The sequence below is a fragment of the Tamandua tetradactyla genome, chromosome 15, assembly GCF_023851605.1.
Source record: "Tamandua tetradactyla isolate mTamTet1 chromosome 15, mTamTet1.pri, whole genome shotgun sequence".
Lineage (NCBI taxonomy): Eukaryota > Metazoa > Chordata > Mammalia > Pilosa > Myrmecophagidae > Tamandua > Tamandua tetradactyla.
Genome location: NC_135341.1, coordinates 32,497,671 through 32,567,362, shown reverse-complemented (window position 1 = coordinate 32,567,362; position 69,692 = coordinate 32,497,671). Strand labels below are relative to the sequence as shown.

Below are 69,692 nucleotides of genomic sequence, written 5' to 3'. Positions count from 1 at the left end.
ACACTGGCTCTTGTACAACTCACGTTAACCATAGGAGGTTGAGGGTCTGGTTCCAGTCTCGCTGGTTGCCCCCACTCAGACACGCTCTACGGAAGGCCTCTCTGGCCAGGAAGATGGTGGTCGAGTAAAGCAATGTTAACCTGAAGAGGAAAAACAGAAATCAACAAAACTCCCCCTTTTTCATAGTGAGAATTTCTGGAATTTTCCCAGCAGCAGGGAGGAGAAAAAGCTTGGTCACAACTCACCAGTGGCAATACGAGGCCGGTGGGCTCCTACAGGACTCCCTAGCAGTCCCATCTTCATGAAAAGTTAGTAGTCAAACAATTCACATATGAGTGTGTGCAGCAATTAAAATTTTCCTGGAGGCCCTTAAGAGCCTCCAGGCTTCATGGCTATAGGCAAGGTGTGGCTCTTTAACACAAGGAGGAGAAAAGGACAAGGGGAGCTTCTGGTGACACTGATACTAGCAACCTGACAGCCTCGGTGAGGAAAGCTGAGGCTCTGCTGAATGGAGGCTCTGCCGAATGGAGGCTCTGGCCAAGAAAATCTCAGGACAGCTGACAAGGCTGGCCACCGTTTCTGAGAAAGCTACAACCCAGGCTGACAAGGCTTGCCTGAGGACCTCCTAGGTAGGCAGCATCTAGGTGGACCTTCCTGCACCTTAGTGAGGAGTAACTGAGATTTCTCTTCCTTAACAGATAGAGGTCCAGATAAAGTCAGAGCGGAGATGGTCCAAGATTAAGGTCTCTGTGATTACCCCAGGATCATCCTACTACACAGTGCTTCTGTACAACTTCAAACAAGGAGACTGAACCATATCTTAAGCAGATTATGGAGCAGGACAGACAAGGGTGGTCAAAGCAGGAACCTGCGAATACACAGGGAGGCTAGATGGGAGAGGTCCAAACTGCTTTAAATTCTGAACCTTTGGACATCTTTCTTCCTGCTTTTAAAACATTATTTCTGAAAATATGGTCCCTGCTTCAAAATCACCTCAGGATTTTTGTCAAAATGCAGGTTCTTGGGCCCCTCCTTGGCTCTACCTATTGCAATGCTCCCCAGATGATGCCTTTGCCCACCAAAGTTTGAAAACCACCAGTAATCTCTGAGAACATAAGTTTGGTAAGTGCAAGGCATGAAATGCTGTCTGAAGCATACTGTCTTGTTTATAGGACCTGAAGACACAGCTGAGAAATTGAGCTATTTCAAGCACCCACATCATTCCACATATTTTTTGTCATTTTGAATACAAACTACGTGTGGGTATCTTTGATTGGAAAGAGGGAGAGTAGGAGAAACAAGCTGAGTCTAAAAGACAAAGCAAGTCAACTTCCCAAGAGCCTCCAAGGAACTAACAAGGAAGCAAGTTCTCATCCCAGTTACTATATCCCACTTATAAAATGATTAAGGAGGGAAGGAGGGTGGCTGTTCCAGCCCTGCAATTATGACAGCATAGCTCCTGCTTCCTCTGCTGTCAGCAGGACAAGAACACAGTATTATACCTGAGACAGGGTTTGTAATGAATTACTCCCACTCCTCTCCTGGGTTCTAAGAGCAGGCAAACCGGAACAGCTGGCAGAGAAATGTGCAGGTGGAGGCTGCTAATGGAAAACACTCCATGGGTTCATTAAAAGCAACATCACTCGGTCATCCCTCTACCCCAGCAAATTCCTCCTTAGCTGGTTGCTAAAACACTCTACTTCTGGTAAAGATTCGTGCTTCTAAAATCTGAGGGTGACAGGTTCAGAGTTTGAAGAAAAACTGGCTAGGGAAGTAAGCTGTGGATAGTGCCAGGGTACAATGTCTCTTACCTCACATTCACTATGCCAACTATTTCCTTTGAGAGGAAGCGAAGAATAAATGCATTCAAGACAAAGGTGATCAATCGAAACAACACCTGCAAAAAAAAAAAAGTAAGAATAAATTATGCTGGAAATGTTTGCTGAAGTGAAAATAAGGTGGCTAATCAGCTTTCCCATAGCAACTCTCTCTAAGATGTTCAGTCTGGCTGCATTTCTTCTGAAATTTCATTCTGTAGGGCCTTTCAGCATTCCTGTCCAGTGTCAAAGAATCCAGAAAGGCACTCAGAACTCTTCCCAATTTGCTGGTAAGAAGAGAGTCCCCACCAAACTCAGTGAATTTCTTCAGGTTCAAAGTCAGATGTTCCAGAAGGCAGAAAGAGAATTCTAGTTAGTGGTTCACTCTGCCTCAACTTCCAGCCTGTTTAGAAATATCACACAATTAGCAAGGGGGAGCCTGCAGGGTAAAGCAGACTCATTAGGAATCATGGGGTCTACTTCCCCTTTCTTCTCTGCCTGGTAATATCTAGGGATTCCAACAATGATATTTAATCTCTCTGAACATCCATTTCCTCAATTGGAAAACAGAAAAAGCTGTATTTATTTACTATTTGCCACTTTCCAGAAGAGATGAAGTATAAAGTTAAATGACAACCTCAATAAGTTTAATAAAATAGGGGGAGTGGGGACAAAGCGAGACAGACTCCAACTATTTCCATTTGTAATCAACATATCCTGAGACTTTTAAAACCTGCCAATTCAAGAAACCACCTGAGCAGAGATTTCTTCCCATGAGACATAAAGAACAAGGCTGCAATTAAATGAGGTTACTAAATGGGGATGCTGGCTGGAACATGAGACTCCCTCACTAAGCAACTCTTCCCCTGCATCCTGGAAGCACCATGGGTATATTTCCAGGGTACTCCAGAGCAAATGACAAATCACTTGTGTCAAGACTTTTAGGGTTACCCATGAACAAGAGCAATCTGAAAGATTCAATCCAAGTATTTGAAGGGGCCATCATGGTCTAAAACCCTCCAGGGAAAGATACGACCAAAAAAGAAAACTGCAGTAACACTGTCCTGCAGGGTCACCCAGTGGCAAGGCCTCGAAAGCCAAGATATCACAAACGACCTCGTTGGAGGTGACCTTCAGAGAGTCTAATGAAAGCTCTGTAGCCCTCCTTAGAACTATGTAGGTATATACATACACAACAAAATTCGCACTCCATTTTTGAGGTTTGAAACTAATACCTTAATGGAGAAAGCAATCAACCGAGAGTGTCAACTTACCATTTTGCTGTTAGACCTATCACTTTCTAAGTTTTATAGGCCTTAATTTCCTCCTCCGTCAAAAGCTAGCTATGTCACAGGATCAAATGAGATTGTAGAGATGAGAGCATTCTGCAAAATGCACACAAATAAAAGCCACTGATACTTTTACCATGGCCAGTTACGACAGAGAATAAGCTCTGAATTTCTTGCAGAATAAAATGTAATTAAAAAGCTACTTCAAGAGTCTGTATGACAATTTGAGAAAACATACAAAACTGAATTAAAACACTTAAGAAACCTACAGATTGTGGCTATTAAAAACAAAACGCAATCACACATTTATATTAACCTCAAAGCCAAAGTTATTGTTGTTTAAGAAACATAACGTCTTGGACTGTAGTTATCTCTCCTAATTGATTTGAATAAAGGTTTGAGCTAATGAAGCTCTGAGGTTGCTCATACCACCCCATATTTTCTCTATACAATGGCCCTCCTTAGTCACACAGATCTTTGTTTACTTTAGGAAAGGACTTTACAGTTTAAAAAGAAAAAAAAATTCCTATCTGTTAATTATATGCACAGGAAGTGTGCTGGTTTGAAAGGAAGTATGCCCCTTAAGAAAAGCCATGTTTTAATATAAATCCCATTTCATAAAGGTAGAATAATTTCTATTCAATATTGCATGTTTGAAACTGTAATCAGATCATCTCCCCGGATGACGTGATTTAGTCAAGAGTGGTTGTTAAACTGGATTAAGGGCCGACATGTCTCCACCCATTTGGGTGGGTCTTGATTGGTTTATTGGAGTCCTATAAAAGCGGAAATATTTTGGAGAATAAGAGACTCAGAGAGAGCAGAGAATGCTGCAGCACCACGAAGCGGAGAGTCCACCAGCCAGCGACCTTTGGAGATGAAGAAGGAAAATAACTCCCAGGGAGCTTCATGAAACTGGAAGCCAGGAGAGAAAGCTAGCAGATGATGTCTTATTTGCCATGTGCCCTTCCAGCCAAAAGAGAAGCCCTGACTGTGTTCGCCACATGCCTTCTCACTTGAGAAGAGACCCTGACCTTCATCGGCCTTCTTGAATCAAGGTATCTTTCCCTGGATGCCTGTGACTGGACATGTCTATAGACTTATAATTGGGACATTTTCTCGGCCTTAGAACTATAAACTTGCAACTCATTAAATTCTCCCTTTTAAAAGCCATTCCGTTTGTGGTATATTGCATTCCAGCAGCTAGCAAACTAGAACAGGAAGTAAGTAAGGCTCAGGATAAAGCAAGCAAATGACCCTACCTTAAGATAGGCCACCTGACTCCTAGTTTAGTGCATTTTCCGCTACAGCATATTTTCCTCTTATGAAGCCAATCTGAGCAGCAAGGCATTACCAAAGGTTGAATAACCAATATCATTGATAAAGCACTGAATTCAAAGAGCTATTTGATTTAAAAGCAACAGTTAGGTAAGTTTAAAATGAGCTGTGATTCTAATAGCTAACATTTATTAAGCACATATCATGTGCCAGGCACTCTTCTACATGATTCATAAGGATTATTGCATTTCATCCCCAATATTGATATAAAAAAGTATTATACTAACAAAAATAGCTAACATTTATTAAGGACTTATAATGTGATGGGTATTTAACAAGGATGATTTCATCTAATCTTCCTAATGACTCTATGAGATTGCATTATTCCTCTCATTTAAGACCAGGAAACTGAGGCTCAGAGAAGTGAAGTGATTTTCCCACCTGCAGCATCTAGCAAATGACAAGGCTGGAACTTGAGCACAAGTCTGCCTAGTTCTTTTTCTAGCCTCTATGTAAGTGAGAGGGTACATTTAGAACTTGTGTGAAGAAGGTTTGAAGGGATCAGTATCAGACACAGATCATCTGAATCCTTTCACTTAGAATGACTCCTAGGGTTGAAAGAATCTTTAGATACCATTTGCACCAACTGGCATATACCTCATTCAACAGATGAGTAAAATTTAGGGCCAAGAAGTGACTTGTCCAAGGTCACACAGCCAGATGGAAGATGCAACCAACATTTACAAAGTAGGTACTAAGGTCAAGGAGTATGTTAAATACATTTATTTGAGTGATTTCAATCAGCCCTAACAGTAACCTTACAAGCTCGGTACTGTTATTACTCTCGTTTCACTGCTGAGGAACTGAAGAGGTGGTCAGGGGAAGTCGCTTGTCCTGGGTCAGGCAGCAAGTAAATAGTAAAACCAGAATTCCGATCCAAGCCTACCTGAGCCCAGGGCAGTGTTCTTGGCTATGCCATGTTGTCTCTATAAAGTGGGAGAGAGTCAAAGAGTGTGAAGAAGGTGTCTGCGGGACAGGGGTGGGACAAAGAGGAAATAACCCCCTTGCCTTAAATATATCTGATTCTACAATACGAGATTCTCCCCTGCCATCTGACTGAATACTCTTCGACTGCTATATGGGAAAAACAATGCTCAGAAAGGAAGTAACTTGTTTGCAGTTTCTCAGCCAGGCCTCTCTCTGAATGCAGTCTCTCAATTCCCGGGCCCAGATGCCCCCTCACCGCTGCCACGAGCTCCTATCCACTCCCCAGTACCCAGGTCCAAGTCGGGGTCGGGTGTGCTCTAGGGAGAGGTCTCAGGGGCTCCAGGGCCGCTTCCCAGAGCATCGACGCCGCGAGAAGGGTTGGGGACTGGCTGGACAGAGAGTACCTGCAAGATGAGACCCGAGGAGGCCAGCCGAGCCGCCTGGCCCAGCACATCCTGACTGCCCATCGCCTCCGCGCTCCAGCTGCGTCACCAAGAAACGCCGCAGCCAACCGGCTTCGTTGCGAAAAGATAGCGTCACGGAGTGCGCCGCTCGCTGATTGGTGGCTTTGAGACAGCGGGGGCGGGGCGCCAAAGGTTCTCGCCCTTTAACTGGGCGGGGGCGCGAGAAGGTCCGGCCCTTTAACTGGGCGGGGCTTGAGCACCTCAACGCGCCTCCGTCACGGTTTCCTTTCCCTTCTTTGCTAGGTTGTACACTTTCCGTGCATATCCCTCCCTGTCCTAAGTAAGTTAAATATTGTGAGCAGCACTCTTTCAGCCCATCAACCAAGAGACATTAACTTCTCTGGGTTCATCTGCCAAAAGGGGAACAAACTACTCATTTGCCTTATTAATATTCCTGCCATTTGACCTTCTCTTGCAAAATTACACCACTGCCATTTGACCTTCTCTTGCAAAATTACACCACAGCCCTCTGCATTAGGCTGGACAGGAATTATTCTCATTTTACAGGAAAAGGCCTGAGAACCAGAAGTTAAAACACAGCACAGTCTCCTTTAATCCTTCCTAAAGTGCTGAGAATTGGGTCCTGTTGTCAGAGACATATAAGGTAAGACTTGCAGATGTGAAATGACCTGTTCAAATCTACACAACTTGTACTCAGGCCCCCTGGTACTAAACTTGTCGCTCATTTTTGCATGCTACCAATTGTGAGGATAGAGTAAAAGGATGGGCCAGAAGAACAACTCATCCCTGGAGCAGAACCAGAAAAGAGCACTTTATGTCCACACACTCTTAAGCCAGGCATCCAGGTGTTTGGCTCTGGGCGGGACAAGGGGATCATTTTCCTGGGGGAAAAGAAGCCAAGGGGGAAGTGTTGCCAAGCTCTGCCAAAGGGCAGAGTCTCCCAGGATTCCAGGGTACAGACTCTGAGGGGCTCCTGGGTGAGGAGTCGGAGGACTTTCTCTCTCATACAGGAAATTAAGACTTAGCAGGGAAGTACTAAGTGGGCACTTTGTGTCCAGAGGCATGCTGGGTGCTGGAGTATGTGGGAAGGAACTGCCATGAGCGTCAACAAACACAGACCACTGACTCCATATTAGGCATTATCTGAGCACCACAACAGATGAGGAAACTAAGTCACAAAGATGTTAAGTACCTTGCCCAAGGCAACACAGCTAGGAAACCATCAAGCTGATATTTGAACCCAGGTCCTTTCCGATTCTAACTGCTTGAAGAACAATGTCCCGTCTCTCAAAAGCTTCCAGTTCTGAAAGAGACTGCAGAATCCTCATATCTAAACCACAGAGCACATATTAGGCATCAAGAAGGGTGAGCTCGGAGCAAGTGGAGTGGGTGAGCCGCAGCAGCCTTGGAGGCTTTCCCCTCCTCTGAGTTGGGCACCATCAGGGCCTAGCACATTCCAGGGGCTTGTGTTTGGCTGGCTCAGCTCAGGGCTGGCAGGCAGTGGGGTTACAAAAGAAATAATGGTGAAAGAGAGGGTGAGAGCGGGCCACGGTGGCTCAGCAGGCAGAGTCCTTACCTGTCATGCCAGAGACCTGGGTTTGATTCCCGGTGCCTACCATGCAAAAAAAAAAAGAGAGAGAGAGAGAGAGAGAGAGAGAGAGAGGATGAGAGATGAGATCATTTCAAGTCCCTCCAGCAAGGAGAATAAAACCAGACCCAAGACTCCTCTCTCCACTCTTTTGCCTCCCTCTTGGCTATATTCCTGGCCGTCCTATTTTTTAGGCCTCCTCTTAACTGTCTGGAGTGATAGACCTACATTTCGTTCAACTTGTTCCTCCCTATCTTTCAAGTCTCAGGGCCTTGTCACCTCCTAAGTCATTGCTGACAACTTGGAGGCAGGGCCACTCCCTGCTATTCCAATTATGCCGCAGTTGTTTCCTTCCTAGCATACCTCACTATGCATGATTTTCTACGTGCTTTGACTGTTTACTTTGTTCGTTGTTGACACATGAGAAAGGGCCCTTTCTGTTTCGATCCAGGGTGAGCAAGCCATGGCTTGCTAGCTGTGGCCTGTTTTCTGTACATCCTGCAGGCTAAGAATAGTTTTGTGTTTGTTTGTTTGTTTTTAAATAGTTGGGGGAGAAAAAAATCAAGAGTAGTGAAATGCAAAAATTATTACACAAATTCAAATTTGTGTCCATAAATAAAATTTTATTGGGATGCAGTCATGCCCATTCATTTACCTATTGCCTGCAGCTACTTTCTTGCTATAACTGCAGAGGAGTTTGGCCCACAAAGCTGAAATGTTTTACTCTCTGGCCCTTTACAGAAAAACGTTTGTCGGCTCCTGTGATCACTGTTGTGGTTCCAGCACCTGGCACGTAGTAGACATTTCAATATTGCATGAGTAAATGAATGATGAAGAACTAGGAAAAGAAGAAAGATAATTAAAAAGAGATCTTTTCTGGGGTCAATCGATTTGAAGAGACAGTGGACTCCACCGTGCCTCCTGCCTGCTGTGCCAGGCAGCCTTCCTGCCAGGGAAAGCTACCCTGTGCCAGCTATTTTATTACAAAGCTGGAGGGACGTGCCAGGGCTGGCATCAAGACAGGTTCCCAGGGCAGCAGGCAAAGAGAAAAGATGGAGGCTATGGCATGGCAAAAGGGCCCTGGTCCTCAACTGGTTGCTATCGTTGGGAGCAGGATGACTGGGCAGGGCCCCACACACCAGACACTAGGTGATGGGGAACCTTGGGAAAAGGCCCTGCCTGCCAAGGCTTCCCCCTGCCCAAAGGACCTCCATCAGGGCTCTTCTCCATTGTAGGACCTCAAGGCTCTGTCCTCAGGCATTACCTGGGCATGAGAACATGTTTGCTGAGTCCATGTTGAATGCAAGGCACAATACTGGGTGCCTCACTTTCATAATCTCGTTTAACTCCACAGCCTCACAAAGTAAGCACCATTATTATCCCATTTTACAGACTAGGAAACTGAGGCCCAGTGATGTTAAGGGACAAGTGAATAGTGGTGCCAGAATTTGAACACAGGCAGTGTGGTTCTCAGACCCTTAACCAGCACTAAACTTGAGTGTTAATTGCTAGTGCTGATTCCGAGGCTCCACCTCAGCAGTTCTGATTGAGGCAGGCTGGGGTGGGCCCAGGAATCTGCATCCACCAACACTCAGTGTGACTCTAATGCAATGGACCCAGGCTCTGAGAACCACTGCCTGAAGACAGATCTTCAGGCACCTTCGAAAAGCTGCCTCCTTCAGCTGGTGGGAAGAAAGCCTGTTTATCTGCCTAAAGCATGCAAAGCAAGTCCTGAGATCTGCCCTGAGGCTTGTCCAGCCCTCGAGGGGTCTTGCTCTCAGGCTTGGACCCAGGACCCAGTGTTCAGGGCAGCAGGGAAGGCCTTGAAGGCATTCTGTGCCAGAAAGGGTATACAGGGCAACCCTGGGTTGTGTGTCAGGATGAGCAGTGGGGAGAGCAGTCGTGAGGCCTTGGCTTTGCCCAGCTCCTCTAGGCACTGATTTCTGCAGAGGGAGGAAAGTAGCCTGTGATGCCCACACATCAGTGTGATTCATTTCAGTTCAGCCTCTGTTTCCAAGAGGCATCACTCCATGCTGGGCATTGCAAGGGGGCACAGAGATGAATAAGCCACAATCACTGCCCTCCTAGAGCTCAGGGTCCCTCTTGTGGGTATGACACAGAATGATACCAGGCAGGCCGAGGTGATGAGACTGGGCAAGGGGAACTCAGAGCGGGGACAGATCTTTCTGCCTGCAGCATCAGGGAAGCTTTCCCACAGGGATGGTTTTTGAGATGAACCTTGAAGGGTGAGGAGGGTTTGTCAAACAACAGGATATGTCAGGCAGAGAGAAGCGTAGCTGTGCAGGCTCAGGGGAGGGAAGTTGCTGAGCCTGTTGGAAGACCCAGGAGGTGGCTTTAGCTGGTTTGGTGTGCAGAGGTTCTTCCACCTGCCGGTCTGTGACCAACATTGGATTGGACTGGTGGCCCTGAGGAGCTCAGCAAGTTCGTAGGCGTGGATCTGCACGTGTGGAATGAATACAAATTCAAGTGCATGTGTTCTCATGCTTGGGGGAGGGTGAGTGTCATTTGCATATGTGTGCAGGCCTATTTGCAACAGTCTGCCTTCAGATATCACAGGGACATCATTTCTCCCTGTGACCTTGAAAATCACTCCATCTTTCTGGACCTCCAACCCCTGCCCCATGGATATATATATATATATATATACAATATGTATATATTTATGATTAACCTCATTTAAATATTTTTTTAATGAGCTATAATTCACATACCATAAAATTCACTCTTTCAAAGTATACAATTTGGGGCAGGCCACACTGGCTCAGCAGGCAGAGTTCTCGCCTCCCATGCCAGAGACTGGGGTTTGATTCCCGGTGCCTGCCCAAGTTAAAAAAAAAAAGTATACAATTCGGTGGCTTTTAGTGTAGTCATAGAATTGTGTAATCTTCACCACTATCTAACTTTAGAACATTTTCATCACCCCATAAAGAAACCCCACACCCATTAGCAGTGACTTTCCATTCCCCCCTCCACCCAGTCCCTTATCAACCACGAATCTACTTTCTGTCTCTTTAATTTATCATTTTGGATAGTTCATGTAAATGGAATCTTATAACATGTGGCCTTTGTATCTGGCTTCTTTCACTTAGCATATTTTCAAGTTTCATCCATGTTGTAACAAGTATCAGCAATTCATTCCTTGTTATGGCTGAATAATATTCCATTATAGGGATATACCATATTCGGTTTAACCATTCATCAGCCAATGGATACTTGGGTTATTTCCACTTTTTAGCTATTATGAATAATGCGGCTCTAAGCATCTGTATACACGTTTTTGGGCAGATACATGTCTTCAGTTTTCTTGACTACAAATGTAGGACTGAAACTGCCGAGTCATCTGGTCATTCTATGTTTAACCATTTGAGGAACTGCCAGACAGGAGCTATTTTCCGAAGTAGCTGTACAATTTTACAGCTTGTATGAGGGTTCAACTTCTCTACATCCTCACCAATACTTGTTATTGTCCATCTTTTTTATTGTAGCCTCCTAATGAACAGCTGGGTGTTATCTCATTATAGTTTTGATTTGCATTTGCTAATGACCAGTGATGCAGAGCATATTTTCATGCGTTTGTTGGCCAGTTTAATATCTTCTTTGGCAAAAGTCCATGCAAATCCTTTGTCCATTTTTTATTGTTTTAATTTTAGCCAGCATTTACTAGCAACTACTGTGTGCCAGGCATGCTTGAGTTACCCTCGAGTAGGACATAAACCTAAGGGACCCTTCTGGAAGAATATAGGCTTTCCCTGTTCTACCTCCCAGGGCCTTCACACCAGAGCATGTGCATGAAGAAAGGAACACTGCCCTAAAAGGGTAGGTGCTGACTCCTCTGTGCAAGGACGTCGGGTTTCAGAGGCCCTTTTGTGCAATCCACCCTCCCAGAGGGCAGCACACCCTGTGTATTCACCTTGACTAGTCCCAGCTTAAGCCTGCTACCAGCCAGCCAGAGGCAGCCACACAGCCCCAGCCATCCGTAGGCAACTCTACACAGTGAGTGCTGGAGACAGCTAGCGCTACCGAGGCCTCAGTTTTCTTTATCTGTGAAATAGTAGAGTAATGGCACAACCTCTACTTCTCAAGGTGTTATGAGACTGAAATGAAATGATAATACAGAGGGCTTTGCACAGGGCAGGACAGAGGAAATGTTCACCAAATATACCTCATGCTTTTTTCTTTGTCACCTGCAAACTAAGAGGGATGAAATGGTGTATCAGGGCCCTTCTGCCTTATAGAAAAGAGAGGTGGAAAGGGCAAATGTTTGTTCTGCAAGGGAAGAGTTTGTTTTAAAAACAGCTATCTTAAAAAAGGTACATGGGGGTAGGGCAGGTGAGAGAGAGCCAGAGGCACCCTGAATCTGACAGAAGGAGTAAGGACAGGACTAGAGTTCCTCCAGCCACTCTGTGAAGAGCAACCACCCTGAGTTCAGGGTTATCCAGACATGATGGCAGTGGCAACGGCCCCAGCTCAGGTGGCCGGGGAGCCCTCCTGCCTCTCTGGTTCCCTGATCTCCATCTGGGCCTTGCCTCAGCCCTCTCAGCCAAACCACGCAGCCAGCAGCCATCGTGCTGATCTGCCCAGCTCATGGTCCAGGGGAAATACATTTTCAGATAGGGTGAAAATAGATCCCTCTCCAAATATGCTCATCATGGCTGAGAAAAATAAATAGAGCCAAGAGGGAAAAGGGAGCAGAGAGCAGCTATCAGACAAGGCCAGGCCTGGGCAGTTCTGGAGGGGCAAACTGCTGGACCAGGGGGTTGGGCTTATGCAACAGATGGGTGGGTATAAGTGTGAGTGTGTGCACACATGGGTATATGAGTGTGAGTGTGCAGATGTGGGAGTAAATGAGTATGTATCCAACTACATGAGTATATGGGGAACGGTAAAAGGGAGTATGTGTGTACTTTGGTTTGCTAATTGCTGCAAATGCAATTATATCAGAAATGGAACAGCTTTTGGAAAAGGAAGTTATTAAGTTACAAATTTACAGTTCTAAGGCTATAAAAATGTCCAATCTAAGGCATCAAGAGAAAGATACCTTTCAAGAAAGGTCAATGTCTGTCACATAGGAAGGCACATGGCTGTTGCCTGCTGGTGCCTGTTCCATGTTTCATTGCTTCCAGCTTTTGATGCCAGTGGTTTCCTCTCGAAGTATTTATGGGCTTTCACTTAGCTCCTCTGGGACACAACTCTGGGTTCTGGCTTGCTTAGCATCTCGTGGGAAGTCTGCTGGGCTCTGCATCTCCCAATGGCTGTGTCTAGGTGTCTAGTCTCTCTGTCAGCACTCCAAACATCTCTAAATGTCTGCATCTCTGTTGGCTCTGAAACAACAGTGTTTTCTCCAAAATGTCTCCCCTTTTAAAGGACTCCAATAAACGAGTCAAGACCCACTTGAATGGGTGGAGTCACATCTCCGTCTAATCAAAAGACCACAACCACAATTAAATGAGTCAGTTTCTGTGGAAACAATCTAATAAAAGGTTTTCACCCTATAATATTGAATCAGGATTAAAGGACATGGCTTTTCTGGGGTATGCAACACTTTCAAACCAGCACAGTGTGTATGAGTGTGCATGTGCAGGTTGAGTGTGAGTGTTGTGTAAAAGACTGTGTTAGTGCTTTTGTGTGTGAGCAAATATGTGTGTGAGTGCATAAGCATGTGTGTGAGTATGGATAAGTGCTTGAGTATGTGTGAGTATGAATGGGTACAAGTGAGTGCATCTGTAACACCGTATTCAAGGCATATGTGAGCATATATGCATATAAAAGTGTGTGGCTGTGTGCATGTCCCCTCAGATGTATGTGTTTGTGGGTAAAATGTGCATGTGTGTTGGAACAACTGAAACACAAGGATCCCCCAGAAAAAGAATAAAGGCCTTTAATCCTGTAAGTTTAATGTAATGCCTGGATACATCCAGAATATATTAAGTAGATAATAAAAAAGTATTGGCAAAGCCCCTTGAGGGATGGGAGAAAGACTATGAAACTATTAAACTTTACCCTCAGGGAATCCCCTGATACTGTGTCAAACTTTAGGGACACCCCAATCAATAAGCCAAGCCCTTGATCTTGAAGCTTACTCTTGTGAAGCTTATATAGGTAGCAGAGAAGCTTAGCCTACCTATAGGTATGCCTAAGAGTTGCTTCTGGAGGACCACTTTGTTGCTTGGATGTGGCCTCACTCTCTCTAAACCCAACTCTGCAAGTGAAAACATTCCCTCCACTATGTGGGATATGACATCCAGGGGTGAAGGTCTCCCTGGCGACCTGGGAGATGACTGCAAGGGAGAGTCCAGCCCTGGCACCATGGGATCAACAATTCTATCCTGACCAAAAGGGGAAAAAGAAGTGTAACAAAGTATCAGTAGCAGAGAGAGTTCAAATAGAGTCAAGAGGCTACTCTGGAGGTTGCTGTTACACAAGCTTCAGTTAGACATTGCTACTCATAACCTGCCAATCCCCAACCAGGACAATTCCATCCAATCCTAAAGAACACCTAGGGCAATAAAAAAGATTCCACAAGGGTTCCAGGCACTAAAGAAACTTTCTAGAAACCTACAACCTCCAGATGGGTCCCTGAACCAAATAAGTCCTGAAACCTAGAGGGCCAGCCTCTCCAGAACTTCAGATAATTCCATCTCCCTACTCCATATTAGTGATAGGCTCTTCCAATATCAAAAAGTTAGAATGGCCATAGCCCAAACACCCCTAAAGAGAGGGATAGAAAGATCAAAGGTAATGGTGGAGTTATACAGAGAAGATAAGATTTAACAAATGAGTATAAATGCTGAATCCTTAAATTGTTATCTCTTTTAGTCTCCAGTATCTTAGAGCAGCTAGAAGTAAAAACCTAAAATTGTGGAATTGTAACCCATGCCAAACTCTGCAATATGTTCTACAACTAATTGTGGTGCTGTACTTTGAAATTTATTGCTTTTTTTCTTTATATGTTATACAAAAAAAAAAAAGAAAAGAAAAAAGTTGATTGTAATGATAAAAAAAGGTTTAAGCCTTCTAGACTCCTTTATTCTGGAGTGGCTAGAAGAAAAAATCTGAGAGGATCATATGGTAGCCCATGACAAACTCTGGAATCTGTCCTGTAACTTCTTGTTGAAGAGTCCTTTGAAAACTATTGCTTCTTCCTTTCTTTGCTTTGTATATATATTATGTTATAAAATAAAAAGTTAAAAGAATCAAACAAAAAATGTGCATGTGTACATGAGTGTGTGCGAGAGCATGTACATGTATTTGGCCATGTGTCCACTTGTGTTAAGTGTTTGTGAGTGTATGTGAATATGTGCGTGCAGATTGAGCATGTGAGTATGTGAGCACGTGTGCCTCTCTGTATGACTGTGTGTGTGTTTGTGTTCCTGTGTGTGGTATGATTAGTGTGTGTATGTGTGCCCCAAGTCATGTACTATGGGAGTGCCCCGAGGCAAGGAAGAACTCTCCAGGCTTAGTTACTCATGGCCCAGACACAGCTTATCCGAGAACATATTTCAAAATAGACCTTGCTGCATTTGTCACGGGGAACTTCCTGCTACCCGGGGCACAAGGCAACTTCTTAGAGTTGCAGCTTGGGAGGGACCTCTCTGAGGCATAGAATGTTAGCGTCTGAAGGGGTCTTGGAGCTGCTCTCCTGAAAAGCCTCATGGTACAAAGGGGGATACTGAGGCCCAGAGTCACACAGCTGTTATGGGTAGGGCCAGGCTTGGAATTCAGATCTCCTGCATCTCCAGAGTCTCCCACCAAGATATACCCTCTGCCTCCTTTGTCATTTATTCATTCATTTAGCAAATGTTTACCGACTACCTGTTAAGTGCTAGATACTGCGCAAGGCTCTAAGATACAGAGAAGGACCTTGCCTCAAGGAGCTTTCCTCCCAGTGTGGGGAGATGGACTATCAACCAGTAACCAAGTTGAAAGATAATTCTAGATCCTAGTGAGTACTTGAGATCAAGAAGTCAGGGTGATGTGGTCCCTACTTCAGCAGAGGTGGTCAGGAAGGGTCTCTGTGGGGTGACACCAGAGCTGAGGCCATAGTCGGGGAGCCAGCTCCTCACCCTTGGATATCCAGACCCATTTCCTAATTGGCCTTGTAGGGGCAGGCAGAGTTGTCAGACCTACTATAAATCAGGAGGCCTCGGCTACTCCCCTAATCTGATTCTGACAGGAAGTGACAAGTAAAACTTCTTTTCTGAGAGGTCTAGAGGAACCGTCCTCCCTCAGAGAAGGGTAAAGCTAAGAAACAAGTAGACCCTGAGGCCATGGAGAACCAGGAATCAGCACTGGGGCTGCTGAGGAGCCATCCCTCTCGGTCCATGCCCTGGGGTGCTGGTTCAGCCTTCACAAAAATAATAGTTACCTCTGATGTTATAGAAGCATTTAGTATGTGCTGTAGTTGCATTTGTGCATTTATTCCCCTCAACATAACCTAGGAAATGGGCATTGCTATCACCCCATTTAAAAAATGTATTTTTTATTGAGAAATATCCAAACACACATAGTGCAACCATAATATACAATCAGCGGCTCACAATATCATCACATAGTTGTGTATTCATCACCATGATAATTTTTAGAACATTTGCATCACTCTAGAAAAAGAAATAAAAAGAAAAAAAAAGAGCTCGTACATCCCATACCCCTTACCTCTCCCTCTCATTGACTCACAGTATTTCAATCTACCCAATTTTTACCCTTTATCTCCCCCTATTATTTATTTATTTTTTATCCTTATTTTTTTCTAACTCATCTGTCCATACGCTGGATAAAAGGAGCATCACACACAAGGTTTTCACAATCATGTGGTCACATTATAAAACCTATATAGTTATGCAATTGTCTTCAAGAATCAAGGCTACTGGAACACAGTTCAATAATTTCAGGTACTTTCCTCCAGCCACTCCAATACACCATACACTAAAAAGAAATACCTATATAATGCATGAGAATAATCTCCAGGATAACCTCTTGACTCTGTTTGAAATCTCCCAGCCACTGAAACTTTCTTTTGTCTCATTTCAATCTTCCCTCTTTGGATCAAGAAGACTTTCTCAATCCAATAATGCTGGGTCCCGGTGAATCCTGGGATTTCTGTCTCACATTGCCAGGGAGATTTACACCCCTGGGAGTCATGTCCCACATAGCAGGAGGGCAGTGAGTTCACCTGCCAAGTTGATTTAGAGAGAGAGGCCAGAGCTGAGCAACAAAAGAGGCTGTCTGGGTATCACCCCATTTTACAGATGAGGAAAGTGAGGCCCTGTTAAAGAGCTGGGCTACCACACCCACTCAGATCTGTGTGACTACAGAGGCCAGGGCCCCTGAACACATGCCCTAGCCTCCACTGCCTGCCTGCCTGGCCTGACATGGACCCTGCTCCAGAATGGGCCACTGGGTACCCTGAGATCACCCTGCCTGCTCTCAGAACACCAACGACTCAGTCCTTATAACCTGCCACGTGGCCCCAAATTTATGCTTCAACTTTCACTGGCCACAAACAGCATGGTCCTAACAGCACCTACTCTGCTCCAGGAGCGTGGGGCCCTTTCCCATGCATGATGGCAATCTTTGCATAACGCTACAAGGCTGGGATTATTTATTTCATTTTACACCTGAGCAAGGTGAAGGGGCTGGCTCCAGGTTACTCAGGTGACCTGACCCCAGCACTTGATAGTTCTCCACTTTTCCCACTAGCATCTACCAACATGTCCTGGAGCTTGTTGGAGTGTTGGGAGGTGCTTGCTGGTTAAGAGCTCAGTCTGCTTCACCTTGTTTAAGCTTCAAAATCGGTTGACTACTTCCCACCAACAGCCACGACCTGTGCAGGTCAAATTCATGCCTCAGCAATGCTGCAAATGACAGAAAGTCTCCAAACTCTGGGGTTACTCCCAAACACTTGAAACTGCAAATGCTGAAATGGTCAATGCCAAGGGTTTTCTGTGTCTACAACTCAGATGCAAGAGAATAAGTATAAAATAGCACAGGCCTGTCTTGGTGTGGGACTCTAAGCTAATTGACTTAGCTTTCAGAGCCTGGTTTTCCCCATCTGAAAAATAAGGTTATATATAATAATACTCACTTCATAGGGTTGGGGCTGGGTAAAACCAAGATAACATGTATGTAAGCACCCAGCGTGGTGCCTGACACATGGTTGGTGCTCAGTAAAGACTTGTGGGTCCAACTGGTTGATAGAAAGTTGGCCTCAAGACCAGAGGACTGGTGATGCTTGATGATGGGATGGAAATTTCAACTTCCTGAGTTTCCAGGGCATTGCTCAGAGGTCTTCAACTGCCTCCCCACGGTACTTGGGCCCAGCAAGCACATGACTCTCCTTCTGGCACTCTTCTCTTTGAGGCAGAGGCTCAGGCCCCAAGCTCTGCAGCTCATGACAAGCCTTGAGGAGGAAGCAGCGGATTTTTCAGCTGGCTGTGCCCCTGTGCTGCAGCTGCATGAGGGAAGTGAACACCCATTAGGGAAGTTCCTGCTGCAAACACTCAGCTGAGAAACATTGTGGGGAAAATCCACCAGGCTGCCGGACTCTGGGAATGGGTACCTCCAGGAGTGGCTCAGGCAAACCACTTTTTGTTGCTCTAGCCTGGGGGGTGGTAGCAGCTTCCTGTTGGTGTTACTCTGCAGGCTGTCTTTGGATTCCCTTTGTGGCCTTCCCTCTCATCTCCTAGGTAACCAAGTGCCAGTATTCAGTTCCCTCTGTAGGAAATACCTAGAGGGATTTCTCATTCTCTGTTAGACCCTGAGGTCCAGATTGGTGAGGTCCCTTGTCCAGTACCAAAGAGCTTGCCTGTAGCAGCCCATCCTTTGATTCCTTGGCCCTCTGTCCTCTTTGGGAGATCTGCCTTCCTCATACCAGCGCTGCACCGACCTTTTTGCCAACTTCCCTCTTCTTTGTGAAAGGCCGTCTGAGAATACAGTGAACTTAAGGAATCTCATCAAGTGGATCCCAATGACTGACACTTGGGTCACCAAGAGGAAGGTAGAACCACATTGGGTCTGTCCAAGGTGTTCTGTAGCCACAGAGGAGAGGCAGCCTCTGGAACATATGCCTAAGGTTCCCTCTTGCTGTCTCCCCCCAGTTTTCCTCTAGAGCCCACCATTGTCCAAACCAAGCCACACAAAAGCATGGAGATTACAAGGTGCAGGTATTGGTCCCTCAGAGCAAGAGGAGTGCAAACAGGCCAGGATGGGCACATTCCCCTTCTGTGTGCCATGGCAGGGGTCTCTGAGGACCCTTGCTCTCTGAGAGTCCATGAGTCTAGGACTCTTAGAGCAAAGACACAAATTATCCTGGGTTCTTATACCAGTTCTGATCCTGTTTGACCTTTTGCTACCTCCTCTCTCTGGCCTTAGCATTCCCATCTGCTCAATGGAAGGGTTGGTCAGGCTGATCCAGGAGGGCCCTGGAAGAAGACCCTGGGTATGTGGGCTGGTTCCTCATTCATATCCAGGCCACAATCCTCCAGAAGCTCCTCTCAGGAATCTACTGGCCCCTCCATCCCTGCCTGCGTGCTGTCCCCAGCTGGAGCCTAACCAGTCCTGTGGCCTCTTTTCCCAGTAGTCTAATCTTCATGAGCTTGAGAGGCCATCATCCATGGGCCCAAGTCCCCCACCCTGCAGGGCAGGAGTCATTCTCACTGGTGGTGGCTCTGCCTTCTGCATGGGCTGAGCAGCTCTTTCTCCCCCAAGAGAGCAGGAGCACAGCCTGGCCCAGACTGCGGTCCACTTGAACTTCCCTCTCATACTGTCCCACTTCCCTCCCACTGCCTCGAGCTCTGCCTTTCTTCTTTCCCTAAAAGGAACAGAACTGGCCAGTTTCTAGAAAGATTTCTATAAAGACTCCCAGAGAGGCATAGACCAGGGGAGGCCACTGGGATCCGTCCTACAGAAGCTGAGGTCAGGCCCTTCTAAGGTCTCTACAGGCTCTCAACTACCAACTTCCTGAGCAGGTTAGAATGTACCCACTTCCCACATTGAAACACTTCGAATCACTATAGGAATTGAGGTTTGCTACAGTTGACAAGTTGTCTTAATATTATAATTTTCAGTCATTTAATTAAACGTGTAGGAATTTCAAGCTTCCCATTACTGAGTTCAGACCCTGTACTGTGATATCTCAATCTAATCATCAAAATAGCATTCTATGGTTAAATGGTTAAATCCCATTTTACAGGGGGAGAAAACAGGATAAGAGAGGTCCAGTACTTTGGCTAAGGCCACACAGTCAACGAGCATTGGGGCCAGCATCTCTGTACAGCCCAGGCCTCTGCCAGCATCTCTCTCCCTGACCCCTACATTCCTGGCTCTGTTCATGGAGAACACTGAAGACTGCCCTGGAGCAGGGGCCATGCCTCATGAGAAGGGCTCAAGACTGCCAAACAGGCTGGCCTGCTGAACAGAGCCCTCTCCCTGGCCCATTTAGGTGCTTGATGCCAGCACCACAGGACTTCGCCCAAGTGGGAGCTGCAGAGCACATAGTTTACCTGCCAGAAGCCTGGAGGTAGGAAAGCAAACACCATAAATCATTAGGAAACCCATGTAAATATTTTATAGCTGCAACAGTAAATAATGCAGCTCCCTGGACAGACCCAACCCAGTTCATCTTTCCTACATTCAACACCCAGGATAGTCTGTCTGTGTGTCTCTCAGGTCTTTTATTTTTTAAACAAATGCTTAGTGTGGCCCTGTGCTGGGCATTTTCACATGCACTGTCTTCACTGCCTAGCCTTTGCTCAGGGTGCTCCCTTTGCCTGGAATAGCCTTCCCCCTAAGCCTGGCTAATATTCATCCTCCTCCTTCAGGAATCACCTCCTCCAGGAAGCCTTCATTGATTTCCTAGATAGGAGCTGAATCTCCTCTTGCTACCACAGTCCCAGGGCTTCTCCTATCTGAGCTTTGCTCACTCTGTGTGGTCATTTTCTGGAGACTTCTCTGTTCTCCCTCTAAGTGTCCGTTCCATGAAAGCAGTCATATCCCTGGAACTGAGTGCAGAGCCTGGATTAGAGTAGATGCTCAACAAATAATAGTGAGGGACAAAATAAGTTACTTTGCTTAAGCCTTGAAATAAGTCTTTGTTGCAGGAGTTATTGGTTTTATTATTGCTTATCCTTGTTTTACAAACAGAAAACTGAGGCTCCAAGTGGCAGTGCTGGGATTAACCTCAGCTTGTCTGACCCAAGTCAATAACCCTCTGTAGATCTCAGGTTTCTTGAGCCAGGGCCCTTTATTTCCACTCATGGGAGTCCTTAATCCCACCCAGTGGCTGCTAATCCACAATGAATGGCTGGGAAAGGCAAGGAGAGGTCTGTCCACTGAGTGTCTTGGGAGCAGGAAGCCTGGGAAAGGCTACTTGAAGACCCCCGAGCAGCTCTGAAAAGATGTCCTTCCAGGGAAGGTCTCAGGTCCGGGACGGAGGGGCCTGTGGAGGGTGGTCTGTGGTAGTAATCCAGATATCTTCCAGCCAAAAGCACGGCGACACTTTGGGGCCAGGCCGCCTCTCTAACCAGGCCATCGCAGCCTGGCAGGAACCTGAGACGAGAAGACAGATGATCCTCTCTGCCTTCTCCCCATCCTGTGTCAGGCGCTGAGAACGAGGACAAAGAAATCAGGGCACCAGCAGTGCAAGGTGGGACAGGACAAGGACAGCTTTGCACAAAAAGCCTTGGCCCTAAGCCTGGCCTCGATCCCGCACCAGGGGGCGGGCAACAGAAGGGAGGGTAAATGGGTTTCAACTCATTTGCTAATTTCAGTTGGTTGCCAATGTGTCTTCCTGGAGTTGTGTTGAGAAGGATTCTGAGCTGTCTCCCTCCGGACTCAGCAAGAAGTGCTGTAATCAGTTAGCACAGATTGCTAGGAATTTGCCATCCCTTCCTTCCATCCTTCCTCAGTACTAAGCGCAGAGTAGGAAAGCAATATGGTTTTGTGACTTGATTGTTGGCTAATAAGGTCATTGCAGAAGACATTTGGAGTTACCACTGACTGTGGAGACAAGGGATATGCACATGTGCCTCTTTACATTTTTTTTTTCATGGGCAGGCACCGGGAAACGAACCTAGGTCTCTGGCATGGCAGGCAAGAACTCTGCCTGCTGAGCCACCGTGGCCCGCCCCTCTTTACTCTTCTGTCTGCGAGAACCAGGGAGAAAAGACTGTGAGGAGGTAATAGGCAGAAAGTGAGAAGTAGGCTAGACATCCGTAAGAACTTCCTGGCAGTGAGGGGTGTGACCCAGAACCTAGGGACAAGGGCAGTCACATCTCTGCCCACACTAATCAGCAGAGACCAGGAGTTTTCCAAGGCAAATTCCAAAGATAAATTTTGAAAGAGGTTTAAGCAGGTTAGCCTTGCGCTGCGGGAGGCCATGCCTGAGCCGCCCGTACCTGACAGACTCAGACAACTCTACTGGGCCTGGGACAGTGCAAGGGTCACAAGCCATTCTTGGTGGGATTCCTGCATGGGGCCCTGATGATGCACATCTCCCCAAGATGAAAGTGGGAGGTGGGGGATGAGGTCAGAATCTTTTTTTTTTTCATTGACAAATCTTCACACACATACATTCCACACGTGGTGTACAATCAGTGGCTCACAATATGATCACATAGTTGTGTATTCATCACCAGGGTCATTTTTTAGAATATTTTGGGGGTTGGAATTTTACAGGGACCTGGGCAGGGACAGGCAGGAGGTTCCCTCCGGGTTGGGAAAATCTGGGCAGACCCCTTGGGGAAGGTGGCAGGGCTGAGAGGGTGACTGTAAGACAGCCCGGTTGAGTGTGTTTACTCTCAGTCTCTCATTTCGCCTTGGACTCCCACCCCACGAAATTGCACAGGAAGGGTCTACACAACCCTTTGCTATTGGGGAAGGAGCCTTGGGAAGGGGGGCACTCTCCTTCCCCGGACACTTCCACATTGGCCGCCTGTCTGACTCCATCGAGGCCAGTTACCAATTGTCCCCACGTTGCTTCTGTGACTTTGGGGGGCAGCCTAGCTTAGTGGTTGTGAACTCTGGCCTGGGATTCAGAGCGGCCTAGGGTATGAGGCCCAGTTGGCCACCTCCTGGCTATATGATCGTGGTCATGTCATTTAGCCTCCCTGACCCCCAGTTTCCCCTCCTGTAAAATAAGGCTAACGATTGTATCTACATTGCAGGGATTTGGGGGGACCCTGTAAGTTAATGACAGTCAAGTGGTAGCTCAGGCTTTAGTAGGTAGTAAGCACTTGAATTACTGTCCTTATGATTTAATCTGAGACAAAGTTCACATTCTCTGAACTTTCTACAGAGTGATTCCACCCAGACTTCCAGGGAACCCTGTCTAAAATTAGTAGGTAAGCAGGCTCGTGGCTGGGTCCCTGGGGCTAGGGGCTTCGGATGCTCTGGACCGGAAGACCTGGAGCGGAGCAGCGGCTCCCTACGACCACTGGACCTGTCCAGCTCTGGGCTGTGGGCACAGCCAGCCAGCCCAGGCCACCTATAATTACCTTCTGGCAGAGCTCTGAAGTACTAGGCGGGGACGGTAATTTCCAGGTTTTATTTTGATACCCAGACAATGCCCTTGAGCTGCCCCACACTGGCTGGGCATTGCCAGACATAGGCAAAGGTTGAATTCCTCATTGGAGAGGCCCTTCCAAGGAGGCTGACCTCTGAGTGCAAGTTCAAAGGTTCAGGGTCCCATGGTCTCCATGGACCCACCTCTGCCCAGGTCCTGGGGAGCCTGGGGCTGTTGAGCAAGCGGATGGAAAGCACCCCAGGACCTCTCAGACAAAGTATAGGTCCAGAGTGTAGAGCACAGTGGGCTCTCTTTGCATGGGGGCCTGGAGCCTCTCCATCCTTGCCCTCCTTCCTTCTCCCCATCAGCCACCCAGGACTTGGTCTCACACGGGAAGATGCCGGCATGACTTGCATCATATTGGCTTGGAGCAAGGGTGCCTTAAGTGAAAACCCTGAACTTGAGCCATCTCTGGAGGATATGCACCCTGGCTTGCGCACACCTGGCCCTTCCATATGTCCTTGCACACTCAGGCTCTCCCACCTCTGCCAGGCTTCTCATGCACCACCATGCACACACAGACACCTGCACAGTCTCCCATGACAGTGACTGCCAGGGTGACAATGAAGGAAGTGGTGGTGACATTTCATCTAGAATACCCCCATCTTGAGGCAAAAAGAGAGGTGAGGACCCTGGGAGTCAAGCTGAAAGAGGGAAGAAGGAGTCCCATGCGCATTTGTGTGTGTCTGGACACTCACAGGTATTAGCACAGGCAGGCCTGCCCTGAGCTGCTTAATCATGCACTGCTGCTGTTCCTGATTGTCTTGGGTACATCTCTGCCTTTGGCATCTGAGCCCCATGGTAGAATCGGGATGTCTCTGGGTCCCACAGAAGGGCTTCCAGGGCAGGGCCAGGGCAGGGCCCACCAGCACTCTTAGGTGCAGGGAGCCCTAGAGATCCAGGTCAGCCCCAGCCAGCTTAACTTCCATGGAGCTGCCCTCCTAGATCCTTGCCCTATGGAGGCTCAGGGCACGGGGAGAGTGAATAAACATGCAGTTGGCAAATGTTGCTGGGTGCTGCCTCTGGGCACAGGGATACCACCATGGGAAAGCCAGTCCTCACTGAGTGCATGCTGGATTGCTGGCCCTCAAGGGGTGGGAGCCATCTGTGTGGTAGTGGAGAGGAGTTGGAGGAGAGAACACAGGCCTTAAGGGAGTGACCTTGGAGCTAAGGACAAAATAAAGACAGAGGCTTTTCAGATCTGAAGTTCCCCAGGAAGGTCACATAACAGAACCACATCTCGGGGCACTAGATTGCCCAGAGACCCAAAAGTCTAGGGTGCAGAATTGACAGTGAAGGAAAGGAAGGGCTTTTGAGGCCAGCCAGGAAATCCCTAAACATATCCACACCCTCAGCCACGAGTTTGTTGCCCAGAGCCCATCATTAACACCCGAGCCTCCCACACTCACAGAGCAAAGGTCAGGAGGGCAAAGGTTGGTAGAGAAGTGTCCCCGGACTCACACCCATGTGTTCGCTCTCATGTGGGCAAGCCTGGCACTCCTGGTGCCAGTGATAATCAGCTTCCACCACAGCCTTGGATGGTGGGGGGTGCTGAACATGAGGGGTGTCCCAGGCTCTGCGTCTCCACCCTGCACCACCTGCACCGTTTGCAGCAGGGGGCAGGTCACTCTCGCCCTTGCCATTGTGAACCCAGGAGACCCACGAAGCATAACTATGAACAATAAAGGCCATTTCTTCATTTGTTCATACATTTAAAGGTGTTTGTCATGCTCATTCCTGTCTCCAGAACTTTGTCCTTGCTGCTTCCTCTGTCTAGATTGCCCTCCCTTTGGATCATCTGCACTCCAGATTCTGCCTGGCAAACCCCCTTTGCAAGGTTTCATTTCCCATTATCTTCAGCCCAGGTCCAAGCACAGGCCTGGCTGTTTGATGCCATCCAAGGGCACTGTTAAGTGTGAATCCCCCACTAACCCCTGGGTGAGTTACCCCAGGTAACCCAGGCCAAACCACACTGCCAGCCATAACCAGTCTCTTGAGAACCCTGTGCTCCAGGCCCCACAGGCTTGCTTCAGCATTCCTAGAATTGGCGTTGGACATAGCAAGGGGCTACTGATTACCTCTGTGCCTTTGCCCAGGCTATTCATTCTGCCTGGAGTGCTTTCTCTGCCTTTCTACCACTGCCCACTCATGAATTCCTTCCTATCCTTCCTTGCTCATGTCCACTGACACCCCTTCCTCGGTTCCTGCACAGGGCCTAGCACATAGTAGGTACAGGATGGAAAGAACACTGAATCATATTTTACATTTGGCTCTCTTGTACTCTTTAGCTGGTACCTGGCAAGTCACTTTGTCTCTTGAGACCTCAGTCTCCCCATGTATATGTTGGGGAGTGAAATGGGATGGTTTGGAGGGCTGTTAGCATTATTCTTCTAAAAGTTTAAAGATTTTGTGCAGAGAGCTTCAGGCCATGTAAGCTTCCCTTTCCCACTCCAAAACGAACCCTGACAATAAGTCACAACAGCAGAACTAGCAAGAATCTACTCAAAGTATTTATTCTGTTCCAGGCAGTGTGCTAGATCCTTCTCTTGTCTACTTTCCATGAGCCCCTAAGGGGCTACTCATAGCCCCATTGGCAGATGTGAGCCAGAGAGGGGAGCTGATTTACCCAAAGCCAAACCCAAATGGCCCTGGGGCAACCCTAACTGCAGGCCAGCGCCTCCACCATGGCCCCTGCCCTTCAACACAGTTGCTCCAGCCGAAAGGATAGGCCCTTTCACGAATTCATTCTCCTGACTCTCTCACCGGCAATGGACATAGGGACAGCACCTGGGCTGCCCTGAGGACTGGGATGTGGAAGGGAAGAGGGGGCCTGAAGGGCACCTGCTCAGGCGTGCAGCAGCAGGGAGGGTCCAGCCTAGTACCCCACTAGGCCAAAGAAAGTAGCTGCCTGAGTTTCCAAATCTCGCTGGACTCCATCCCGCCCTTTGGTGAGGACACAGGCCAAAGTCCAAGTTGCCCTCTGTGTCTGGTCCAAGCAAGTTTTGCAAAACATCAGCCAGTTTCTTGAGATGTTGTCCTGGTCTTGCCTTGTTATCACTGACCACCTGGGCAGCAGAACTGGCCCCCATCACAGTGCCCATCCTTTGTCCAGGGGAAGCGGGGTCCCTTTATAGGTTCCAAAGCTCAGGACATGTGGACAAGCCAGACCCTGGCTCTGGCCTCTGTCCCCTCCCACTCCCTATGGATTCATGTGAGCCTCAGTTTCCTCATCTGTGGTTTGGGACCAGGATGCCTGGTTCACCCAAGTATAGGCAATTAGATGCAAGGCTTTGGTCTCTATCCTGGGAGATCCATGGCAGGTTTCTGGGCTGGAGAATGAGTGATCCTTGACATTTCAGGAGAATCGCTATGGCTCCTGTGAGGAGAGGAATTGTTGGGGGGGTGGGGGTAGGGGAATCCTGAGTAGAGGAGACTGCAGATGTTCAAGCAACGGACACTGGTGACCCAGCCAGGTTGGTGGCTGTGGGAAGAAATGAACAGATTGAGGAGTCAGAATGGAGAGACTGAGGCACCAAGAAGGTATAGAGACCTACACAAGTTTCCACAGTGGCCTGGGGCCTGGCTGAGGTGAGGTCCTCTTAGAGATTAGTGTTGTGTGTGGGTGAGGATAAGCATGGGAGGGGGAGAAGGAGGCTGGAAACTCTTCTACCTTCTCCTGTTGGAGCAAAGCTTCCACCTGAGGGAAGAAAAGTCCATTTGTTCCTCCTCTGTTCCATGGCTATGCTATGCACACCCACATAGCAACCCCCATCCGTGTCTGTGGTTTGGCTGCCTTCATAAAAGCCTGGGGGTTGTGCAGACTTCTTTGAGATCTTCTTCTCTATGGTGGGTGGTGTGGGTAGAAAGAAAGACCTGGAGCTTTCTGCCATCCCCTCCCCTTTAAGCACACCATACACACACACACACGTACACACACAGCCATACACATCAGCTGGCACCCAGGTGCACGCACATGCACCCAAACCCATACTCAACAGAACACTCCCATTGTAGGCCGTAGGGTCCAGCATTCTAACCCACTTGCAATCCCTCCAAGTTTCCTCCTTAACCTTCCAGTTCTCCCTTCTGAAAGGCATCCCAAAGGCTAGGAGCAGCTCACATACAGTGAGAGTCTCTCACTCACTCCATAGGACAGAACAGCAGGTTGTTCTGCAACATGAAGGACTTAGGACAGACATCAGAATGAACTTCCTCAGCACCCAGGTTGTGACACCTGAGGATAAGGCTAGATCAGCTTCTTAGCAAGGCCCCTAGGCATGGTCCCATATCTCCCCCACATATGGGGCCTCAGTTCCGGGTGAAGCCTGGCTAGGCTGGATGTCAGAATCTGGCCCAAGTCTCCACTCTGCTGGCCTTGGTAGCCCATGACTAGTGGGAGGCTCTAGGGGCCTACCTGGGAGCTTAGAGTCTGCACTCCAGCCATTGACCCAAATGCCTACACCCCATCTGGAAATTCCAAGCCCCCCCCCCCCCGCCCTCACTCTGGGATCTTGGCCCCATCCCTATTGGCCCCGAGGGACTGACCTGGGGACTGGATGTGTTTCTGGCCCCAAGGACTCACCATTCCTGCTACCCAGGCCTGCCCAGGGCTGGCTGCCTGCCTTACCACTGTGGCCAAGATGGCCACAGCCTGTGCCCACAGAAGTCTGTGGGCAGAGGCAAGTCCAGGCATGTGAAGGCCAGGGGGCAGGGGGCAGGCGTAGGCAGCAGCCTGAGAGTGAGACTACTCCCTTGTCAACTTCTGCCTTGACCCACTGTAGGCTGCTGCTGGGCTTTGGGGCAAAGTTGGGTGGTAGGTTACATCTACACCAGGGGAGTTCACAGTCTGGGGCAGATGGACACAAACAGCCCAGCTCCCTGTTTCTTTTGGCAGGCACAAGGCTAGGATCCTCTACACCCAACATTTCAATCCATTCTTAGATCAGCCCAAGTATTTTACAGTTGAGGAAAGTAAGACTCAGAGAGGGCTGGCACTTGCTCAAGGTCACACAGCCAATCAGCATAGAGGCTACAACCTAGCTCTTCCCTCTCTGGAGTCACTGTACCATGTCAGGTTTCCAGAGAGGCCCTAAGCACAAGAGAAGAGTATTGAGAGGAATGGTAGAAAGTAAGACCGTTCGGTTAGGGACAGGGATCTGGGAGGCCCCCTGGAAGAGGACCATTTGCATGGGGCCTTATCAGATGGGTCAGGGCTTGGTGTAAGGGTGCTCCAGGGGAAAGGCCCAACCTGAGCAGGGGCAAGGGTCTTGATATGGAAGCCTGTAGGGGCATGGTGGGTCAGTTGGCAGGGGTGTCCTGGTGCCCCAGAGCCTCTCACTCCCTCTGGAGTACCTGGGGTGGAGCTGCTGGCTATACGGGTGCCTCTCTCAGGCTCTGCTGGTCCAACTGGCCCAACCACTTCTCCAGGCACTGCCCACTGCTAGTGCTCACAACCATGCCAAGAATTGCTAGCAATCCCCAAGTGAAGTCTGGATCGGGGACCTAGGATCCCCTGTCCTGGTCCCCAGGAGTCCTGAGCTCTGGGCCGTGGTGCTCATTCTCCTACTGCCTCACAGCCACCTCTTCCGGAAAGCCTGCTTTGATTGCACCCCCTCCCCACCAAAAAAGAACAATTTCTAAGACGCAATGACGATGTGGAGGGTAGGTCTGTGTGGGAAGATGAAATTAAGGGTGCAATTACAGGAAATTTCTACTTTACTTTGTAATGTGTCTTATTTTCCTTATTTGCTTTAATGGAAATGTATTACTTTTTCATCAGAATAGCAGAAAATCATTGCTTTTCTAGACTTCTGCAACTCTTCTTTCCCTGCCTCTCATGTCCCATCCAATCCTTATGTCCTGCGGGTCTTCTCAGAGGCTCCCAGCTGGGAGTGCGGCCAGGGTGGCAAGCCGCAAGACCTTGTACTATCCTCATACTCAGGGCCTCGATTGCAACAGCCATGAAATGGGTGTGCTCAGTTCTCCCGGATTCTGCTGTACAGACAGAGCCCGCAGCCAGCAGCGGGGAGGGTTGCCAAGAAGATGCCACCCGGCGCCGGGGCCCAGGTGTCAGCGCGCGCCAAGCCGCCAGGTGGTTGCCCGACTCGGCATAGAGCCGGACCGTTTATAGCCGGTCCCTTGTAACGCGGCTGGGGTGCGGCCCCCGCCCTCTGCACGGAAAGACTTCCCTGGGGCGGGGCGAGGAGCCAGGGAGGTGGGGACTGCCGGGCCAGTCATTACCCCTGCGCGAGAATCGTGCCTGCGGGGGCAGGAGCGCGGTACTCCGGGTGGGCCTGGGGATCTGTGAGTGGCATGGGGAGCTGGTGTGCCATTGGTCCTCCCACACCCTCCCCACTGAGAGGGGCCGTCCTCCAGCCCGGGGCACCCGCAAGCTCCCAGCTTCCCACCAGCCAAGATGGGCTGGGTGAGCTGTCTTCTGCAGAGGGAGACTGAGGCACTGGCAGGTGAGGGGGCTGGTGAGGCCCAGAGCATCTGGGACACTCAAGGTGTCAGCACCTAAGACGTGGCAGGCCAGAGCAGGGTGGATCCTGGGACACAGAGGTGGGGAAGGTGGGGGCAGTGGAGGAGAGTTGGCGGCTCCTTGGGACTCTATGCGGAGAGGATGGCTGTTGCCTGGGATTGCTCGGAAATAAGAACCCCCATCCTCCCTCCCTCCACGTTCTTTGGGGAACAGGTAAGCCCAGGAGCTGCCAGTGAGGGCTGTGCTTTGGTCAGTGTTGGGTGGGGACAGTCAGGGGCTGTGTACCCCTGTACGGCTTTAAAAAATCCCTGAGCCCTGTGCTCTCAGAAAGCATCTTCCCCTTGTCTACCCCAAGTATTTCGCAAGTTTCACCCAAGCACAAATGTAATTGAGGAAGGAACTTGGAGACCATTAGCTTGGCCTTCCCAACTCTTTGTAGTTAGTAGCTTTGCTGCTAGAGCCCCTGGAGCCTGGTCTCTTCAATCCTCTCAGCAAGCCTGTGAGGTGGATATTACTCTTATCATCTCCATTCCACAGATGAGGACCCTGAGGCGCACTTAAATTACAGGTCCAGGACACAGCCAGGATGTGAACCTGGCCACTGCCTGCCCAACCTGCCCTTACCCTCCCCCACACCCAGTGCCCCAGGCTGAAGCCTCTGCTGATGGTGGCCTGAGGCATGGCTGCAGGTTGGACCATGTCTCAAGGGCCCTCCTTACCCACCTACCCCCAGTGGAACCCTCCCAGGTTCTGCCATCCCCCGCAGTTGTGCAGGTGCACGGTCCCTGCTGGCCTGGACTTCCTGCCCCAGAAACAGGAGCCTACTGTCTCTTGGCTGGGCCAGCGTTCTGGGTGTGATGGGGATGGTGCTGGCAGCCAAAGCTTCAGGGACAGGGATGGCAAAACAGGCAGAAACAAAGAGAGGGAGTGAGAAGAGAGAGCAGGAGGTACAGTGAGGGGCCAATGAGGAAGAGGCTGAGGCAAGGACCAACTGGCAGGGAGCAGTTGGGGGTCCCTGGTCCACCCACAGCTGCTGGGGGAGGGGTCAGAGGAAGGCTGCTTGACTGAATCCTGAACTTGCTGTAGAAGGCCTGAGGGCTGCCCAGTGTTCATGGCCTCTGGGCAAGACAGGGCCCGGGGCAGGCTGCCCCTCTTCTGGACATCCCCTGCAGGGCGACTGTAGAGGAACAGCCCCAGTGGATGCCGGAGGTGGGAGTCCAGGATGCTGCTCAGTTGTTACACTGGACAGTCCCATTTCCTTGGCTGTAAACATGGAGGAGGGGGAAAGGAAAGTACCACTTCTGGCTGCTGCACTGGGCCCAGCCCTGCCAGGGGATTTATGGCCCACATCACTAAGGCCACTGAGGGCTCTTCTGAGGCTGACAATCTGTGACTCAGCACAATGACCGTACCCATAGTATGTGGCCAATGTGGTCCAAGTCCTCACTGGGTGCCCACTCTACCCACTCTGATGACCTACCAATAGGTAGGTCATCAGCTCCTTTCACAGAGCAGACTTAGATTCAGAGAGATGCATTCATCTGCCCAAGTGGCACAGCCAAGTCTTGTCCCCAGGCCTCAGCAGGCCCTTCTTAGGTTAGTGCCAGGCAGGTTGTGGGGGCACAGAAACAAGCTCATCTGGATCTGTCCTGGCCCATTCTGTGCGGTACTCAGGAGGAGATCCAGGGTACAGGGAGGCTCTAGCCAAGCTTGACCTGGACTCCCTGGACCTCACTCAAGCCTGATCCTCCTCAGGCTTCTGGATACACACCTGTCCCTGGAGGGAAGCCCAGCTGCCTCCCTCCTTTACCTTGGCCAGGGCGTAGGCTGCACAGCCTCAGCTGTTCTGCCCTTTGTCTAAGTGCATTACACTTTCCTTTGGAGTCTCCAGAGGAAGAAAATTAGCTGAAGTGAATGTGTGCTCTCAGTCCCTAAGATCATGAGTCTGCATAATCCTGAGGGCCAGAAAAATGCTTCTTAGTATCTAACCCAAATCCTTCTTGCTCCTGCAACACTAGCCCAGATCTAAAACAGTGGTTCTCAACAAGGAGTGATTTTGCCCCCAGAGAACATTAATAATGTCTGGAGACATTTTCGTTTGTTACAACTCAGTGTGTGTGTGTGTGTGTGTGTGTGTGTGTGTACTATTGACATCTACCAGATAGAGGCCAGGTGTGTTGCTACATCCTACAATGCACAGGTTGAGGATGGACCCTACAACAAAGAACTATCTGGCCCAAAGACGAGTAGTGCTGAGATTAAGAACCTCGGATTCAAAAGTAAGGCATGGGCTTTGGAGATAAGCAGACCTCAATTTGAATCCTGCCCCCGCCATTTACAAATATAGAACCTTTGACAAGTGGCATCACCTCTCACTGAGCCTTAGTTTTCTCCTCACTAAAACTGGTGTTAACAACAGCCCTCACCTCACTTGGTCTCGAGGACTGAACAGATCACCCACATCCAGCACCTAGCACAGGGCCTGACACTGGCGAAGTCCCAGTCAGTGACAGCCACTGTTCTTTCCCTTTTTCCAAGTTGAACTGCATGCAGGGTATGGTAGGAAAGGTCTGGTGACTACACCTGGAGCTCTCCTTGGGTGGAGCAGAGGAATCAGGACTGGGAGCCTCATCTTTATTTTCTTTTCAAATTGGGTCCTCCCTCCTCCCAGGTGTAAAGCACCCCCTGCCCTCCCCTCCACGCACACTCCCACCCCAGGACTTCAGATGAGTGTTGTATTTCTGCCTCTAGCCCTGTTCCCCCTCCTCCCCGACTGGGGATCTCATACTCAAACTGGATTTGGGATCCACTAGCCCCAGGAATCTCACTGGAAAACCCTCCCCTCCTATTCCCACAGCTGGGCAAACCATCTGGGTCTGGCCCCTTCTCTGCCAGCATCTGCCCTGACCTCAACCCAGACTCCTCCCACCTGAACAATGTGGCAGCTCCTCTGTCCTTCCCCATACACCCCTCCCCCTCACTGTAGTCCTTCTGCTTCCCATCAATCCTCTCCTATTTCCTATCTCCTATAAGCCTCTCTTCCCTATCCATTCTGTCCCAGCCCTGTTGCCCCATCCATTCTTCTCTGCCCCTTTTACCCCCATCCCTCTGTCCATCCATCTCCTCAAAGGTCTGCTTGATCCTGTTATCACATCCCAGTAACAGCCTCCACCACCTTCCTGCTCCTTGAGAGGATCAAAGTTCTGGCCACAGCTAACTGCCTCTGCATGGGCTCCTTGCTCAACTCAGGCCCCCTCAGGAATTGTCCCCCATTCCATCCATTAGGCTTAGGAAAAGCTGTTCTGACCCTCCCCTTTCCTCCTCTCTAATTATTCCTCCAGAATGTGGGAAACCTCCCTTTTTGCCTTTTGGGAGGTGACATTTTTTGGATGAGTATTGGGCTAATAGCTTTCAGAGCTTTGGGGGCAGAGGAATGAATTCCCCTGGGCCCCACTCGGTCCCCAGGAGAACACTCAGTCAATGAATGAATGAATAAATGATGACTAACATTTCCAGGTTCCAGGTCTGGAAAGGAAGTTCGGATGCCTGCTGGGGGAGGTCCCCAAGGTGGCAGCAGGAAAGTGGTAGACTGGTGGGGGGGTGGAGGGCGGATTTGGATAGGGGCGGCACCCAGAACCGCCTGTGGAGTAGCAGCGGACCAGCCAGAAGCTCCCGCCCTGGAGTCTTTCCAGTTCCGTCTCTGGAGTCTGGGCCGGGACCGGCAGGCCTGGCTGTGGGCACCGAGCCCGGCCACGGACGCGCTCCAGCCAACAGGAAGAGAAGGAGCGAAGCTGGGCGAGGCGAGCCAGCTGGCGAGTGGAGAGTCCGGAGCATGGAAAGTCGGGGAACCCCCGCCGGCGCCTCCGACGAGGGGGACCCGGGTGTACGGGAGCAGTGGCAGGGGGGCACGGCCCGGGTCTCAGCGCCCTCCTGTAAAACGGAATCCGCTCTGAGGGCTGGTGCGCGCGCTCATGGCGGGCGAGAGCGCGAAGTGTGCGGGGAAGGGCTGAGAGGCCCAGACAGGGAGCCACGCGCACCGAGCCAGGCAGACACCAAACCCCGGCTCAGGGCTGGCGAGGGCGGACCAAGGGGCGGGGCCGGCCGTGGGCGGGGCCTGCCGGCACCTGGGTGAGGTCGCGCCGCCCCGCCCCCTGGCACTTCCGTGTGCTGCGGCGCAGGAGCGGGAGCCCGCTGGAGTCCCGAATCCCCGTCCGACCCCCGGCGTCCGCCAGCCGATCCGAGACCCGGGCCGTACCGCATAGATCTCCTCGTCCGCCCCAGTCAGGACCCGCACCGACCCTCGCCCGCGCAAGTCCCGGAGTCACGCCGGGAGCCAGACTCCGCCCACCGAGACCCCTGGCGCCTGGCCCCGAGCCCGGAGGTGAGTGAGGGCCGGGCCTGGGCTCGGGGTCGGGGCTACCCGGAGGGCGCGCCACTCCTCTCAATCCCCTCCCAGTCTCCAGTTCCCGTTTCCGAAACCGAGAAACTAAGCCGCGGCCAGAGAAAGTACCGCCGTCCGCGGAGACCCTCTGGTCCCTCGGTCCATCCGTCTGTCGGTCCCTCCGTCAAATGGCGGGGCCGAAGGCCCCTTGTCCCTAGCCCTTCTACACAGCCTCTGTGCCTCTAGCTCCTCCAAGTGTCTGTCTGTCTCTCTCGAGTCTTTCTGGGGCTCTCTGTCCATCCCCATCGCTCTATGTCCTCCTGTCCAGCACTCCCCAGCCCCTTTCTGTGTCAATCTCTCCGCCTGCCCCATCGCCCCCCTCCCCGGACCCCTTGGTCCTGTCCTGCCGGAGCCCGCCCCCTGCCCATGTCCGCTTCTCCCTCCGCTGTCCCCTGTCTATCTGTTACGTCCTCTTTTCCACTCCAGGGCCGAGGCCAGGCTGGCCACCGCGTCTGTCCTCCCGTCCTGGGTCCCTGTCCAGTCCGCGCAGGGCCTACTTCTTGCTGTATTTCTTCTTTCAGTCTCGATGTCTCTGTCTCTCCAGCTGTCTCTGAATTGAGCGTCCCTCCAGCCTCCATCCCCCTTCCGGCCCCGCCTCTCCACCCCTCAGCTCTTCTCAGCCCCCTCCTCCGGTGGCCCCTGCCTGGTTATCTGTCCCCAGCCAGGCTCCTCCATTGCCCAGGCGCCACCAGCCCACCCCAGCCTGGTGAGGGGAAGGGGAGGAAGGGGCCTGGCACACCCTTTTGTCCACTGGGGTGGGGGGTGGGGTAGGAGGTGAGCAAGGTCAGAAAAGCCCCCACTTCCCTAACTTTTGGGGGGAGGGGAGAGCCCCACCAACCCCCCTGCTTAAACCTGGTCATAATGATTTGATAGTATGGGGGAGGGTCCTTTTCTCTGGTCCCCATACTGTATGTGCCGATCCTACATCTTATAATGAGTTGCCTGTGTCTGGGCATGTGGGTATATTGTGTTTGTGCCTTCTTGTATATTCTTTGTCATGGGGTCTGGGACTTGCCCCTGTGTGTGTTTCCTTTTTAATGTATGTGAATAGTCAATGTGTATGTGTGTGTCTGGTTGCATGTGTCCTTTGCAACTATGTATGTGTCATGTCTTGGTGTGTTCTTTGTCACCAGACTCCTCTCCATGTGTTGGAGTGTGTGTGTGTGTGTGTGTGTGTGTGTGTGTGTGTGTATATCCCCGTGAGTGTCTGGAGGGTATCGCATTGCATGGGTGTGTCATGGGGTGACCCATTGGCCATGACTACATTTGAGCTGTTAATCGTGGGAGCCCCTGGTATCAGGATGCCAGCCTCACGTAAGCGTCTGTGTGTGTGTATGTATGTATACATATTTGATTCTTCCTTTCCTTTTGCCACTGAGCTGCTGGGGCTAGGCTGCCCTGGTCACTGAGGGAAGGGACTGGTCCCTTGGGTTTCCTCCTTCCTGCTGTGGACTATGGGGTGGGGCAGGCAGACAAGCTGGCAGAGAGCAGCTGTGTGACCTGTGTTTGTGTGTGTGTTTGTGAGATGTGGAGGTGTTTGTGCCTGCCCGTGAGATGGTGCAGGGGATCCAGTGTGTGACAGCCCTGGCTGAGGGTGAGGCATTGGTGGAGTGAGGTTCCAGTGTGAGTGAGTGACTGGTGGGAGACTCACAGTCTGACTGTATGAAACTGCGAGTGTGTGTGCTCAGGGCGTGACTGTGTCTGTGGGGAACTGAGAGTGCCCTAAGTGTGGGTGTTGGTGCAGGAGGGGGTGTGACAAGGTGTGTGCATGGTCTGTGTCCCAGGTAACAGTGCTGGGGGAGCGGGGTGGGGTGAGAGTCCCCAGCATATATTTGAGCGTGTGGGAGGCTGCAAGGGTGGGGGTGTGCACATGACATGCACCAAGCCCAGCCCTGCTCCTGCCTCCACTCTCCCAAGTTGACAGACACCAAAGGGAAAACCCTGGGGTTTGTAGTGTTGTGATCAAGACTTTGGAACCAGGAAAGACTTGGGCTCAAGTCTTTTGTCTTAAGAGCAAAAGCCCTGAGCTAGGCCCCTTTAAGGCTCAGCTTCCTTATCTGCAGAATGGAGAAGGCTGCTGTGAGGGCTGGAGATCCTGTGTTGAAAGTCCTTTAGCACAGCCTTCACTCATAATGAATGCTTGGCACATACTAAGTATAGTTTAGTAACCATCCCCCACCTCCCCATCTCTGCCCCCAACTTTATGGTCCTCATTCTCTTGGGAGCTAGGGATAATGAAAGCCTAGATAGTCTCCAACCCAATTTCCTGCCTTGCTGTCTGTTGGTATGTCAGTTACCTCTCCTACCCCTTTGACCAGACTGTTTGTAGGAGGAAGGAGGGGCTGACAGAGCCCCCAGCACCCCCCCCCACTCAGTCTACGTGACACCCGTCCACCACTCCTAGGCTTGGCAACAGCATTGGGGGAGGGGGTGCAGTGGGGTGGGGGATGATTTGGAGCTGTGACTGCAGGGCACTGACACTTTAGTTTAGATGGTATAGGTAATTGGAGTTTAAATCAAAACTAGAAGTTATTTAAAGTGCAGACAAAAAGATAAAACCTGAGGTTGCATCGGCCCCAAGGGAGTAGTTATGGGGGTCTGTATCTGGAGAAGGGGCGCACCTCTGGGGAAGGAAATCTTTGGTGGAGTCATAGCCTGGCCTACAGTAAAAGTGCTCAGGCCTTGCAGCCAGGAGACTCAAGCCCTCTTGCTGCCTTTGCCATTCATTCCTTCCAGGACATCATTAGGCCTCAGTTTTTCCAGCTGTACAACGGGCACAATGATAATGTGAGAATCGCCTGAACTGTAAGGTGCAAGACTAGACATAAAAAAGCATCGCTATTCATTTGTAACTCCTAATGAAAGTTCACCGTAGGACTAGACACGTCACATCATGGGAGCTTAGAAACCACCCAGGGAAAGCGCACTAGTGTCTTCTCACTTTACATGGGCAGGCACCGGGGAACAAACCCAGGTCCTGTGGCATGGCAGGCGAGCATTCTTGCCTGCTGAGCCACCGTGGCCCTCTTCTCTCTTTAAAGGTGAGAAAACCTGAGGCTCAGAGGAGTTGCCTGTGACCACAGAGTGGCGGCACTGATTGCACACTAGTTTTTCCAAGCCCACAGGGCAATCTCCACAGACAGGAGAGTTAGAACATTTTTCCTGCCTGTATCTGTGGGTCCCCCCTGCAGACTGGAAATGCTCTGAGGCTTCAGGGGCACAATGTTCCCTCCCTTAGCACCCCATTTCACAGAATAGAAAAGCCAAAGTTCTCAGAGCCAGGCAAGGTTGAGCCAGACCGTGTCAGCCATGCTGGGGCTGGCTGGTGAGAGAGCCTGCTTGACAGTGCCTCCCGGTTCATCTCTTCTCTCCTGCCTCTGCAGGTCTGCTGGGAACTGGCCTGTGCGCGGCAGCGAGCCTCCTTCTCCTGGTGGCTGTTGGGTGGCAGCGGCAGCAGGAACCAGGGCTAAGGGCAAGCAGGAGCCAGGCACTCCAGGTAAGACCGGGTCCTCTTAGATGGTTGGATAGGTAGATGATACACAGGAGCAGCCTTCCTCCTTGGGCTCCCACCCTTCCACCGTGGGATGGTGGGAGCGGTGGAGTGTACACAGAGTCCTTGCTGTGAGTGTGGGATCTGGGTGCCAGAAGCAGGCAGCAACTTGCCCTGCCTACGAGGGGCTCCTTGCCGGGACATTGGCTTCTGGCCCAGGGCAGGCTCTGGCCTTGGAGCTCAGAGGCCTGGGGCCCACCAGTGGTTTGGGGCAAGGAGTGGTGGCACTCTGCTAATCAGTTAGAGAGAAGGTGGCATGAAAGAAGAGGATTAGGGGTGAATGTATCAGCTTTTCCGTGGCACTGTACATCTGTCTCAGGCTGTCCACATTGTCACACGAGGAAACTGAAGTTCGCCTTGAGCCCCATAGTGGGCTGGAGGTAGAGTTGGAAATTAAACTGGTACTCCCAGCTCCTGGCACAACTGCATTCTTTCCACATCTAGTCCTCCCTCCATCCCCAGTCTCTCTGGGGCCTAAGGAGAGGCTTGAAATCCCTATCCTCACCTCCCAAATTCAGAGGTGAGCTGGGCTGAGTCTCTAAAGAATGCTATGGAAGGCTTCTGCCTCCCCAAAGCCCCTCATAAAGCTAGAAATTCCTCTCTTTGGGGCCAGCTTTGCCTCCTTCAGCCCCCATTGCAATGCAAACAACCCTGCTTTGCAGTTATCCACTGAGCAGCCAGAGCCCCAGGGAGCATGGTTTGGGGGAGCGATGTGCCGATGTGCCGAGGGCACCGGCAGTCAGGCATCTACAAGTCCTGGGGGTGACTGAACAGATTGTGAGGCTATGGGGCTGGGCTTCCTGGATCTGACCGGGGTGGAGTTGGGGGACCAGGAGATCAGGACCCTCTCTTCTGGGGTGGGATGGAGGCGGAACAAGGCCAGGGTCTTCACTGGACCTTCTGTTTATTCATCCTCTCCCCGAGCCTAGTGGGGAGGAGGTGATGTGCCCTTGGTTGGCTGGTGACACCTCTGCTCCCCGAGGTCAGAGACCCAGCCCCTCCCAGCTCTGGGCTTCAGGCTCTAAGAAGTTCGATTAATTGGAATCAGCCCACTTTAAGGTCTCAAACATCACCTCCCCAGCTCTCCAAGACGTTAGAGGTGCTCATTCGAGGATGCAGAAACTGAGACCCACAGACCCACAAGCATGTGGCTGGGAGGAGGGACACGCCTGCCTGCATATACATCACACATACACACACATACACACAGGTGTTCACAGGGACTCACCCACAGGCACGCTCAGACGTGTACACCGAGGCTCACTTGTCACCGCCATCATCCGTGCACTCACATGCCTGCCCACACACACCACACTGAGCCCATTATGGGGCCAGAAAGGGGAGTCCTGGGCAGGGTCACAGCCCAGCCAGGCGGCCTGTGTCTGGCACCTGAGGGGAGATTTGCGGTGTGGCTGTGACCACAGAGCCGTGAGGGATTTGGGCTTTGCTGCCCACCTGGCCCCCAGTCCCTGGGCTGACCAGAACTTGGCGTGGGGTAGGGGCCCGGGGAAAGGCTGGGTCAGCTGTGCAGGCACCGTTTGTGGCCGCTGCTGCAGAGGAGGAAGTGGGCTGTTTGTGGTCATGGGGCCGAGGCGTTCGGCAGGCGGACAGGGATCCTGTCAGCTCCTCTGTCCACGCAGCGTCCATACCTGGTGCAAGTGGGGTTGCCAATCTGGGAGGCAGGCAGAGCACTCTTCCTGGAGTGGTCTGTCCACATCTCCCAGGGGAGAGGCCCATCCATCTCAGGCGTTTCCGGAGGCTCACTTCCTCCAGGCTGCCCAGGAAGTGGTTTCAGAGTGGGACTGACCAGCCCTCCGTCCATGGCTTGCCCCGCCCCCTCCTTGCCTGCTGAGGAGAGTAGTGCCTGGCCAGCTGGCTAGGCCGACTGACCAGGCTTTCCACTATTTAGAAAGGGCTGGTGGAACTGGGATGGGAGTCAGGCGGATCAGGCTTTGTTGGGGGCTCAAGGAGAGGGATGAGGGTCAGAGGCCAGGAGGTCCCACCTACAGCCCCCACAGCCCTGGTTCTTCCCTGGCTCCATGGCTGCAAGCTGAAGTTCAGAGCCTGAGCTCTGTTGAGCATGGCCCCTTCTGAGTGGCCACAGCTGGGCTGCATCTCTGGCGATTCAGTAGCTCCAAAAAAGTGTATGAGCCTGGGCATGTAGTTTTGACTCTCAGCATCTCCATTTCTCCATCTGGCAAATGGGATGATGACAGCGTTCCTGTTTATGGGGTTTTGTGCTGCAGGAAACAACAGATAATGTATGCAAAGTAACTAGCACTGGTGCCTGGCCCATTCTAAGTATTTAATGAGTAGAAACCGTTATGTTGAAACTTGGGGTTTAAGATGACTGTTCAAAAAACGTCACGTGGTGCTGATGACGGGGGTATTATTGTCTGATGGGCTGAGGACTGGTCCAGTGTCACGGGGCCCGGGGACTGCAGAGCTGGGCTGAGAAGCCAGGTCTCTGCCTCCCTCATCCCCCTTCGATTCTGCCTCCAGCAGCAGTGGGGCGGGGGCGGGGTAGGGATCTCTTGGTTCAATAGGTTCTGCATCCTCCGAGGAGAGGAGCTCCGAGATGGAACAGCTGTGCCCACTCAGCCACTCAGCCCCCTCCTGCTCCTCTCCCCCTCACTCCCTTTCAAAGGAAGAAAAATAGATCTCATGACAAATGGATGCAGGGAAGGGAATGGCAGTTCGCAGCTGCTGACTGCCCCCCCCCCCCACTCCTCCCTTTGGCCCCTCTCCCCCACTCCGGTCCCCTGAGGGACACTGGGCTTGGAGCAGCCAAGCAGGAGCTGAGGGGGTGAGTGGTGAGCCTCCTGCCAGCCTGCCTGCCCTTTGGACCTGGGAGCCAGCCTTTGGGCTGGGCAAAGTGGTAGGCAGCTGGAGCTGATGGAGATCGAAGGAGTGGAGGCAAGGAAAAGACTCACACACGGTCTACATATATCCTTGGCGACTGATGGCAGGGGCCTGCCTGCCCTAAGGCCATGGAGAAAGTCAGACCAGTGAGGGCTGAGCTTCGGCCTTTGCCATCTGGGGCCAAGAGACTTGGGGGTCTCGGGCGTTGAAGGGTGGAAATGGCAAAGGTGTGGGGCAGGGGCTAAAGGCCGGAGGGGTGGAGATGAGCAGGCCTGGGTGACGAGTGTGAGCGAGACATCTGAAGGTTAAGGAATGGGACCTCTGCAGTGACCAGCAGGCCTGGGTGTGGCTCGTTGCTCACCACGTACTGGCTCCTTGCCGCTGAGCCAGGACTGCCTCATGGGCAGCTCAGGGAGTGTCCGTCTGAGACCTGAGTGATGAGGTGTCAAGGTGAGAGGTGGGAGTCTAGTAAGATGGAACAGCAAGTACAGAGGCACCTAACTGAGGAAAAATGGCTTTTCAGGGAAAGTGAAAGAGGTCATTGTGGCCGAGGCAGAGGAGTTGGGGGGTGGGGGCCGTGCAGTGACCAAGGTCAGAGAGGTAATGGGGCAGGCCTGGTGGGGCCTCAGAGACCTGGGTAGGAGGCTGGACTTTACCAGAAGGGTAGTGGGTATCCCTGGGGTTTGGGTAGGGTAGGATGAGATCTGCTTTACTGTCTTAAAAGACCCCTCTGGTTGCTGGGGCAGAGGGGCTGTGGGGTCAGAGTAGAGGAGGCAAAGTCGTGAGTGGGCTGGGGCAGAGCCCAGGGAACCGATGGTGGTCAAGACGGGGATGGGGTAGAGAGAAGAGGAGCTCTCAGGGTAGGCCACAGAGGCAGAAATGACAGTGTCACTGTGTGGGGAGGAGGGGGAAGATGAAAAATGACTCCCAGGGGCCTGGCTGGAGCAGCCGGGTGGGCGTAGCGACTGCTAGGAGGCAGCAGACCTGGCTTGGACAGGTTTGAATGTCTCTGTGTTCTCATGATGAGGTCGGGGAGGCAGGTAGACCCATGAGCCTTGAGCTCAGGAAGATGCAGGCTGAAAGTAGAGACCTGAGAGTCAAGAGGTAGCATCTAAAGCCTGTGATGGGATGGGGAGAAAGGGTTAAGTAGGACTTTGGAGGCCTGGGGTGGACTGTTCATAAGACAAGGCTACTGGCCATCCTGCAAAGGTCCCTGCCAAGGTGCCCATGAGGGCAGGCTTGTGGTAGCTGAGCCACTGTTTTCATAACAGCCCCGGAAGCTTTAGATCATGTCTATGGCCGTGTTGGGTAAACAGGCACGGTGGAGCAGGCAGTCACCAAAGCTCAAGGCCAGATCAGGTGTCTTCTTGGGAGGGGGTTCTGGGGCGACTGGTGGCTAGAGGGAGGTAGATTACAGAGTGCTCGAGTATCAGGGCTGGAGCAAGACTAGAGGTCTCCCATTGTCAAGACAGGGAGACCGAGGCCCTGAGTAGGGTAGAGGCTGACCTAGTCCAGCTGATTTCGCCCAGCCTGGATTTTTTTCTGGAGTACCAGACCAGCGCAGAACACTCCTGGACTAGGTGGCTTTAGAGCCTCTTTTCCATCCAATCCAAGGAAATATGGGGGCCCCTAGGACAGCTAGGGATGGGCAGAGGGGTGTCTGGGGAGAAGGCCAGGTGTGAGGATATCAACATTATGACGATGCTGATGGCTTGCATGTGCCATCACTGTCTCTCAGCACAGCCCCATGGCAGGCAAGATTGTTCCCATTTTACAGATGAGGAGGACGCCAGGACAGATTGACCCAGCTTGCAAGGCACCCAGGTTAGACCAGATCTGAAACTAGACCTGGTGTAGGTTCAGGCAGGCCCAAGCTCTCCAGCTCTTCTGTGTGCTGCCTGCCATGGGATGGCATGCCACAGTGCTGCCTCTCTCGCAGCTTTCTCCTGATCTAGAAAGGGGGAAGGCACCATATGAGTGCTGCCAACCTCGTAGGGAAGGATGGCAACAGGCTTAGGTGACTGTCTCGCCTTCTCCCAAACTCAAAAATTGCTATCAATAATTCAGAAAATCCTGGGGACTCCCTGTAGGAGGAGGCCTCTGTGGGTGACAGAAAGAAGGGCTGAGAGGCCTTGGGCCCATCTACTTGGGACTGATGAGAGGGGCTGCTCCTCTCACCCCCCACACACAAACCCCGCTTTTCTTGAGGCTGTATAGATAGGGCAGTTCCAGGGCTAGAGCCAAAAATTCCCCTGCACTTCCTCCTGCAGCCCCCTCCTGCAAATGGACTGCCCCATTTGCCTCGTGCCTTTGGGCAAGTTGCTCCCCATCACTGCTCATCAGTTTCTGCAGAGTAAGCTTGGCGTCTCGATGGAGGTCATGTGAGGGACGTCAGGCATGGCTGCCCCGACCCGCACAGGTGCAAGCCCCCCCTCCCATGCGCCGGCCTGTGACTGCCACCCATGACCCCTGGGCCCCGTTCTCAGCCTCCGCCAACTTCGCCTCCAAGCCCGGCAGACAGGATGTGCCTGGCCGACCCACTCCTTCCCTTACTCACTTTGGACTTTGCTCTGGGTTGGGAGGGACCTTCTCCACCTTCCTCAGCAGGGAGGCCTGGCCTGACCCCCGTGCTGCCCTTTCCGCCTCTCCCACCTCCAGTCCCAGTCATGGTGTCTGGGAGTCTGCAGTGGAGAGAGCTGCATTTGGACTTTGTTGGGGCCAGACCCTAGTCGGCCGTGTGTGGGTCCTGCCTGGCCCGTGCGTTCTCTCTGCGCCTGCCTGGAGCACGCCTGTCCCCTTGTGGACATCTTGCACTCGAGGTGCCTTCTGGGCAGGAGGATCTCAGTGTGCCGGTGGCCGCGCGTGGGCGTTCGCGTCCTGTGTGGTCTGTGTGCCTGGACCTCCTGACAGAAGAGAGCCGGGGAGTGGGGAGTGTGTCTGTGTGTCGCTGAGCTGCACGGGTGTGTGTCCGCGCCTGTGGTCACAGCCGTGCCCGTGTGGGTCTGCATTCTTGTGGGGCTCCCCACGTGGACTGCGTGTGTTGGGGCTGGTGGGTGTGTCTGTGTGCACACACGTGTGTTATTCCTGGAGAGGCCCCCTCCCTGGCTCCTCACAGAGGCCCCCTTGTCCTCGCAGGAGCCGGCTCCCTGGCTCCCGCCGTGAAGGAGCCTTTGTTCCCTGCGCAGAGGGCACCCAGAGCCCTGCCTGTGCTCGAGCCCAGGGCTTCCGCAATCCTGGGGCTGGCTGGGTGGCTCGGAGCCTGTGCCTGCTGCAGGGTGGGCCCCTGAGGAGGCTTTGCCCTCACTTGTGCTGGCAGAGGTGAGTGTGAGCACTGAAGGCCTGGGCCCCAAGTCCTGCCCCTCAGACCCCTCCAGGCCCTCTGCTTAAGGCAGGCTGGGCCCGGGGTGTCCCGCCCACCCTTCCATTGCAGCCCTCTCTGGCCATCTCAGACAACAGACTTCCCTGGCCGCCACCTCCTCCCAGCATCCCTTGCCTCCACTTGCTGCCCTGTAATTACATGTTAATGTGCCTGTGCCACGACCAGGCAGGGCGCTCCATGAGGGCCGGGCCTTGTACGCCTTGTCACTGGGTACATGCTGCCTGGACCTTTGGGGCCTCTTGCCCCTGCCCCATCATGTGCAGGATCATGTCACCACATGCATACATTTTCCTGGGGAGAAGGCCCATGTTCTTCAGTGGATTCCTAGGGTGCTGCAACCCCCGAAAGATAAGATCATGCTGCCGAGTCTCCACCTCTGATTCCCAACTCTGATTTCAGTGGTCTGGGCTGGGCTTGGCAACAGGTTTTTTAAAAATAATCTCCTGGAGAGTTTGAGGTGCAGCTGGGGCTCAGAAGGCTGAGCCAGAGACAGAGACACCATCCAGGCAGCAAACCCAGGTCCTCGGCACAAGAGTGAGCCCAAATGCTTGCACAAGATGCCAGAAGGGGCACATGGGCTGGGGAGCAGCTGGCTTCCTAAGGAGTGTGGTAGGCTCCCCCAGGCCAGCGTTTTGAACCACCTGGAGGGATACATAGAAGTTGAGGAGGGGGACATTCTGGCAGAGGGAACAGAATATGCAAAAACAAAGGGGGGATTGAAAGTGAGGCACGTGTCCACAGACTAGCCAAAGGTGGGATTCGAGGTAGAGAGAAGGGCAGGACCTGGTGTAAGGATCCTTGCATGCCAGGCTGGGGTATGGGCTTTCCTCAAGGGCCGTGGGAGCATGGGAGATTCCACGCTGTGGGGAGAATGGTCAAGGGGGCAACAGGGTGGTGACGGTGACTGAGACGGGGAGGGGTTGCTGGGGAAAGGGAGGAGTGAGAAGTAGGAGAGCTCTGGAGCCGTGGGCTGCAGGGGCTTTGTGGGGGAGAGGCAGGGGTTGAGGGGTGGTGATGAGGCGCCAGTCCTGAAGAGGAGCAGGCATGCTCTTCCCTGCTCTGAGATTTGGCTGTAGCCTAAGACCATAGCTCTGATTCTCCTCCCAGGATAGGGCTGGGCTCATGGGGCTCTGGTGAAAGGTCTTTGGAAGGATCTTGCTGTACCCCCTTCCCCTCCAGTCCCCCCCTCCAGCCTCCTGTCCCTCTTACTGGGCCCATTTTCTGGATGCCCCACTGGGTTCTGTCTGGGAAGGCTGTGTAGAGAGGCCAGCCTCCAGCCAGAATACCCTCTTGCCTGCACAGCCTGGCAGCTTCTCCCTACCCCCCCACTCCCACCCCATGTCATTTTGAAACTCTGCCAGGGCCAGCTCTACCCCCTCCTGTTCTCGCTGCCTCTCACTCTCCTTCACTCCTACTGCCTGGGCCCCATTTCTCCTCCTCCCTCCTTCATTCATCCCTCCAGGCCACTGTGGACTGGATGGACCGTGGACTTCCCCCAGCCAGGGTCTGCATCCCTAGGAGGGCCTAGATTGACACTGCCCCTCTGTCCTGCCACCTGCCACCTGGTCTTTACTGGCAGCTGTTGGTGCCCTCCATAGGCAAGGGGCAGGGACCAGCCCTAAAGCTGGGCAGGTATGTGTGGGAGGGGGCTGCATGAGGTGGAGTGTGGGTGTACCCCCTCACCTCGGGGGTCTGGTCAGGGGAGCCAGAACAAGCCAATCAGGGCTCTCAGCTGATCCCTACTTGTCCTTGCTTTGCCTTCACCTGCTGCCTCTGGTTCCTTCAACAGGTACCTCACCCGAGAGCTTGGCCAAGGCTCTTCTTCTCCAGCCCCAGTTCACTCCTCTGTCCAGTGGGTGGCACCCTGTGGGCCTGAGGCAGAATCAGACACCAGACTGGGACTAGGGGCCAGGGGTCCCTCACTGTGGGGCCTGGCCTCAGTTTTCCCATCTGTATAATGGAGAGGTGGGCATGTCAGTCTCTGAGGGCCTGTCTCTTGGAGACATTTTGACTTGTTGGGTTTTATTTTTCACCTTTAACAAAATGGCTATCAAGTAAGTTACACGTGATTATTGTAGAAAAATCAGAAAATGGATTTGTGTTCCTATGGCTCTTCTCAGATCGTGTCCCCTGCCTCAATCTCCTCTGCTGGTACACCCTCACGAGTACAAGTATGGATGTTCTACACGTATGCTAACCTGCCAGGGGCTGCCTTGATGCCCCGAGAGCCCTGGCTGACGCAGTCACTCTGGTCACCTCTAGACTAGCCTCTTCCACTGCCCTGGACTCACTGGGAGCAGGTTTCCTTTTGCTCTGGAGGAGGTGACCTGCTTACTCTGGCCTGGCCCAGCCACTCCCTTTCTTTGCCTCTGGGCTATTGTTCTGGGACAGAGGAGGGAGCAGGGCTGGCAGGCCTCTGCCCCCTGCGGTGGGACTCCACTGTGGCCATGCCTCCCAAGGGTTGCTAATCTCAAGAGCCAGCCAGCTCCAGATTTGTTCAGGTCTGCATCACCCTGTTCCCCAGGTTTGGGAAACCAGAAGCTGGGCCTAAGCAGCTGGTACAGGAGGGGAAGCAGCAGTTCAGGGTTGGTACCACTTTAATTTGCAGAAGGGGAAGGGGCTCCTCAAGGTTGGGCCTGGGACCAGCCTGGAGAGGGATGGGCGGGCAGACCCAGGGCGAGTGCAGGGTGTCTTTGTCTTCATGTTTGTTTGTTTGTGTACTGTTCCCTGGAACATCTCTGCCTCCCATCCCTTTCTTTCTTTCTTTCTTGCCACATGGTACACGGGAAGGAACCAATGCAACATTAGGTAGGCCTGGATTCAAATCCTTCTTCCCCTACTTACTGGCTTTGTGACTTTGGGCCAGTCACTTAGCCTCTCTGAACCTCAATATCTTCATCAGTAAAATACCCACCTCCTGGGCGTGTGTAGTGATAAAGTGAGCTTATGCAAGGCCGTGACCTGGCATCTGGTGCATTGTTGGTTTAGAAAAGGAGGGTCGTTCTTATAAGTGAGGAAGCTGAGATTCACATCAGATCCTTTGACTCCAAGTCCAGAGCTCTCTGTTTCACAGGGCTGCCCTCCACTGTTGGGCACAGAAGCAGGAGAATAGAGGCTCAGAGCCCACAGGCTGGGAAAGCCCTGGCTGGCCTCAGCTGGCTCCAGAAACTTGCCTGTGAGGAGTGCTATATAGTTCCAGCCCCTGCCACTCCCCACCTCACAGGGCCCTGCAGAGCAGCCACAGGCTGGGGCTCAGCAATGGCTTTCCTTTGGGGCCCATGGACCTGGGCCTATTTGCATGGGGGCTATAAATAGCTGGCACACCTTACTTTGTGCCGTTACTTCATCCCTGCTTAGCTACTCTGTGAGGTAGGTTGGCAGACTCTGGCCCTGTTATGGAGAGGGGGCATCTGGGGCCCAGAAAGGTCGTACACTGATGGGAGTGGGTGCCTGCTCACGGCTGCTCTCTCCCTCCTGGGGTCTAGGTGGTACAGTTTGGGGCAGGGGAGCTGACAGAACCTGGCTGGGGCCCAGGCCCTGGTTTTAGTCCTGAGAAGTCAGTATTGGGTGACCTGACCCTAGGGTTACTGCTAGGTAGCCCCTGGGCAGCCTGTGCAGGCCATGGGTTCCCCTCCTCATGGCACTGTGGCCTGGCTGTGCAGGTTTGGGGCCAGGGCCTGAGCCTGCTGTGGTTATGGTTTTCCATCCAGTGGCTTCTAACTGTGAGTGGCAATGTGACCTTAGAAGGCTGGGGGGGGGGGGGGGCAGGCCTGAAGGGTGGCCTGTGGGGCTGGGTGGGAAGACTTGTCCATGGCTCTGTCTCACCCTCCTTGTCTGCCTCTGGCCCCCTTGTCTCAGGCAGGCCCCATGTACGGTTCCTCCTGCTGGCCGGGGCTGAGAGTAGGGGAAGCCAGGGAGCTTGCATGCCATTTGGGCCAGGCCCAGGGGAGGCAGTGGGCAAGAGGGGCTGGGCAGCAGATACTGGAGCAGCTGGGTGCCCAAGATGAGTTACTGTGTGGTTCTGGAGACTGGGTTTCCCATTCTGAGACATGGGGTCATTTTCAAAACTGGACCACTGGGCATTTGGAGTGGATGCGGTGGGAGGTGTGAGCACATATTGTAAACTACGAAGGGAGGAGCACTTTGTAAGCCATGAGGGATGGGTGCTTCAAGTAAGAAGGAGTGATGATAATGAGAGGACCCCTCCCTGAGGCCTGTTGCGTTGATACTAGCTCTCTTCCTACCTGAGTTCTCATCACAACAACCCTGTACCCAAGGTACCAGTCCTCATCTGGAAAATGGGGGTGACAGGCTCAGAGAGGCCAAGTGACCTGCCCAGAGTACCACGACTGAGCAGGTGTTGGCTGCAGGGTTGTATGCCCAGGCAGCCAGACCATTGTTTTGCCCCTTTACCCTGGAGCCCAGGCCCCTTGCAGCACACCTGCTCCTCCTTTGTCCCTGCCCACCCGCTGAAGCTTCATCCTCAGCAAACCAGTCACTGCACAACCTTGGTTTCGTGGATATCCTGTTAGGAATCATAAGACTGAGCTGTGTCTGCTGGGGTCAGGCCCTGGGCGTGTGTTTACAAGGGTGTGGCAAGTGTGTGCTGGTCAGATGCCCCAGCAATTGCTCTGGACCCCCAGGAATTGCTCACCAGGGTGCGTGAGGCCTGGAGGGGCAGGAGGGTCACACTCACCCAGGCCCTCACACACATTCACATCTGGCTCAGGCAGCCTTGTTCTCCACTCCAGCACTTGTATTCACAAGCACACACGCATGTCCAGGGCTGTGCACAGTCACACTCACACAGACCCGTCACACCCACATACATCTCATACACCAACATGCACACTCATGTGTGCTCCAGCCCAGGGAGGAGCCAGCATCTGCCAGGACGTGGGCAGCTGGCCTGGCTTCCCTGGCACTCACTGAGCACTCTCAGGTTAAAGGTCTCAGGCTAAAGGCTTTGGGTCCTGGACTCAGGCATGTGCTCACACACCCACTCTCTCTCCCACGGAGCAGAAGTCAGGCCTGGGTAGGTGACGTGGTGGGGGCTGGCCTGCCTGCTCCTTTTCCTCTGCTCTGGCTACAGGACTGGCCAGGCCTGCTGGGCTGGGCTGCAGGCTGAGACCAGTGTTTCCTGTGAGCTCATCTGGGCCTGGAGCTCCCTGCAGACCTAGCCACTGCTCTGGTGCCTTGTGGGGTAGCTGGAGGGTGGGGCACCCCAGGGGCGGGGCAACTGTTGTGTGTACATGCACACGTAGGGAGGCGTTCGACACTCAGTCCCCTGGATATGGGATTGAATGAGTACATGTATATGTGCACGTGCAAAGTGAACGCCTTGGTGCAGGCATCTGTGGTTGTGATGTACCCTCATGTAGAGCCTGCACTTGTGGCTGGTATCTATGTAGCTGTGTGAGTGTGCACACGTGTGCTTGCATATGTGAGCGTCCTCCACAGTTGGCAACCTGAGAAGATTCCCCAGGGTCGCCTTCTGTCATGAGCCCTGACTTGGGGAATGCCAAGGAACAGGAGAGTAGGGGGCTAGCCTGTGTGGTTTAAAAAGCACATTCAATGGTACATTCAACATTAAAATACAGTTTTATATTTGGGAAAATAAATGAGTTTGAAAGTACAGACAACCTTCTAGGCAGACAAGAGGCATTTGACCCTGAGGGGCTCAGAAGGGTCTGGTGCACGGATGCAGGTGGGGCCTCTCCCTGCCCTGGCTCCACACACAGTGGGCTCTAAATTAGTTCAGTTTCACCTTTTGGTTCTGGTTTAGTTGCAATTACAGTTTTCCTCTCTGAAAAGCAAGGGGAGACCATCTGGGCCCTGTTTGTCTTCCTGGGTAATTATGAGCAAAAGAATAAATTTTAAAAAACCAGAAGGGCTATGTGGGGTAGAGAGAGGGAGGAAAGGGTACTTGTCCTGCCTGTCCTGGCTGGCAATGGCCGGCCTGAGGTGCCGGAGCTGAGCACATACTGGGGAGCTGGCACACAGTAGATGCCTAGCAATTGGGTGCTGAGGGAGGGAGGCACTGGGTGGCTCTCCGAATGGGATCACAGACTCAAATGCCCCCAGGGCCCACGCAGGTTTGAAGCAGAGCGAAATGGGTCTGCCTGGCCTGGGGTAGCCTGGCAGGGGTTCCTGACAGAGGGGAGACAGCCATCCCCATGCCAGCTGGCTACTGCCCAGTGGGCCCAGTGTTGCCACATCTTCTGGGAAGCCAGAAATGCAGACATATCAAACTTCTCCATTTTTAACATTGGGAACTAGTACTGGTGCCTTTTAAGTGCTGTGTGCACGAGCCCTGGGGGGGAGTGGGTAGCTCAGTGGCTCCCAGGCTGTGCCCGTCAACCCTGTCCCAGCTGTCTGGCCCACCCCCTCTGTCTCTGCAGCCCCACTGTGGGCCCTGCCATGGCCCCATTCCTGCGCATCGCCTTCAACTCGTACGAGCTCGGCAGCCTGCAGGCCGCAGATGAGGCGAACCAGCCCTTCTGTGCCGTGAAGATGAAGGAGGCGCTCAGTACAGGTAGGGCTGAGGGCAGGACCCTGGAAGGCTGAGGATAGCAGTGGGGCTTAGAATTGGGGCCCAACAAGAGGACCCCTGGCTGTCGGAGGGCTCTTTCTCCTCATCCTTGTCTCCCTGCCCTGGCCAGCAATGGATTCAGGAGAGCGAGGCCACCAAGACTCACTGGCACCTCAGATGCTGGCTAAGTTTAAGCCTCTCTAGGGCTGGCTCCTCTTCTGTTGATTGTTTTACCCAAAAATTTCTGTCCGTCCATCTGTGCTAGAGTCTGTGCTGGTACTAAAGATGCCACTGTGCTCCAGGACTGACCTGACTCTACCCTCATGGGGCTCACAGTCAGATGGGGGAGGTAACATTCCCCAGATGGTAAGTCCTGTAATGGGAAGCCCAGAGGAGGCACCTGTCCCACCTGGAGTCAGGGTGAGCTTCCTGGAGGAGGCATACCCCTCATATGTTTCCCTTTTGCCTCAGTCCTTACCTGGCAAATCCCTGAAAAACCCTCAGTTTGCAGCTAAGCTGTCCCTTCCTACAGGAAGGCTTCCTAGATCTCTAGGCTGGATCAGACCACCTGATTGTGGGTGGTTCTAGAACCTTGGGCCTTGCTCACTTCAATCTCATCACAGCTTTAACATTTACTTGAGGTTGGAGTTGGTTCATGTTTGTCTACACCTGGGATAGGTCTATTTCTCTTTCTGCCATGTTCCTTGCCTCCAGTATCTGGCTAGCATGGAGGAAGCTCTCAGCCCATGTTCATCAAGTTAATGCATTAAGTGCGGGTGAAATCGAAGTGGGGCTAGAGGAAGAGAACCCCAGGAGGAAGGAACAGTGGGAGCAAAGGCCAGAAGGCGGGGCCTGGCAGGGTGCCCTAGAGGAGCCGCAGGGAGTTCCATGTACCACGGTGTGTTATGGGTGAGGCGAGGCTAGCGAGGTTGGCAGAGCCCAGTGGTGGAGGCTGAGGAGTGGGGCCTCCATCCCATGGGTGCCGGGGAGCTGCCAGGGGCCCTCGGGGAGGGACAGCCAGTCAGATCCTGCCAGGGCTGAAGGCTGTGGAGGGGCCAAGGAGGGACAGAGGGCCGCCCCCCACCTTGCCCAACGCCCCTTGGCAGAGCGTGGAAAGACGCTGGTGCAGAAGAAGCCGACCATGTATCCTGAGTGGAAGTCCACATTTGACGCCCACATCTACGAGGGCCGCGTCATCCAGATCGTGCTGATGCGGGCGGCCGAGGAGCCCATGTCCGAGGTGACCGTGGGCGTGTCGGTGCTGGCCGAGCGCTGCAAGAAGAACAACGGCAAGGCCGAGTTCTGGGTGAGGGGCGAGCCGCGCGCGCCGTGTGCTGGCGCGCCGGTGTGTGTGTGTGCCGATACCGATGCCGGGGCCAGAGCAGCTCCGCAGGAGCCCAGCCTGGGTTCAGACCCCGGCTCCGCGGTTCCCCAGCCGCTCCGCCTCGCAGAGCCTGTTTCCGCATCCGTAAAAGGGCGCTATGAAAAGTCCCTACCTTAGGGTCGGTTCAGATAAAAAGGGCAACTGGATGTAAAGGGCACATAATAGGTGTTAAAGAAAGCCGTTCTCATTATTACGGCGACTTCCTTCCCTTTTACTTTTTAAAGGCAGGAGATGCGTGTAGTAAAACATTTCAAACATATAAAAGAGTGTTTCTCCACCCCAGCACGGGGTCCCCAGTCCCCCTTCTCAGAGACACCCACTGTTCCCAGTTCTCTGTGGAGTTGCCACAAATATTCCCAGCCTAGGCAGGTGCTTGTGAGCTCAGTCATGGTCTTAACAGCAGGAAGTTGGGAGAAGGGGGAAGCTGGAGGCCCTGGCCCCCCCCCCCCCCACCACCGAAGCCAGGACACTGCACATGCACGGCCACGTGGCCGGGTGCTCTGAAGGATGCCAGGCCGGCAGAGCATCTTCCTGCCCCCCCCCCCCGGTTACGTGTGGCTCCTGCTGCCGTGATGTCTTAACAGGTACAGACCCCGTAACCGTCCGCGGCTCTGGTCAGACTCCAGTGAAGCGTGAAGGGGCCAGGGCAGGAGAACAGCTGGCACAGCCCTGCACCAACCCCCAGCCAGGCAGGCAGGGACTCAGGGGGCCTCCTCACCATGCTCTCTCCACTCCCCCAAGGGAGACTGGCAGTCCCCAGGCTGGGACCCTGGGGGTGGTGGGGGAATAGAGGCTCAGGCCCTGCCCTCAGGACCATCCAGTCGGTATGAGGAGGCTACAAACAGGTTGCGGGGGCGGGGGGGGTCAGTCAAGGAGGGCTTCATGGAAAAGGCGAGGTTTTAAAAATAAAGACAGAGAACCATCAAGGGATGTGTTAGTGTGAGTGTGTGTCTGTGTCTCTGTGTGTGTGTACGTGGGGGACAGGGTGTTTCCATTCTTGGATCCTTGTTGAGGGGGTGGCTGGGTCTGGGGGTGGGGAGTTTCCTTTCCCATTGTGTTCCCGGGCCACAGGGGCCGGGCTGGGTGTGGGCTGGATCCTTTCACTTCCCCAAATGTAATAATACCCCTGGCTGGTGGGGCGGGGCTCAGGGGCGGGGCCTGCCCACACAGGGCAGACAGGTGTCTGCCTGGGCGGCTGGGGCTGGCTTGGCCTCAGGGGGGCTGGGGGGGCAGCCATGGGGGTGGGAAGGCTGGCCCTAGCTGACCTTGTTGTCCCCCTTCTTGACCTCCACAGCTGGACCTGCAGCCGCAGGCCAAGGTGCTGATGTCAGTGCAGTATTTCCTAGAAGACGAAGGTAAGGCCCCCCCACTGGACTGGGGGCTTGGGTCCACACTGCCAGCTTCTGAGGCCAGAGCCAGGGTGAGGGTTGAAGGAAATGGCCCCCATCAGTGGTCTGTCCGGGGCCACCCCAGGTGGACTGAAGAGGTACCGTGCCTCTTTTTGACCACCATTTCGTGGCCCCCAGATTGCAAGCAGTCTATGCGCGGTGACGACGAAGCCAAATTTCCTACAATGAACCGCCGTGGAGCCATCAAACAGGCCAAGATCCACTACATCAAGAATCACGAGTTCATCGCCACCTTCTTTGGGCAGCCCACCTTCTGTTCCGTGTGCAAGGAGTTTGTCTGGTGAGGGCTGGCTGCAGCTGCTGGGGGCAGTTATGGGGGCTTGGAGGGCTCCGACAATCCAGGACTCCTCCTCGCTCACTTTGCCTTGGGAATTTGCCTTTCAGGGGTCTCAACAAGCAAGGCTACAAATGCAGGCGTAAGTGTCTCCACGGCCCGGTTTGTACACATGCGTGTGTGCTCACGTGCGAGAGTGCTTGCCAGGCCTTGTGTGCGTTCACAGGGATACTGGTGGCCCCTGTTGGGACTCTGTGTCTGGTCAAGGGGCTCTGTGTAATTCAGCCTGTGCCCACGAGACGTCCCATGTTAGCGTGCCTGTCTGTGTGTGCAGTAGCTGCCCCCAGGGGGTACACGAGCTGGCTTGCTCCTGCACATGAGATCTAGTTTGTATCTCTTCCCACCTCTGCCTTTATACCATCACCTTAATGGCCTGAAATTGGCTGTGTTGGGAGTATTTATAGCACTGAAATTGGCTAGTACTGCAAATCAAGGCCCTTCCCCCAGATAACTGGTTATTGGACATTTACCTACACAGCCCCGACTGCGTATGTACTTCTGTTTAGCTGCATGTATCTCTGGGTGCGCATGTGTGAGTCCACCTTTTCCCGTGATGCTGTGTGCATGGGACACTGTAGGGGTGGTTATGGGCACAGGCTGTGGAAACGGCCTTCATTCGAATCCCAGCTTTACTGCTTCTCAGCCAAACAGCCTTAATCCTGGGCTTCCACTTCAGCATCCATAAAACAGGGAAAATGGGGTCATTGTGAAGATCAAGCAAGATACAATATGTAAAGTCTGTTAAGTGCCTGGCACATGGCAAGTATGCCGCGTTTGTACGTGCAGGTGTCTCTGTGTTGGGGTGTCTGTGCACGTATGTGAGAGAGCTTGTCCTGGGGCATAGAGGAGGGAAAGGGGTCTCCTCACTTCTGCTCTGCCCCCCTGCCCACCAGGAGACCTGGGGCCTTCCCTTGGCTCTGAGACCCTCCAGATCAGCCTGTCCCCCCAGCCTCCTCCTCTCCAGGCCCCTCCTGAGCTGGCTGGTGGGAGGAGAGAAAATTCAATCTCTGGGTCCAAGGCTCTGTGAGGATGTGAGGGTGTGGGCGGTCAAGGAGAACAGTGGCTTTGTGTAGAGGGTTGGACTGGGCCAGCGGGTGCCAGCTCACAGGCTCTGCCCCCTCTCTGTGCCCTCCTATCACCCTCTGGGGCTGCACCACCTCCAGAATGTAACGCCGCCATCCATAAGAAATGCATCGACAAGATCATTGGCCGGTGCACTGGCACCGCAGCCAACAGCCGGGATACCATGGTGAGGCCGGGCCCAGGACAGGGCCCAGGGGAGCTGGGGGCTTGGCCGGGTGGGAGGGATTGGGGCTCTCCCCACCTCTTCCCTGCGGGGCTCCCCCTCCCTCCTCCCATCTTTCTTTACCCTTCCTGGCTCCCCGTCTTGTCTCCGAGGACCTCTGGATTACCCAGTCCCCAGTGGGGCTCTCTCGGGCATCTTGCCATTCATGGGGTTGGGGAGAGAGCTAGGGGTGCAGGAAGGGGTTGTAGCTGGCACGTGACCCTAGACCTGTGACCTCCCCCGCCCCAGTTCCAGAAGGAGCGCTTCAACATTGACATGCCACACCGGTTCAAGGTGTACAACTACATGAGCCCCACCTTCTGTGACCACTGCGGCAGCCTGCTCTGGGGGCTGGTGAAGCAGGGACTGAAGTGCGAAGGTACTGCCGCCCAGGCCCCAGCACCTCTGAACCCCCAGCTAACGGACACAGCCTTTGACCCACCCCACCACCACCACCCCTCATCTGAGATGGGGCCTTAAGGCCTCGGTGGCCTCTCCCCACCTGCCTGGCTGGCTCTGCCATTTACCTGCTGTGGCCCAACTAGAAGGTAGCCTCACCCTCCCCCCCCCCAGCCTCAGTTTCTTCAAATGTAAAAATGGGGGGAAGAGTAGGACCCAGAGAGTCACGGTGAGGGTCTAGGGAGCAGGAAGTGCATGACTGGGGCCTGCCACACTCCCACAGGGGCTCGGGGAACGCTGGTGCCCCCTTCGCCCCCTCTCCACCCACCATGTGTCATTTTGCTCCTGTCTTACAGGTGAGAAATGGGAGATCCCTTGAGGCGTGGTGATCTGTTTAAGTTGTTCCAGACATTCTTGGGAGAGTTTAGGATTAGATCCCATAATTTTTACTTTTTCTTTAAATCATGAACTACCTAAAGGGCACCTGATACATTTTGTTCCTAAAGTTGGGCTTCAGATGAATTTTTTCCTAAATATGGGAAGCCTGGCAGATTCCCCTGAAGCCCTGCTTTCCCCTGCCCTTTCCTCCACCCCTCCCTGCCCGTCCCTCCCGGGGCCTGAGGGCTGCCCCCCTCTGATGGCCCTGCCTCTCCCTCACCCCAGACTGTGGCATGAACGTGCATCATAAGTGCCAGAAGAAGGTGGCCAACCTCTGTGGCATCAACCAGAAGCTCCTGGCCGAGGCACTGACCCAAGTCAGCCAGGTAGGCAGGTGCCGAGGGGACCCCGGGCCAGGGGCAGGGGGGCAGACAGAGCCCCTACCCAACCCTGGGGAACTCTCGTGTGGTGCATTTACACCCAGGACCCCGTGTCTGGAAGATCTCAATTCGAGAATTAGGCAGCGGGGGAAACGGGCATGCGCTCAGGAGATGGTAGTTATTCAAGCAGTCTTTTACTTGAGGGTGAATTTGGGGGCCTTGGGTTGGTTGTTGGAACACTTTGAACTGAGAGGTGGGACGTGCATGTTTTGATGTGTGTGTTTGGGTGGGGTAGGGCTAGGAGGATGCAGCCAAAGTTAAAGGTGAAGTTCTAAAATCAATAAGAAATAAAGGCAACAAAAATCTATCAAGTACGTCATTTGGGGAGATGGGGCACAGTTTATTAAACTTTGCTTTGTCATCAGTGTTTTGGGGACCTCCAGGGCTCCCCTGTGTGGCTGATGTGTGTGCATGTGTGTCTGGGAGTCCTGGCCTCTGACCCTGCTTGAGGATGGACTGAGGGTGGGGGGGTCCTCTGTCTGGCCTGGGGGGCTCTGTGTGACCACCTGGCCCCCCAACCTCTACCCTTTCCCTAGAGATCCTCCCGCAGTTCAGGATCGGGGACCACAGAGCCTGTTGGCATCTACCAGACTTTTGACAGGAAACCAGGTTCTCTGGGGATGACTCCCTCCGTGAAGATGCCCCATTAAAGTGCCCGCTCCCCAGTGGCTCAGAATGGGGTGTGGCCTCCCCCCCCCGTCGAGGGAGCCCTGCCCAGCTGAGGGAGCCCTGTCCTCTCTGAGGCTCCTTACCCAGCCCAGCCCTGGGTCTCATGGGTGGGGGAACCCCCAGGCAGAGACTTGAGACTGAGCTCCCCTCTCTTGGGCAGACACTGGGACCTACGGAAAGATCTGGGAGGGCAGCAGCGTGTGCAAGATTGAGAACTTCACCTTCCACAAGGTCCTGGGCAAAGGCAGCTTTGGAAAGGTGAGAAGCCATGGGTCCAGGGCTCGGGAGCTCAGGGCCACCTGCTCCCTGCCCCTCCCTGACTTCCTGGCCAGGAAGGCAAAGGCTGGGCATCTGTAGGTAGGGCCTTTGCCCCTCCACCTCCCGCTCAGCCGCCTGGCCCGTCCACCAGGTGCTGCTTGCAGAGCTGAAGGGCAAAGGACAATTCTTTGCTATCAAGGCCCTCAAGAAGGACGTGGTTCTGATCGACGACGACGTGGAGTGCACCATGGTGGAGAAGCGAGTGCTGGCGCTCGCCTGGGATAATCCCTTTCTCGCCCACCTCTACTGCACCTTCCAGACCAAGGTGCCCGCCCTTCCTGCCGTCACTGTCCGTGGCTCCGGGTCTGCCCCCAGTGGCCCTTGGCGAGGGAGCCTCCCGCCGGCCCCCACCCACTCGTGTGCCTCTGCTCTCCTCCCTCCCCACCCTAGGACCACCTGTTCTTCGTGATGGAGTTCCTCAACGGGGGAGATCTGATGTACCACATCCAGGACAAAGGCCGCTTTGAACTCTACCGTGCCACGTGCGTGAGGGCCCCGGGCAGGGAGGGCCATCTGGTTCAGAGCCCACTGCCAGCCGGCCCGCCGTTCCTCTGGGCAGAGCGGTGGGGGGCCTTGGAGGCAGCCTGGGCTGTGCCCGCCCCGCAGGACCCTGCCATGGGGGTCCTGTCCCCTTCTGGGGCCTCAGCTGGTGCAGCCTCTCAGTGTCCTGCACATGCAGGACCCTGGCATGTGTCCTCTAGACCAGCGTGGTGATGACTTTTCCCTGTTTGCACCCACCACCTGTGTGCGTGTACGTGGGTGTGTGTACATATGTTTATCTATACACGTGTATGATGTATTTCTTATCATAAAGGAGAAAACTGTCTCATTTGCCATTTTTCCTTCATAATTTCCTTTCTGCCTTGGCTGCCAGCCTCCACTTGCCTGAAGCAAGAGGTGCCTGGTCAGGCCCAGGTGTTCCAGGGCACAGGGAGCAGCAGGGGCTGTGCGGCAGAAATCCCGGACACTTTCTTTCTCGCCCAGGTTTTATGCAGCCGAGATAGTCTGTGGATTGCAGTTTCTACACAGCAAAGGAATCATTTACAGGTGCGGGGTCAGGGGGCACACTGGGAGGGGAGGCTTTAGCCCCATCACATCCTCCAAATGCTCTGCATGAGGTTCATCCCCGCCACGGGCCCCTCTTGGAGTCAGTCTTCAGTTGGTTATTTACCAAAACCTCCCCCTCCAAGGTTGGACATCCCCGTGGCATCTCAGCTGAGGCTGGCCCAGCTCCAGGACCAGGGAGCTCACTGCTGGTCCTCAGGGGCGGGCAGTGCTGTGGGCGGGCAGGGCAGCCTGACGGGGCAGCATCTGCCCTGTCTTGGAGTGGTCAGTCTCCCTGAAGCCCCATCGGAACAATCTAAACGCCCACCAGTTGCCACTGGTTCCAATAAGTCACGGTTCCATCCTTCGTGGAATACCGTACACGCATCCAAAGGGCTGAGGCAGCGCTCGGTGTCCTTATGTGGGATGATGCCAAGATGGCAGATGAGAAACCAGTGGGTGGAGCAGTATGTAGGGAATATTAGGATTCAGGTTTAAAAAGGCAGGGCGTGAGATACATGCTGTGATTTACTCACGCGCCTTGACTTACTCTCCAAGGACAGGGACAGGGATGGGGGTGAGGGTTGGGGGGGGGTGCGTGCTGGGGATTAGAGGAAGATGAAGCTTACACTGCATGCCCTTTTCTAGTATTAAACATATATTATGTGTATATTATCTAAAAAACAACTAATTACATAAAAATAGACGTGGTCCCTGCCCTTGGGTGTCAGACAGATCTGAGCCTTGGGGCCTCTTTTGCCGCTCACCAGCCAGGTGACCCTGGACAAGCGATGTCACTTCTCTGAGCCTCATTTTGGGCCAGATGAGGTGGGGGTGAGGAGAGTGTGTGTGGAGCATTTAGCACAGGGGGGACAGCTTGCAGGAAACACCTATTTGTTGCATCTTTTTTCCGCTTCCTCTCCTCTTCCTCATTCCCTGGCACCCTTGGGAAGAGTCCTGGACTTTTAGGGCTGAGAACAGGGATACGGGGTGCGGTGCTGGGGGGAGAAGACTGGACCCCTGACCCCCCACCCCCGTTCCGCTCTCCCCTCAGGGATCTCAAACTGGACAACGTGATGCTGGACCGGTACGGCCACATCAAGATCGCCGACTTCGGGATGTGCAAGGAGAACATGTTTGGGGAGAACCGGGCCAGCACCTTCTGCGGCACCCCTGACTATATCGCCCCTGAGGTGGGCCAAGCCCTCCCCCCGCCCTCAGCCCAGCGGGGGCTTCCCAGGGCTGCTGGTTTCCGAGCAGGCCTAGAGGAGGGGTGGCCTGGCCGGGCTTGGGCTCCAGGGCCCCCCTCCGCCCCTCTCAGCCCTGGCGCTCCTGCTCTCCGCCCCCAGATCCTGCAGGGCCTGAAGTACACGTTCTCTGTGGACTGGTGGTCCTTTGGGGTCCTCCTCTACGAGATGCTCATCGGCCAGTCCCCCTTCCACGGCGATGACGAGGACGAACTCTTCGAGTCCATCCGCGTGGACACGCCCCACTACCCCCGCTGGATCACCAAGGAGTCCAAGGACATCCTGGAGAAGGTGGGGGACCCTGGGCCGGAAAAGGCCTCAGCTTCCTGCGTGCCCCAGTCCTAACGTATTGGGGGTACTGCTCCCCCACCACGCTCTCAGCAGCTCCTGCCCGAGGGCCTGGCGCGGCGGTTCGGAGTCCAGGATCAGGAGGTCTGGCTCTGCCCATGACTAGCTGGTCACCTTGGGCAGGTTGCTTAACCTCTTTGAGTCTTGGTCTCCTCATCTACAAAATGAGAATTATGAGGGAACCTGCCTCAGAATTCCTGGGAAGAGAAAATAAAGAATGCTCAGTTCTGGCCGGACAGATAGTAAATACTCCTCAATCAGTGAACGCCACTTTCACTTGAAGTGCCACCAGCACAGAGGCCCCACAGCCTAGCCTAGGACCTATTGTCTTCAAGGCACCTGGGGGTACGGCAGGCCAGAGAGGCCTCCCTCGGCCCCAGAGTCCCCCCAGACTGCATCCCTGGGCTGGGCCAGAGCCTGCCTTGGCACCCCTGGACTTGCTGGGGCTTTGCTGAAGCCCCCATCTCCCACGGCCCTCGGTGCTAACCAGGGCCTCTGCTGGCTTGCAGCTATTTGAAAGGGAGCCATCCAGGAGGCTGGGAGTGACGGGGAACATCAGAATCCACCCCTTTTTCAAGACCATCAACTGGACTCTGCTGGAAAAGCGGCAGGTGGAGCCACCCTTCAAGCCCAAAGTGGTACGTGAGCCTGTCCGGGTTGTGGCTGCCCATCTCGTGTTGCCCCCTGCCCTGCCTTCTGGGGTGGGCTCCGTCTCCTCTGCCCAGTCTCTCCCCAGTGTCATTCACACACTTTCCTCTGCTCCCTTCCTCTAGCAGACCTCCTTCCTCGACTCCTCTGGCACATTCAGTCACAGCCTCTGCCCTCGTACTCTCACCCTCTCTCTCTCTTCAGTCATTCAGCAAACACTGGTGGTTCTGGGGTCTGTGAGTCCAGCCATGCATGCTGTTGCAGGGATGAAGGCAGGGCACTGTGCTGTGAGAATCTGAGTTAAGGCCTTCATTCCTTCTCTCCATCCACTCATCCATCTGTCCAACCATCCGTCCTCTCCATTTTCCAATAAAGGCTGCTAAGTCCCCATGGATGCAGGCTATTGTTCTGGGCTGCACAGGGAGGTAGGAGACACAGGCCCAGAACAGGAAGAGCTCTTGGCCATTTGTGGGGAGATAAGACATGTGCATGCTGATGATAATTCTCCAGACAAGACAACAGTGTAAGAAATATCACAAGACATTGGGGGATCCGTCAGGAAGTGCCCAAGATGCAGGGGACAGGGTGGAGTCTGGGAGACCCCTTGGAAAAAAACAGGACATGAGCAGGGCTGACAATCAGGTAGAGGAGAGCTGGGAGACATTCCAGGCGAAGGAGAGGATGTTTGTTCAAAGGTCTGGAATCCACAGAGGCCCCCAGGAGCCGCAGGCTCCAACAGGAGAGCAGAGCCCAGTGGAGGCCAGAATTGGGAGCACCTCAAAAACTCTGGCCTCCCCATCGCAAGTGATGTTCACAGTTCCGCCCTTTCTCTTCTTGGCATCCCCTCCTCCGCCGGGGCATGCCCTTGCCACTGGCCAGGCTGTCAGATGTGCCCCACAGCTGTGCTTTGAGACCACAGAGCACGTTTTCCTGCTCCACGGATCTCACACTTGGATGGCTCCAGGCTGGGCACGTAACTAACTGAAACAGGCCAGGGCAGCTGTAAGAAATCACACAGCCACTATCTGTCCCTCACTTTGGGGATAGAAAGGGAAAGGATTATTTCCCAAACTAAGAGAACAAGGCAGATGTGCTCAGCAGGAGCAACTGGCAGTGGGGAGCGGTGGAGCCTGTGACACCTGTCCTGGGGGGGCCCCAGCGCCAAGGGTAGTTGTGTGAGGTAGTAGCTCAGGGCTGCCCTGCTAGTTTTCAAAAGGAGCAAAAAAAAAAAAAAAAATCTGGGTATTTGTCAAAATTCCTTTAAAACCCAATACTAGCCAAAATAAGTGTACCTGCCAGCTCAGTTTGGTCTGACAGCCACCAGTTCCAAACCTCCCTCTATTAGCAGCTCATCATATCCTTGGGAGTGAATAGGGGACAGCAAACTTTTCCTGTAGAAGGCCAGAGAGTAGGTATTTTAGGCTCTGCAGGCCAGATATTCTCAAAGTAGCTATAGACAATACAGCAATGAACGGGTGTGGCTATGTGCTGACAAAACTTTATTTATGGATACTGAAATTTGAATGTCATTCAATTTTCACATGCCACAATATGTTGTTCTTTAAAAATTTTTTCCTAAGCATTTAAAAATATAAAAACCTTTCTTAGTTTGTGGGCCGTACAAAAGCAGGCGGTGGGCTGGGTTTGGCCCATGAACTGTAGTTTGCTGGCGGCTGCTCAGGATGATGCCCAGCCTTGCTCTCCCAGGCCTGAACTCCCCGTCTTTCCCCCTGTCCCCTGGGTGAGCGGCAGTCGCTTCCTTCTTAGGGCCTCTGTCAGGCAGTTCGGAGAGGCTGCCCTTTCTGTCCCTAATAAGGACGGCTCTGGTCTGGCCCGGCCCAAAGAGGGATTCTGGCCTTGGGGCCAGGTTTTTGTGTCCCGAGGTGTTTGGGAGGCCGCCCCGCAGCACCACGCTCACCCACCCTGTCTTCTGCCCCCAGAAGTCAACGGGGGACTACGGCAACTTCGACCAGGAGTTCCTGAATGAGAAGCCCCGCCTCTCCTACAGCGACAAGAACCTCATCGACTCCATGGACCAGACAGCATTTGCTGGCTTCTCCTTTGTGGACCCCAAATTCGAGCGCCTCCTAGAAAAGTGAGGTTCCCAGACATGCCTTCCACCCTGCCCCACCCAGGGAGCCTGGATCAGCCAGCACCAGCCGCCCCCCCCCCCCCCCCGAGCCCGGCAGAGTGGGCCGCGCCCCTCGTCCGCACCCAGCCCTCCCTCCACGATAAGCAACAGTGCGATTGTCGTGATTTCTGCTGCTGTCCCCCTCCCGTTCCCCCCGGAGAGGCTGCGGCCCCTGCCTGGCTGGACTTCTATGGTACTCTCTCTGTGAACTGTGTGTGAATTTGCTTTTCCTCTGCCCTCAGAGGGAAATTGTAAATCCTGTGTTTCATTACTTGAATGTAGTTATCTATTGAAAATATATATATTATATATATATACATATATATATAATAGGCTGTATATATTGCTCAGTAGAGGAAAAGACCTGTGGGGGACTGGTGATGTGTCGATCTTTTTTTTAAAAAAAACTATATATGACCAAAAAAAAAAAAAAAATCAAAAACAAAACAAAACCAAAAAAAAGGGGGCGTGCAGGCTGTTTGAGCCCCCAGGTTCTTTTGTGTGTCTGAATAAACAACGAATGGTACTGACCTGACTGTCGGGAGGCGTTTGTCCCTGGAACCTGGGGCAGCCGCCCCCACTGTTGGCCACGCTGACCCAGACGCTGGCTGAGCTGTAGGCTCTGGACACAGAGCCTGAGGCCTTGTGCAGATGGGTTTGTATTTATGCGTTTCCTCGGCCCGGGGCCCTGGGCCTGAAGCAGAAGGCTTTTCTGGGAGGCTGCAGGGAGCCTTGGAGGTCTGTGGGGTGATGGAAGCGGAGGGAGCAGCAGCCCCCAGCAGCCGTGTCACCCAGTCTCCAGGCAAGAGGAAGAAGAATGGCTCAGCCTTCAGACAGGCCTGGATTCAGGTCTCGCAGGAGCCGAAGGATGCGGCCATGTCACTGAGTCATTTGATGCCTCAGTTTCCTCATCTGTAAAATGGGGGCATGGCAAGGAGAGGAGAGATGTAATTCTATGACTCATTGCTGCTTATCCCTTTCTTGCCACTGAGGGGTCTGCACCTGAGCTCTAGAATCTATTTCCCAGGAACTTGTGCCCCCCGGGGGGAAGAGGACAGACCAGGGTGGGAGGAAAAGGTGGGACAATGCCATGTGGCTGGGCCGAGCTTGTCGCCCACTGTGCCCCCGAGCAGGTCCTCCTGTGCTGGCCTGGTGGGGGCAGTGCTGGGGGCCCTCGCGGTCCCCCAGAGCCATGCCCACTCCCCACCCCCTCACCAGCCCCCTGCCTCCCCACTCTCCCTCCTTCCCCTGCTTCCCACTCCTTCCTCTCCACCTCTGTCTCTCCCTCTCCCCCTTCCCCATTCCTGCCCTGCTCTCTGAGGCCCGGGTCTCCTGGTAGAGGCGCCCCCTGCCCCACCCCCCAGCCGCTGTGGTCCATTGTCCCTGGAGGTGGGCGAGGCGCTCCCAGCGTCCGATTGGCTGGCCGCGGGGGCCAAGCAGCTGATTTCCAGCAAGTACATTTTTCTGGGCTGAGGTACAAGTTTCCACAGCTGAGTGGGCGGGATGGGGTGGAGCCGGTGCTGGCCAGGGGACAGGGCTGCAGGGACCCCCTGCCTGGCCACCTGCCAGGGGCTGCAGGGACGGTGTGTTGGAGGGGTTGGCGCTCTGTCCTCAGAAACCAAGCTCCCCTCCCCTCTCACCATCCTCCCAGCAAACATGGAGTCCCTGCTCTGCACTGACGCACTGAGCCGGCTGGACAGCCAGCCAGGAGAGCAGTAAACCCCCCAGATGTGGCATTGGGCCCCTTGGACTCAAAGTTGGGTAGGAGAGGGTATGGTGTGAGCTAGCTGTGTCTGGGGTGCCTCCACCCCTGCCTCAACACACAGGCCCCCCAAGCCCCCTGGCGTCGTGCAAAGGGGGGTTAGAACAAAGAAAGTGGTGTTTGGATTCAGAGTGTCTAGTCCAGCAGTCTTTAGGGCACAGCCTTGCACCTGGAGCTCTGGTTTTCTCCCCTGTGGAATGGGAATCGGTAGCCTATCAGCGAGAGGCAGTGGAGAGTGGTGGAAAGAATATGGTGCCCAGAATCAGGAGCCTGGGATTCCAGCTCCATTTTTCCACTCATATAACATAGACCCTTGACGAGTTCCTGTATCTGGGCCTCAGGTACCTCGTCTGTAAATGCAACCATTAATCTCTGCTGCCTCGTGAAACCTTTAGCCCTGGGGAGCTCCTTACAGGACTGATGCTGCATGCCCGTTGGTGCCGGGCACTGGCCCCCCAAATAAGGACTGGGACTATGGTGCCCACCCAAGCAGCCTGAGACTGGCAGGCAGCTGTTAGGAACACTGCCAAACTGCCTGGGGGACTGTGCGGCTCCAAGCCTGTTTCCATCCTTCGGGTTGGGTGCCTGGCCTGGCCCGGAGGCCTCAGGAAATGCCTCTCATGGTTGGATTGCGAGCCATGCTTTCACTGGGACCTGGGAGTCGGGAAGCAGGCGGGGCTCCCTCTCCTTTCAAGTGGGCATTGGATGGACCCAGGCCCCACCTGAAGTGTGTGCCAGGTCCTGTGCTCAGAGCTGAACTGAGTAACACAGACAGTCCGGGGTTCAAACCCTGAAGCTCTCTAGCTGTATGACCTTGCTGAAACTTAACCTCTCAGAGCCCCTGTGCTCAGCTGCAAAATGGGGATGACCATGTGCTGTTGATAAACTTCAATGCTGTCTGTAAGCGCATCTCACTGGCCCAGCACACAGATCTTGCTTCGTGAACAGCAGCTGCTGTGACCCTCTCTGGGGCAAAGCATGGTCACAGCAGGGCATGGGCCTACTGACCGCTCACTGGAATCCTCAGGCATTCTGGCTGAACCTCATTGGAACAACCTGACAGGTATTACAACCTAAGATGTGCCCACCACAAGATCCAGTGTGACCCCTTCCTGGGCAGAGCTCCCCAGAGGCACCTCCCCAACAGGCCCCAGGAGGCTGGTCCAGGATGCACACCGCTGCATGGGTTATTGGGGAAAATGACCAGAAGTGGAAGAGCTGGTTAAATGCTTTCCTGGCATGGAATGTGGTGCTGGGCCAAAAGATCAGCAGAAAGAACAAGTTAGAGAATCAAAGTTTCACTGATTCCATTCCCGTGGTTCCATGTGCAAGCCAATGAAGGCCCCACCATCTGGGAGCACAGGGCGGGGCTGCAGAGAGGAAAGATGCCCCTTTAGGGCAGTGGCTCTCAAACTCAGTGTGCAACGCATCTGATAAAAGACACATATCCACCATGCCACGTTTCTAACCAGCCAATCTCAGTCCAGGCTGCACACTGGGACTCAATGCCCAGGCCACCCGGTTTAATTAACTGGGGATTTGATGATTTCTAGAGGGGGCTTGGGCATCAGTGTTTTTACAGCTTCCGGCTGGCCCAATATGCGCAAGGATTGAGAGCCAGCTAAATGAGGTCTGGGAATCTGTATTTTGACCCGGAGCCCCAGAGAAGATGACCCTCGGACCTCTGGGAAGCACTGCTTGAAACAGGCCCATCCTGGAAACAAAAAGTCACCTGTCAGGATCGCCCAGCCCGTGTGCCGGGGAGACCCCAGCCCTGCGCCTCCCAGGACTCCAGGGTCCCCTGCCCGCGGGCCCCGGTGGCACAGCGGAGTGAAACCTCAGCCAAAGCCAGGCTACAGCGCCCTCTGGTGGTTGTCCGGCTCCGTGGCACTGCAGAGGGGGCAGACGCGGGAGGAAGGGAGGTCCCGCAGTGTCCACGCCCCTCTGTGCCCTGGTACTGTGCTGGGTTCTTACTTCCCCCAGCAGTTTCACTGAGATATACTCACATATTATATATAATCCGTCCAAAGGGTACAATCAGTGGTTCATAGTATCTTCACATAGTTGTGCCTTCCTCACCACGCTCAATTTTAAAACAGTTTTTACTCAAAAAGAAAAAAAATTTCTACACATCCCATAACCATTATCTGTTATCCCCCTTTCACCATTATTGACCCTTAGTGTTGGTGTGATACATTTGTTTCTGTTGATGAAAGAATATTAGAAAATATATATATATATATTGTTAAAAACAGGTGCCTGTTGGTCAGCTGTGTTTCATTCATAACAATGTCTACTTTGAAAAATGTATAAAGATTTAAAAAGATTTTAAAAATTTTATGGAAGAAAAAAATTTTTTTCCCATGATTTTTGTAAGTTTTATTTACCAGTTACCCTAGCCCCCTACTTTTTGCAAACATTTTTTATTATTAAACATAACATACATACAAAGAAATGAACAAAAAGCAGTGATTTTCAAAGCAGATACAGAATGGGTTTCAGAGTTTGTTATGGGTTACCACTCCACTATATCAGAGTTTTCCTTCTAGCTACTCCAAAACAGGAGGCTAGAATAATTTTTTTTTCTTTTTTGTGAAAAATAACATATATACTAAAAAGCTATACATTTCAAAGCACATTGCAACAATTAGTTGTAGAACAGATTTCAGAGTTTGGTATGGGTTACAATCCCACCATTTTAGGTTTGTACTTGTAGCTGCTCTAAGGAACTCCCTTATTTTTGAGTCTTTTTATAACTAGTGCTTTGTTTTATTAAGTTTTTAATGTATTTAATACAGTATTTGTGTGTTAATTGCTCTGTGTATTTTGATATTTTTATTTAGAGTTTTTTTTTGCCCTTTGACACTATTGTAAGCTGCTTTTGAGTTACAGATGCTATCCTTTACCCCTTCTTAATATTTTACAGCAGCGTATTTTTTTGTAACTACGGCTAGAATTTTTTTCTCTGTTTTGTTATTCTGTATGTGAAGGATTATAACACAAAAAGTTACAACCAAAAATGTTCAGTTCTGAATGCTCAGAACTGCATATTTCTGCAGATTGTGTGGCATTTGTTTCTCTAGTGTGATATATAAAGGTGTAATTAAGACAGATTTCTATTCATCTGTTTGCCATTAGTTGTGCTTTAGTAGTATAAAAGTTAATGTATACTACATGATCTTGCATCAATTTTAAAGCCTCTGCATAATTGATTTTTAAAAAGCATGACACTTTTGTTTTTAATAGACTTTTTTTTTTTTTTTTGCATGGGCAGTCTCTGGGAATTGAACCTGGGTCTCCGACATCGTAGGTGAGAATTCTGTCACTGAGCCACCATCACACTGCCCTTAATAGACTTTTAAAATGATAATTTTATGCTTACCATGGAGATCTTTGTACAGTTGAATTTTTGACATAGCAAGGCCAAAAATAACTTTCTGATTTTTTTTTCTTCTGCATAAGTGGAAAGGACATTTTTCACATATAAAATATTTTCAAAAGAACTTTATCATTGTGCAACTAACAACAATAACTAGCCCTTAATTATGGTGACAGTTCCTTATTGGTGTGTGTAAGATTATTCTAGCAACTATCGCAGTATGACACAGTTGACAACTCCCTCCCCCATACTCCATCACCCAGACAATGTTAACTATAGTCCATAGTTTGCAGTAGGTGCATTTTTTCCCATGTGCCAATCTATTATTAACTCCTTGTAACAGTGACACACATTTATAATAGTATGTGAAAGAGCTCCTATCATTTAGAATCTGGCAGAACCGTCCCAGCAAGGAGGTGTGGGAGAACGATGTTACAGAGACTCAGAGACAGGAAGGCTACACGGCTAGACTTTCTGGCTCCATGTCCAGCGTTCCCCTGACGTTTTAAAGAGGGTCTCGGGGCTGCCCAAAATCTCAACCCCCTTCTCTACCCCATCATTACGATCACATCTCCCCAATTTATTCCTTATCAAGTTGTGAATTACTGATATGAGCTGAGAAGTCCCTGATTGCAACAGGTGTTAATAGCAGGAAATAAGGGCACGTCAGGCATTTGCCAGAGCAGGAGGGGCTGGTAGAGCTGCAGCGCTTTCCCTCACTGCCCTGGGCCTCACCCTGGCAGTGGTAGAGACTGGGAGAGGGTGTTTCATGGGCCTTTCCATAAGAATGCGTCCCAGAGGAGCTACGTGAAGGCCCACAGATGCCAAATGGAACCCCCGCAGGAAAACAGAGTCTGAAAGCAACAGAGCCCAGGAGCAAGGGACCAGCAGATGCCAGCCACGTGCCTTCCCAGCTGACAGAGCTGTTCCAGACAGCATCAGCCTTTCTTGAGTGGAGGTAACCTCTTGTCAGTGCCTTAGTTTGGACATATTCTTGGCATTAGAACTGTAAACTTGAATCTTATTAAATTCTCTTTTTAAAAGCTGTTCCATTTCTGGTATGTTACTTTCCAGCAGCTTTAGCAAAACTGCTAAAAAAAAAAAAAAAAAGATAGGAGGGGAAAGGCAGGCCCCAAAAGTGGAAGCCAAACCCAACTCAGTCCTGGCCAGCTCAGGCTAGACCAGCGAGCTTTGGGTCACTCACCGGGCTCTTCCTCCGTGTTTCTCGTCACGTGAATGCAATCTTAGTCACTTCTTAAGTGGGCCCTAGGAGATCCCTAATTTCTTCTCTTTCCCTACGTTCTAGTTTGCTAGCTGCCGGAATGCAATATACCAGAAACGGAACGGCTTTTAAAAGGGAAATTTAGTAAGTTGCTAGTTTACAATTCTAAGGCTGATAAAATGTCCCAGTTAAAACAAGTCTATAGAAATGTCCAATCTAAGGCATCCAGGGAAAGATACCTTGGTTCAGGGAGGCCGATGAAGTTCAGGGTTTCTCTCTCAAGTGAGAAGGCACATGGCGAATAGGGTCAGGGTTCCTCTCTCAGCTGGCAGGAAACATGGTGAGCACGGCGTCATCTGCTAGCTTTCTCTCCTGGCTTCCTGCCTCATGAAGCTCCCCGGGAGGCATTTTCCTTCTTCATCTCCAAAGGTCGCTGGCTGGGGACTCTCTGCTTCGTGGTACTGCAGCATTCTCTGCTCTCTCTGAATCTCCTATTCTCCAAAATGTTTCCTCTTTTATAGGACTTCAGAAACTAATCAACACCGACCCGAATGGGTGGAGACATGTCATCACCTAATCCAGGTTAGCAACCACTCTCGAATACATCACATCTCCAGGGAGATGATCTAATTACAGTTTCAAACATACAATGCTGAATAGGGATTAGAAGAAACGGCTGCCTTTACAAAATGGGATTAGGATTAAAACACGGCTTTTCTAGGGGACACACATCCTTTCAAACCAGCCCACCCTACAATAAAATACATCATCTGAAGGCCCTGGCAGTTGCCCCTGCGCAGGTGGACACAAGTGCCATGGACTGAGTCGGGGTGCTAGGGTCTGTTCCCGAATCCGTACGTCCCTGCACGAACCCAGCGCCTGCTGCCAGCGTGGGCCGGCTCACAGTCTGGGTCGGGCTCTGTGCTTCGTGCTTTACCTGCACCCCTTTTGTGAACGAGTAAACTGAGGTTCTCAGATGTTAAGGAATTTGCCCAGGGTCCCAGGGACACTTAGCTCTGGTCTGGATGCTCCCTCAGCGTTTGTGAGCTGGTTCCCCTCTGAGGATTCCTGCAAGTTCAAGCCTTCTCT

The 69,692-nt window shown here is 52.6% G+C and overlaps 2 protein-coding genes across 3 annotated transcripts in view; one reads left to right on the top strand and one right to left on the bottom strand.

The window, feature by feature from the left end:
* Positions 1–5,888, bottom strand: part of RFT1 (RFT1 glycolipid translocator homolog) — a 67,561-nt gene extending 61,673 nt beyond the window's left edge. Inside the window, exons 1-3 of the mRNA XM_077129003.1 lie at positions 5,776–5,888; positions 1,812–1,897; positions 24–140 (exon numbers count right to left, since the gene is read on the bottom strand). Coding sequence (XP_076985118.1) covers positions 24–140; positions 1,812–1,897; positions 5,776–5,838 — 266 coding nt within the window. The 5' untranslated portion in view covers positions 5,839–5,888. The remainder of the gene's footprint in view (positions 1–23; positions 141–1,811; positions 1,898–5,775) is intronic.
* Positions 5,889–33,610: 27,722 nt separating this feature from the next.
* On the top strand, positions 33,611–67,361 carry PRKCD (protein kinase C delta). 2 transcript variants are annotated; one of them, XM_077129001.1, is made up of 20 exons: positions 33,611–33,823; positions 37,267–37,379; positions 50,076–50,209; positions 51,313–51,512; positions 52,885–52,945; positions 53,117–53,279; positions 53,384–53,415; positions 54,497–54,582; positions 54,868–54,997; positions 55,681–55,781; positions 56,372–56,444; positions 56,665–56,762; positions 56,914–57,087; positions 57,213–57,304; positions 57,807–57,869; positions 58,921–59,059; positions 59,216–59,404; positions 59,971–60,099; positions 62,050–62,204; positions 67,277–67,361. In XM_077129001.1, the coding sequence occupies exons 3-20, from the start codon at positions 50,095–50,097 to the stop codon at positions 67,314–67,316; spliced, it is 2,040 nt and encodes a 679-aa protein (XP_076985116.1). In that variant the 5' UTR covers positions 33,611–33,823; positions 37,267–37,379; positions 50,076–50,094; the 3' UTR covers positions 67,317–67,361. The 2 variants fall into 2 exon arrangements, with proteins under 2 accessions (XP_076985116.1, XP_076985117.1); XM_077129002.1 differs by lacking the exon at positions 67,277–67,361 and having other exon boundaries at positions 62,050–62,770.
* Positions 67,362–69,692: the final 2,331 nt, after the last annotated feature.

What these genes read in the sequence shown, in the direction of transcription:
- PRKCD (XM_077129001.1), top strand. Translation starts at nt 50,095, where the DNA reads ATGGCCCCATTCCTGCGCATCGCCTTCAACTCGTACGAGCTCGGCAGC. An exon ending in GCAAAGGCAGCTTTGGAAAG is followed by an intron (nt 56,763 to 56,913) that starts GTGAGAAGCCAT and finishes CCCGTCCACCAG; the next exon opens with GTGCTGCTTGCAGAGCTGAA. An exon ending in TTTGAACTCTACCGTGCCAC is followed by an intron (nt 57,305 to 57,806) that starts GTGCGTGAGGGC and finishes TTTCTCGCCCAG; the next exon opens with GTTTTATGCAGCCGAGATAG.